Source organism: Amyelois transitella, chromosome 3 (genome assembly GCF_032362555.1).
Source record: "Amyelois transitella isolate CPQ chromosome 3, ilAmyTran1.1, whole genome shotgun sequence".
NCBI classification, from domain to species: domain Eukaryota; kingdom Metazoa; phylum Arthropoda; class Insecta; order Lepidoptera; family Pyralidae; genus Amyelois; species Amyelois transitella.
The window spans coordinates 13,719,358-13,791,446 of record NC_083506.1 but is presented as its reverse complement, the minus strand read 5'-3'; the positions used below and the strand labels follow the sequence as shown (position 1 = coordinate 13,791,446).

At 43.2% G+C, this 72,089-nt stretch overlaps 4 protein-coding genes across 4 annotated transcripts; 2 read left to right on the top strand and 2 right to left on the bottom strand.

Moving 5' to 3' along the window:
- The first annotated feature begins 11,746 nt into the window (after nucleotides 1–11,746).
- Nucleotides 11,747–13,912, top strand: LOC132902789 (uncharacterized). Its single transcript, XM_060949128.1, has 2 exons — nucleotides 11,747–12,694; nucleotides 13,850–13,912. The coding sequence occupies exons 1-2, from the start codon at nucleotides 11,747–11,749 to the stop codon at nucleotides 13,910–13,912; spliced, it is 1,011 nt and encodes a 336-aa protein (XP_060805111.1).
- Nucleotides 13,913–23,119: 9,207 nt separating this feature from the next.
- On the bottom strand, nucleotides 23,120–25,045 carry LOC132902786 (uncharacterized). The gene has a single exon (XM_060949109.1). The coding sequence runs from the start codon at nucleotides 25,043–25,045 to the stop codon at nucleotides 23,120–23,122; it is 1,926 nt and encodes a 641-aa protein (XP_060805092.1).
- Nucleotides 25,046–28,480: 3,435 nt separating this feature from the next.
- LOC106136725 (odorant receptor 4-like) lies at nucleotides 28,481–32,516 on the top strand. The gene is made up of 9 exons (XM_060949951.1): nucleotides 28,481–28,645; nucleotides 28,953–29,082; nucleotides 29,408–29,618; nucleotides 29,747–29,869; nucleotides 31,288–31,407; nucleotides 31,704–31,803; nucleotides 31,987–32,091; nucleotides 32,198–32,353; nucleotides 32,466–32,516. Exons 2-9 carry the CDS (start codon nucleotides 28,965–28,967, stop codon nucleotides 32,514–32,516), a joined length of 984 nt encoding a protein of 327 aa, XP_060805934.1. The 5' UTR covers nucleotides 28,481–28,645; nucleotides 28,953–28,964.
- A 4,294-nt stretch (nucleotides 32,517–36,810) lies between these two features.
- Nucleotides 36,811–67,861, bottom strand: LOC106136726 (cell adhesion molecule Dscam2-like). The gene is made up of 35 exons (XM_060949103.1): nucleotides 67,813–67,861; nucleotides 65,278–65,461; nucleotides 64,423–64,547; nucleotides 63,938–64,102; nucleotides 62,559–62,699; nucleotides 62,128–62,242; nucleotides 61,705–61,921; nucleotides 61,256–61,463; nucleotides 57,558–57,708; nucleotides 57,129–57,280; nucleotides 56,955–57,045; nucleotides 56,453–56,634; nucleotides 56,103–56,248; nucleotides 55,890–56,025; nucleotides 55,694–55,813; nucleotides 55,406–55,615; nucleotides 55,025–55,172; nucleotides 54,612–54,760; nucleotides 54,103–54,298; nucleotides 53,858–54,003; nucleotides 53,656–53,726; nucleotides 53,311–53,572; nucleotides 53,085–53,228; nucleotides 52,296–52,469; nucleotides 51,963–52,092; nucleotides 49,465–49,598; nucleotides 48,959–49,147; nucleotides 48,680–48,877; nucleotides 48,120–48,292; nucleotides 47,678–47,786; nucleotides 47,332–47,490; nucleotides 46,318–46,491; nucleotides 38,023–38,121; nucleotides 37,773–37,944; nucleotides 36,811–36,853 (listed from the first exon to the last, which is right to left on the bottom strand). The coding sequence occupies exons 1-35, from the start codon at nucleotides 67,859–67,861 to the stop codon at nucleotides 36,811–36,813; spliced, it is 5,262 nt and encodes a 1,753-aa protein (XP_060805086.1).
- Between the last annotated feature and the right edge of the window lie 4,228 nt (nucleotides 67,862–72,089).

Sequence of the window (72,089 nt, the reverse complement as noted above, 5' to 3'; positions counted from 1 at the left end):
CCTAACCTAACCTAACCTAACCTAACCTAACCTAACCTAACCTAACCTAACCTAACCTAACCTAACCTAACCTAACCTAACCTAACCTAACCTAACCTAACCTAACCTAACCTAACCTAACCTAACCTAACCTAACCTAACCTAACCTAACCTAACCTAACCTAACCTAACCTAACCTAACCTAACCTAACCTAACCTAACCTAACCTAACCTAACCTAACCTAACCTAACCTAACCTAACCTAACCTAACCTAACCTAACCTAACCTAACCTAACCTAACCTAACCTAACCTAACCTAACCTAACCTAACCTAACCTAACCTAACCTAACCTAACCTAACCTAACCTAACCTAACCTAACCTAACCTAACCTAACCTAACCTAACCTAACCTAACCTAACCTAACCTAACCTAACCTAACCTAACCTAACCTAACCTAACCTAACCTAACCTAACCTAACCTAACCTAACCTAACCTAACCTAACCTAACCTAACCTAACCTAACCTAACCTAACCTAACCTAACCTAACCTAACCTAACCTAACCTAACCTAACCTAACCTAACCTAACCTAACCTAACCTAACCTAACCTAACCTAACCTAACCTAACCTAACCTAACCTAACCTAACCTAACCTAACCTAACCTAACCTAACCTAACCTAACCTAACCTAACCTAACCTAACCTAACCTAACCTAACCTAACCTAACCTAACCTAACCTAACCTAACCTAACCTAACCTAACCTAACCTAACCTAACCTAACCTAACCTAACCTAACCTAACCTAACCTAACCTAACCTAACCTAACCTAACCTAACCTAACCTAACCTAACCTAACCTAACCTAACCTAACCTAACCTAACCTAACCTAACCTAACCTAACCTAACCTAACCTAACCTAACCTAACCTAACCTAACCTAACCTAACCTAACCTAACCTAACCTAACCTAACCTAACCTAACCTAACCTAACCTAACCTAACCTAACCTAACCTAACCTAACCTAACCTAACCTAACCTAACCTAACCTAACCTAACCTAACCTAACCTAACCTAACCTAACCTAACCTAACCTAACCTAACCTAACCTAACCTAACCTAACCTAACCTAACCTAACCTAACCTAACCTAACCTAACCTAACCTAACCTAACCTAACCTAACCTAACCTAACCTAACCTAACCTAACCTAACCTAACCTAACCTAACCTAACCTAACCTAACCTAACCTAACCTAACCTAACCTAACCTAACCTAACCTAACCTAACCTAACCTAACCTAACCTAACCTAACCTAACCTAACCTAACCTAACCTAACCTAACCTAACCTAACCTAACCTAACCTAACCTAACCTAACCTAACCTAACCTAACCTAACCTAACCTAACCTAACCTAACCTAACCTAACCTAACCTAACCTAACCTAACCTAACCTAACCTAACCTAACCTAACCTAACCTAACCTAACCTAACCTAACCTAACCTAACCTAACCTAACCTAACCTAACCTAACCTAACCTAACCTAACCTAACCTAACCTAACCTAACCTAACCTAACCTAACCTAACCTAACCTAACCTAACCTAACCTAACCTAACCTAACCTAACCTAACCTAACCTAACCTAACCTAACCTAACCTAACCTAACCTAACCTAACCTAACCTAACCTAACCTAACCTAACCTAACCTAACCTAACCTAACCTAACCTAACCTAACCTAACCTAACCTAACCTAACCTAACCTAACCTAACCTAACCTAACCTAACCTAACCTAACCTAACCTAACCTAACCTAACCTAACCTAACCTAACCTAACCTAACCTAACCTAACCTAACCTAACCTAACCTAACCTAACCTAACCTAACCTAACCTAACCTAACCTAACCTAACCTAACCTAACCTAACCTAACCTAACCTAACCTAACCTAACCTAACCTAACCTAACCTAACCTAACCTAACCTAACCTAACCTAACCTAACCTAACCTAACCTAACCTAACCTAACCTAACCTAACCTAACCTAACCTAACCTAACCTAACCTAACCTAACCTAACCTAACCTAACCTAACCTAACCTAACCTAACCTAACCTAACCTAACCTAACCTAACCTAACCTAACCTAACCTAACCTAACCTAACCTAACCTAACCTAACCTAACCTAACCTAACCTAACCTAACCTAACCTAACCTAACCTAACCTAACCTAACCTAACCTAACCTAACCTAACCTAACCTAACCTAACCTAACCTAACCTAACCTAACCTAACCTAACCTAACCTAACCTAACCTAACCTAACCTAACCTAACCTAACCTAACCTAACCTAACCTAACCTAACCTAACCTAACCTAACCTAACCTAACCTAACCTAACCTAACCTAACCTAACCTAACCTAACCTAACCTAACCTAACCTAACCTAACCTAACCTAACCTAACCTAACCTAACCTAACCTAACCTAACCTAACCTAACCTAACCTAACCTAACCTAACCTAACCTAACCTAACCTAACCTAACCTAACCTAACCTAACCTAACCTAACCTAACCTAACCTAACCTAACCTAACCTAACCTAACCTAACCTAACCTAACCTAACCTAACCTAACCTAACCTAACCTAACCTAACCTAACCTAACCTAACCTAACCTAACCTAACCTAACCTAACCTAACCTAACCTAACCTAACCTAACCTAACCTAACCTAACCTAACCTAACCTAACCTAACCTAACCTAACCTAACCTAACCTAACCTAACCTAACCTAACCTAACCTAACCTAACCTAACCTAACCTAACCTAACCTAACCTAACCTAACCTAACCTAACCTAACCTAACCTAACCTAACCTAACCTAACCTAACCTAACCTAACCTAACCTAACCTAACCTAACCTAACCTAACCTAACCTAACCTAACCTAACCTAACCTAACCTAACCTAACCTAACCTAACCTAACCTAACCTAACCTAACCTAACCTAACCTAACCTAACCTAACCTAACCTAACCTAACCTAACCTAACCTAACCTAACCTAACCTAACCTAACCTAACCTAACCTAACCTAACCTAACCTAACCTAACCTAACCTAACCTAACCTAACCTAACCTAACCTAACCTAACCTAACCTAACCTAACCTAACCTAACCTAACCTAACCTAACCTAACCTAACCTAACCTAACCTAACCTAACCTAACCTAACCTAACCTAACCTAACCTAACCTAACCTAACCTAACCTAACCTAACCTAACCTAACCTAACCTAACCTAACCTAACCTAACCTAACCTAACCTAACCTAACCTAACCTAACCTAACCTAACCTAACCTAACCTAACCTAACCTAACCTAACCTAACCTAACCTAACCTAACCTAACCTAACCTAACCTAACCTAACCTAACCTAACCTAACCTAACCTAACCTAACCTAACCTAACCTAACCTAACCTAACCTAACCTAACCTAACCTAACCTAACCTAACCTAACCTAACCTAACCTAACCTAACCTAACCTAACCTAACCTAACCTAACCTAACCTAACCTAACCTAACCTAACCTAACCTAACCTAACCTAACCTAACCTAACCTAACCTAACCTAACCTAACCTAACCTAACCTAACCTAACCTAACCTAACCTAACCTAACCTAACCTAACCTAACCTAACCTAACCTAACCTAACCTAACCTAACCTAACCTAACCTAACCTAACCTAACCTAACCTAACCTAACCTAACCTAACCTAACCTAACCTAACCTAACCTAACCTAACCTAACCTAACCTAACCTAACCTAACCTAACCTAACCTAACCTAACCTAACCTAACCTAACCTAACCTAACCTAACCTAACCTAACCTAACCTAACCTAACCTAACCTAACCTAACCTAACCTAACCTAACCTAACCTAACCTAACCTAACCTAACCTAACCTAACCTAACCTAACCTAACCTAACCTAACCTAACCTAACCTAACCTAACCTAACCTAACCTAACCTAACCTAACCTAACCTAACCTAACCTAACCTAACCTAACCTAACCTAACCTAACCTAACCTAACCTAACCTAACCTAACCTAACCTAACCTAACCTAACCTAACCTAACCTAACCTAACCTAACCTAACCTAACCTAACCTAACCTAACCTAACCTAACCTAACCTAACCTAACCTAACCTAACCTAACCTAACCTAACCTAACCTAACCTAACCTAACCTAACCTAACCTAACCTAACCTAACCTAACCTAACCTAACCTAACCTAACCTAACCTAACCTAACCTAACCTAACCTAACCTAACCTAACCTAACCTAACCTAACCTAACCTAACCTAACCTAACCTAACCTAACCTAACCTAACCTAACCTAACCTAACCTAACCTAACCTAACCTAACCTAACCTAACCTAACCTAACCTAACCTAACCTAACCTAACCTAACCTAACCTAACCTAACCTAACCTAACCTAACCTAACCTAACCTAACCTAACCTAACCTAACCTAACCTAACCTAACCTAACCTAACCTAACCTAACCTAACCTAACCTAACCTAACCTAACCTAACCTAACCTAACCTAACCTAACCTAACCTAACCTAACCTAACCTAACCTAACCTAACCTAACCTAACCTAACCTAACCTAACCTAACCTAACCTAACCTAACCTAACCTAACCTAACCTAACCTAACCTAACCTAACCTAACCTAACCTAACCTAACCTAACCTAACCTAACCTAACCTAACCTAACCTAACCTAACCTAACCTAACCTAACCTAACCTAACCTAACCTAACCTAACCTAACCTAACCTAACCTAACCTAACCTAACCTAACCTAACCTAACCTAACCTAACCTAACCTAACCTAACCTAACCTAACCTAACCTAACCTAACCTAACCTAACCTAACCTAACCTAACCTAACCTAACCTAACCTAACCTAACCTAACCTAACCTAACCTAACCTAACCTAACCTAACCTAACCTAACCTAACCTAACCTAACCTAACCTAACCTAACCTAACCTAACCTAACCTAACCTAACCTAACCTAACCTAACCTAACCTAACCTAACCTAACCTAACCTAACCTAACCTAACCTAACCTAACCTAACCTAACCTAACCTAACCTAACCTAACCTAACCTAACCTAACCTAACCTAACCTAACCTAACCTAACCTAACCTAACCTAACCTAACCTAACCTAACCTAACCTAACCTAACCTAACCTAACCTAACCTAACCTAACCTAACCTAACCTAACCTAACCTAACCTAACCTAACCTAACCTAACCTAACCTAACCTAACCTAACCTAACCTAACCTAACCTAACCTAACCTAACCTAACCTAACCTAACCTAACCTAACCTAACCTAACCTAACCTAACCTAACCTAACCTAACCTAACCTAACCTAACCTAACCTAACCTAACCTAACCTAACCTAACCTAACCTAACCTAACCTAACCTAACCTAACCTAACCTAACCTAACCTAACCTAACCTAACCTAACCTAACCTAACCTAACCTAACCTAACCTAACCTAACCTAACCTAACCTAACCTAACCTAACCTAACCTAACCTAACCTAACCTAACCTAACCTAACCTAACCTAACCTAACCTAACCTAACCTAACCTAACCTAACCTAACCTAACCTAACCTAACCTAACCTAACCTAACCTAACCTAACCTAACCTAACCTAACCTAACCTAACCTAACCTAACCTAACCTAACCTAACCTAACCTAACCTAACCTAACCTAACCTAACCTAACCTAACCTAACCTAACCTAACCTAACCTAACCTAACCTAACCTAACCTAACCTAACCTAACCTAACCTAACCTAACCTAACCTAACCTAACCTAACCTAACCTAACCTAACCTAACCTAACCTAACCTAACCTAACCTAACCTAACCTAACCTAACCTAACCTAACCTAACCTAACCTAACCTAACCTAACCTAACCTAACCTAACCTAACCTAACCTAACCTAACCTAACCTAACCTAACCTAACCTAACCTAACCTAACCTAACCTAACCTAACCTAACCTAACCTAACCTAACCTAACCTAACCTAACCTAACCTAACCTAACCTAACCTAACCTAACCTAACCTAACCTAACCTAACCTAACCTAACCTAACCTAACCTAACCTAACCTAACCTAACCTAACCTAACCTAACCTAACCTAACCTAACCTAACCTAACCTAACCTAACCTAACCTAACCTAACCTAACCTAACCTAACCTAACCTAACCTAACCTAACCTAACCTAACCTAACCTAACCTAACCTAACCTAACCTAACCTAACCTAACCTAACCTAACCTAACCTAACCTAACCTAACCTAACCTAACCTAACCTAACCTAACCTAACCTAACCTAACCTAACCTAACCTAACCTAACCTAACCTAACCTAACCTAACCTAACCTAACCTAACCTAACCTAACCTAACCTAACCTAACCTAACCTAACCTAACCTAACCGATCCCATCTCTTGTGTACCCATACCCACTTGTGATACCTTGATCTCTTCGTCTTGACGCCGCCATCCATTCTGCATACCAGCCGTCTCCATATCCTCGAATTTTTCATACTATTTTGTCATTTTTCTTCTGTTACGATTTTTCAATAGTTCAATCATCCATTTTTGTCTAAAACCGATTTTTTTCTTCCGGACCCCCCCTTAAGTACTTCTGATTATTGTTCGGGCTGCCTATCCCGTCATTTTGAGCCATCCCCGGGCAAAATACGCGAAAAATTCGCCCCCCCGCCCACCCTAGTTTCATCAGCTAGGTAAGGACCGCTCGCTGACGTAAGTCGAAAGCGAAAATCGACTTTTTTCCTGAGCGAATTTTTTCGTTTTCGGCTATCGCTTAGTGTCGGTCCCGTCCTAGAATTAGTTTCTAAGTAGATTTAAACCCATTAAAAGCAATAGTTTTTATTATTTACAGTTTGTTTTGGACTTTCATATCCGAATAGATTTCACTTACTCACCGACGAGACCATGGGGCTTACCCGGTCTCCCACCCGGAAGGAGGCGACTAATCGACCTCCCCCTGCACCCCCCAATCGCCCTTCGCGGTCTTCATCACCCGTGGCAGGCCATTCCAGGGCCTTCCTAACAACAGCTGGCCTCTCCGATCGCACTCGTGTGAACATAGCGCCCATTAGCGAGATGGAGGATGAGGATCTCCTAACCCCCAGCGTAGAATTCCAACTCTCTCCCGAGTCAGACATGCCCCACCTTCGGTACATGTCTGACACTGAAACACCCGAAGTGAGTGACGCCATTGCCTCCCAAACAACCACCAAAGTTGCGCCCGCTAAAAAACCAACCGCCACCAAGTCCAGTAAATCCTCCAGCACCATGATAATTGAACTGCCCGCTCGCTCCGAGGACGTGAAGAGTCTTGACTCTTTCATGACGGTAGTCACCAAACTCACGTACGCCATTAATAAAGCCGTTAATGAGGGAAAGAGCGTCACAGCCACCAACAAGCGGCTTATCGCGGCTGCGGCGCAAGAGATACAAAGATCTGCGCAGGCGTTGGCAAAGATCAATGAGGCCGGGCCAACGGTCGCGATTGCGCCGGTTCCTCCGACTCCGGAGATCCTCCCGGACCAGAGCACATTGCTCGCTATCATTCGGGAGAGTATCCGCGAGGAACTCAAGGCCATGACGCCGACGACGCCAGCGCCCTCTCCACCAGCGCCTGCTAAATCCTTCGCCGCGGCCGTGGCGACGCCTTCCCCCAAGAGTATTCCTCCTCCTTCGCGCACTCTACCATCGATAATCATAAAGGCTAAGGAGTCTAGCGACAAGCAGCCGGTTGTATACGACGAGTGGAGGAAACACATTTCGTTCAGGAAAACAACATTCGCTCCCACAAAAGTTAAACCCCTGCGCCAGAATATGCTAAAAGTCGAGTTCGATACGAACGAACAACGCGATAATATCCTCCAGAAAGTCAACAATATACCCGGTATTGCGGCAGAGGAGTCGAGACTCCGTCGCCCACTCATCATTCTCAAGGGAATTAGCAAAGAGGTCCAGAGGGAGGAGCTGGTGGACATCATAAGCCACCAGAACCAAATCCCGCGCGAAGAAATCCGCCTTTGCTTCCTCCTGAACAACCGAAACGAGCGCTTTTACAATGCGGTGTTGGAGGTGGCCCCGGCGATCCGGCGCAGGCTGGTCGAAGGGGAGCGCGCGAATGTGGAGCACCAGCGAGTGCACGTGGCGGACTTTAGCCGCTTCGTGCAGTGCTATAAGTGCCTGCAGTTCGGGCACACTAACAACAAGTGCACCGCAGAGTCCAACCCGTGCGCCCACTGTGGTTCCACTGAGCACCAAATTAACTCTTGCCCCGTTCGCGCCGATCCCAACAAAAGGTGTTGCATTAATTGTAAGTCTGTGCGTAGCGCCAACACTTGCCACTCTGCCACCGACAACAATTTATGCCCCCGTATAGTCAATGCCATTAAAGCCCTTCAGGACAGCACTGACTACGGCTATTAGCAACATGTTGGCCGCCCTCGACATAATGATGTGCCTCTAGTAGAAGGTAGAGCCCTGTAAACTTTAACGCCCTGCAAAGTTCAAAGTCGCTTCATATACACCGTATCACACATCAACCAAATAGTAAAAATTAATTCTAAGCAGATCATTGGCACCCAATTCCCAATAATATAGCTTCAGATAAAAGCGACGATGGGTATCTGTATCAAATAGCAGAGACCCATCAACGCTACATTTATCATACAGTAAAACATAGTATACCTATATCATAAATAATCTATTGCCAAACAAATAAATTAGCGTCTATAAAAAAAAAAAAAAAAAAAAAAAAAAAAAAAAAAAAAAAAAAAAAAAAAAAAAAAAAAACCTAACCTAACCTAACCTAACCTAACCTAACCTAACCTAACCTAACCTAACCTAACCTAACCTAACCTAACCTAACCTAACCTAACCTAACCTAACCTAACCTAACCTAACCTAACCTAACCTAACCTAACCTAACCTAACCTAACCTAACCTAACCTAACCTAACCTAACCTAACCTAACCTAACCTAACCTAACCTAACCTAACCTAACCTAACCTAACCTAACCTAACCTAACCTAACCTAACCTAACCTAACCTAACCTAACCCAGAGAACAAGTATCCACGACAGACGCCCTGGAAAGGGCCTTACAGACCATAAAGACTGCAAAAGCCAAGGGTCTTCAGGTAGTAGCAATCTCGTTAGATATAAAGGCAGCGTTTGATAACGCGTGGTGGCCGGCACTCTTCGCGCGCCTCAAACACATCAATTGCCCGAAAAACATCTACCGCCTTGTCCAGGATTATGTCTCGGATAGGGTCGTTACGCTGGACTACGCCAATAGCACAGCATCTAAAACGATGACTAAAGGCTGCGTTCAAGGCTCAGCTTGCGGCCCGGTGTTCTGGAACATAATCCTGGACGAGTTGCTCACCATGCCACTACCACGGGGCACACACATACAGGCCTTCGCCGATGATGTGTTGCTGATAGTGGAGGGCGCGACGTGCGAAGATGTAGAAGTGATCGCCTCCACCAGCCTCGACCTCATCAGCTCTTGGGGCGAACGCGTCAAACTCATGTTTGGCCCGGACAAAACACAATCTATCTCGTTTACACCTAAAACCAAATCGGCTATTGTTAAAATGCGTAATACTGAAATACCATTAACCGACCAAATAAAAATCCTTGGCGTTATCATAGACTCGAAGCTAAACTTTATTCAACACGTAAACTATGTAATCAGTAAAGCCACAAAAATATTTAAAAACCTGTGTAAATTTGTCCGGCCAACATGGGGCGTCCACCCCGAGAATGTCGAGTGCATTTATCGACAAGTTATAGTCCCCATTATAACATACGCAGCAGGCATCTGGGGCACGGCCACTAGATTTTACTCTGTGCGCCGAGCTCTTAGATCTTTCCAACGGAGCTTTGCCATTAGGGCAATTCGCGGCTTCCATACCATCTCGGCAGTCGCAGCGTTGGCTCTGGCTCAATTTCCTCCCCTTCACCTAGTAATTAACGAGACGTTCAATATTCATAGCATCAAACAGACCAGAACATGCAAAGAATTGCCCGAAGATATCACACTATATCCGAAATCCAAAGTGAGAGACCTCCTTCATCCGGCCAACCGGGTCACAATAACATATGAAGAAGCCATAACGCAGGAAGACACCACTGCCCTCATCAACCCTGATGCGCCCAACATATTTACCGATGGTAGTAAGAAAGAGGACGGGCGAGCGGGGGCATCGTTTGTGGTGATGCGGGAGAACCAACGTCCAGTGATAAGGAAATTCAAGTTGTGCCGTACCGCTTCAGTGTTCATGTGTGAACTTTTTGCCATCACAGAAGCCCTGAAGTGGCTCACTAATTCAGACGGTAACTTCACCGAAGCCCTCATTTTCTCCGATTCCCAATCCTCCCTTAAGGCCATTCAAGACCGCAGCAACACTGACCCTCTAGTCAACCAAATACACCATCTCATCTCCTTCCTCTCCTCCATCCACATATCAGTCAAATTCATTTGGTCTAAGGCTCATGTTGGTATAGTGGGAAATGAGATAGCAGATGTTGCGGCTAAGGAGGCCGCTGAGAAGAAAACCGCAACACTGCTAAATCACTTCCCGCTCTCGCACGCCAAGCGTCTTCTGCGTCAGCACACTTTAGACGCTTGGCAGTGTGAATATGAGTCGGCCCCTCAAGGGTCCATCACTAAGTCCTTCTTTCATTCTATTACCGAAATAGCCCAATTCCGTAATTACACCAAACTTTCCTTCCCTATCACCCAAATTTTGTCTGGACACGGCTACCATAAAACTTACCTCCACAAATATAAAATAACTGAGGACGATCGTTGTCCTTGTGACGACGTGACTCCTCAGGACGTCCACCATCTACTGGAATCCTGTCCAATATTTCATAATAGCAGAGAAAAGTATTTAATGATGTGCCTCAGGAAGAAAATTGAGCCATACAACTTTAAAGTTCTGTCAAAATGCGAGGATACCACAAAACAACTAATAGCACATATTAATAATATAGTAACCCACCTAAAGCAGGTCAATGGCACCTGATTTCCCATTGTAGTGCAAAATATTTAGCGATGATGAGGTATCTGTATCAAATAGCAGATACCCATCGACGCTACTCATTCTAAATCATAAAACCAGTATACCCTTTAACCAAATAATATATTTCCCTCAAAACAAATTAGCGTATAAAAAAAAAAAAAAAAAAAAAAAAAAAAAAAAACCTAACCTAACCTAACCTAACCTAACCTAACCTAACCTAACCTAACCTAACCTAACCTAACCTAACCTAACCTAACCTAACCTAACCTAACCTAACCTAACCTAACCTAACCTAACCTAACCTAACCTAACCTAACCTAACCTAACCTAACCTAACCTAACCTAACCTAACCTAACCTAACCTAACCTAACCTAACCTAACCTAACCTAACCTAACCTAACCTAACCTAACCTAACCTAACCTAACCTAACCTAACCTAACCTAACCTAACCTAACCTAACCTAACCTAACCTAACCTAACCTAACCTAACCCCGCACTGTATCCCTCAACGCCGCTCTGGTGCTGGCTGGTATCCTCCCCCTCGACCTCAAGGTGCGGGAAGCCGCAGCTTTGTACGAGGCGGGGAGGGGTATGCCGGTTCCGGGGTTGGGCGGCAGAGAGGTTGAGCAAAGGGCAAAGTTCGCCGTACAACCGCATCCAGCGGAAACTATAGCGGTGCAGTTCCAATGCCTGGAAAGCCGGGCTGACGTGGACGCAAACAGTTCGTGGGAGGTTTGCGTCTACACCGACGGCAGTAAGATCGAAGACAAGGTGGGAGCGGCCCTATCCATCTGGGTAGGAGGCGTAGAAGCCAAAACCAAAAAACTGTCTCTGCCGTCGTACAGCACGGTTTACCAGGCGGAATTGTACGCTTTATGCGAGGCGGCGAGGTTTGCCCACAATAGCAGCAGGAGCACCTTTGGCGTCTTCAGCGACTCCCGCTCTGCACTTGAAACGGTAGCCGACAGCGGTTCCGCTCACCCTCTGGCCTTGGAGACCCGATCGCATATTAAAAATAGCCGGAATCAGGGCAAGATTATAAACCTTTATTGGGTTAAGGCTCATGCCGGGCTCCAAGGCAACGAGCGGGCGGACCAATTGGCAAGAGAGGCTGCTCTGCACTCCAAGCGTAAGCCGGACTATGACTTGTGCCCCGTTTCATTCGTGAAGCGACAGATAAGAGATCAGTCGCTCCGGGAGTGGAACGGGAGATACGTCAACGGCGAGGCGGCGGCGACCACTAAGGTATTCCTGCCGGATGCCATAGCGGCATATAAGATCGTTAAGGATTTGGGACCAAAGGCAGTGCTCACACAAGTCCTGACCGGGCACGGTGGATTCTCCGAATACTTGTACAGGTACAAGTGTAAGGGGAGTCCATCGTGTATATGTGACAGCACAACCGAGGAGACCCTCCTACATGTCATCCTGTCGTGTCCCGTGTACGAAAAGAATAGGTTTGACCTTGAGCAGCAGCTGGGGTGTAAGCTGGCTAAGGAGAGTATTAAGGAGATAATGGCGGATCTAGAAAAAAGAAATGTATTTTTAAAATTTTGTATAGAGGTAGTGGAAAAAGTTATAAAAAGAAACAAAACGTAATTTGGAATATAAAATTTTTTTATAATAAACAAAGTAAATAAAAATATAAAAGTGATAACTTAAATCAAGAAAAAACAAAGACTCTGTCCCATGACCGAGGTAAATGGAGTAATACCAAAAAAAAAAAAAAAAAAAAACCTAACCTAACCTAACCTAACCTAACCTAACCTAACCTAACCTAACCTAACCTAACCTAACCTAACCTAACCTAACCTAACCTAACCTAACCTAACCTAACCTAACCTAACCTAACCTAACCTAACCTAACCTAACCTAACCTAACCTAACCTAACCTAACCTAACCTAACCTAACCTAACCTAACCTAACCTAACCTAACCTAACCTAACCTAACCTAACCTAACCTAACCTAACCTAACCCAATATCAAATTTATAAAAAACATACAAGTGTGGCACGTTGTTTTGTTCGTCTCGGCGAGACATTTACGAATACACCTATCCCGTTTGAGTATTTGCGATTTTTCCGCGAATTTTCCGGGATTTTGATATTAACTTCATACATAGACGATATTAATTTAACAAAAAATTTTATTTCTCGAAATTTTTCTTCCTGACATTTAAATATTAATATATAGTAAAATATAAACACCCGCCCCGCGTCTGCTGGCGAAATCCGGTAGCGCTAGGTACCAAATTGTCCCGTCGGGAGCGATTTTCCCGAAAAATTTTCACTTTTTTCATAATAATTCAATAATTTTCTTCCAAAATTTTTCCAATAACATTCTATCGGCATTCTATTTAGCGGTCCGCGTCGATAGACACCAAAATTAGCCAAATCGGTTGGTAACTTTTCCAAAAATTGACAAAAATTCGGCCCGCCCACCCACCCTTATCTGCTTTGGTATATCAACTCGGCTTCATAGGGAAAAAATTCAAAAATTTATTTTTTATTTTCTGACCCTCCAGACTAGTTATATAGTCTCTAAGGGAATTATTGGCGCGCCTTTTCCACCTATTTATACAAACCTGTAGCAATTAGGGGCCAAAAGGCGTCTTGAATCCTCAAAAATTTGCTAAGGGAGTGGGTCGAGAATTGATTCTATATCTTGACGGGAAATTGACAAAACCTCCTCAGGGAGCTAACTTGCTTCGAAGAGTGGAACCTAGAGAATACAAACGAACTGAAACAGAAATATAAAGTGACATAAATTAAATAAATTTAGACTAAGTTATAAGGTACGGATTCTACTTACTGTAAGGGACTGGAATCTTCTGCGGCTAATCAGACGATCCGAAGCAAGAAGTACCTGAAAATAAAGGATAATAAACCATTAGTTATAAGAATAATATCAATAATTTAGTTTTTAAGTATACTTAATATATACAACTTATACAAATCTTAACCATATACAACTTATACAAATCTTATTTTAACAACAATTAACCTATACAAATTTAAATCTAATTTGATTGATAACGCAGCACTCCCCTTGTACTACTCAACTTTAAATTATTAATTGACTATATACACAAACTGTTTTCTTTAACTCAACGTGTCTTTGGTGCTTTCCTTGCCTATAGGATACGCAAGTAGAGTATAGGTTACGGAAGACGCCGCGATAATAAATATTAACTTGTGATATATTATTTTGTACTGTTTATAATTTGCAATAATGTCGTGTCCGTCTATAACACCACCTTCTGATTGTCACCATAGCGGGGAAAAGACCCTGGAAACAGCCCCAAAGAAACAGCTCCAGCCAAAGGGTAAAATAGCAAAAGAAAATATGGATTCCATCAAACGATCGCTGGGTAAAACCTTGACTAAACCTAGCAAAGAACTGGGAGGGCAAAGTGAGAACAGCGACGTGGAAAGCTCCACTTGCAAAACCAGAGCAGAGAAAGCTGTGTGCTTAAAAAATGAAGCTAGAGCTACACTTAAAGAGTCAGGGAACCTAAAAGGCACAATACGGGATGCCATTATCAGAATAGTGGGGGAGCTCTGCGATATGGTTGTAAATGGGGAGGACCCAGACAAAGGTCTGGGAGAGAAGTTGGTTGAGAGCGAAAGAGGAAGTACGATGATGGGGGGGGGGAATGTGGGAGGAGAAGTGGAAGGACTAAAGGTACAAATTGAAGCACACACCATATTGCTTAGGGAAAATATGAAAAGAATGGAGGAGCTAAAGGTGATGATCGAGGAGCGGAAGGTGCAGGGAGGAAATTCCTATGCGGACATAGTATCAGGAGGTCTTAAAAGGGGAGGAGCAAAAGAGACATTACATTCCATTGTGGTCACCTCAAAGGATGAAAAGGAGACAGGGGACGAAGTCTTGGGCAGAGTGAGAGAGGCGATGAATGTGAAGGACGGATGGATCGAGGTGCAAAGAGTGAGAAAGGGAAAGGGTAGAAAAGTTATAATAGGAATGGGGACTAAGGAGGACAGAGAAAGAGTGAAAGAAAAGCTGCAGCAGCATCAGGGTCAACTCACAGTGGAGGAAGTTGCCAATAAGGACCCGCTATTGGCATTGAAGGGAGTCATAAAAGCGCATAGTGATGATGACCTTATAAAGGCACTAAGGAACCAAAACAAGGACCTGTTCCAGGGACTCGAAGTGGAGGAGGACAGAATAGAAGTAAAATACCGTAGAGCAACCAGAAACAAACTAACCAACACCGTGGTGCTTAAGGTCTCGCCTACGATCTGGAAAAGGGCTGTGGCTGCCGGCAGCGTTCGCATATGCATCCAGCGAATCTGGGTTGAGGATCAGTCCCCACTGGTGCAATGTTCCCGCTGTCTCGCTTATGGCCATAGCAAAAAATATTGCAGTGACACTATCGACATATGCAGCCACTGCGGCGGACCACACATGAAGTCGGAGTGCCCGGTGATTGGGGAGGGTGGCGCCCCGACTTGCAGCAACTGCAAGGCAGCAAAGATGGCACAAACAGACCATAACACCTTTGACAGAGAGTGCCCTATAGCGGCGGACCACACATGAAGTCGGAGTGCCCGGTGATTGGGGAGGGTGGCGCCCCGACTTGCAGCAACTGCAAGGCAGCAAAGATGGCACAAACAGACCATAACACCTTTGACAGAGAGTGCCCTATAAGAAAGAAGTGGGACGCCCTGGCTAGATCGGCAGTGGCGTATTGCTAAGGTTGCAATAAGGGATAATACGGTAGCCAACTCCACCAAAGTTTACGAAGTGGTCCAGGTGAACCTCCAGAGGATGAGGCTGGCGACGCAGGAATGGCAAGTGGAGTCTCGCGAGCGGGGGGTAGCGATAGCTCTGTTGCAGGAGCCGTACGTGGGAAGCGGGAAGAGGATGGCGGATTGTAGAGGAACCAGGGTTTTTCAATGCACCAAACAGGCGGGCGAGGTGACCAAAGCTGCCATTGTCATCTTCGACCAACAAATACCAGCCGTCCTGTATGACGAATTCACCACGACTAACCTAGTGGTGGTGAAAATAAAGATGGGTAGCAGAGAAATAATACTGGTTTCTCTATACATCGAGCCGACCACTCCCGTGGAACCGTATCTCGACGGGCTCAAACGCATCGTTACGACGCTCGCACCGCTCAGCGTCATCGTTGGGGGTGACTTCAATGCCAAGAGCCCATGGTGGGGCAGCATGGTGGCTGACAGGCGTGGAGATGAGACAGCGGGGGCCATCGCGGAAATGGGCCTACACGTACTCAATGCTGGGGATACCCCTACGTTCTATACAATCAGAAACAATAGGGAGTTCTCCAGCATTGTGGACGTGACGGCCTCGTCACCGGAATTGATCCCGCGGATACAGGGGTGGAAAGTGGACCAGGGATTCACGAGCTCCGATCATAATGCCATCACTTTCGGTATTCGTGAGGCTAAGGCGGAGGGTATGGACGTGGAGCGCAAAACAAGAATATACAACACCAGGAAAGCAAATTGGGTCCAGTTTCGTGAGAAACTGGCCCAATTACACGCTGAACATAACCTCAATGAAAATAGAGTAAAAATAATAACTAACACAAACAATTTGGAATACATAACCCGAAAATATACAGATGTCATAACGCAAGCAGCCGCGGAGACCATACCCAAAACCAAAAATAGCAAAATACCGAACTTACCGTGGTGGACGTCGGAGCTCGAAGAATCGAAGAGAGAGATGGTACGCAGGAAACGCCGGATCCGCTGCGCGGCTCCCGTACGCCGAGACCACGTGGTGCAGCTCTACCTGGAACAGAAAATAAAGTATGAGAGGGATGTCAGGGAAGCGCAAACAAGGAGTTGGAAATTGTTTTGCGAAAGGCAGGATAGGGAGGGAATGTGGGAGGGCATATATAGGGTGATAGGCCGAACTGCGAGGAGGCAGAGCGAGGTCCCTCTGATAAGAGAGGGGAAGGGCCTGGACGCCGAGGAGTCTGCAAAATGGCTGGCGGAAACCTTCTACCCTGAAGACAAAGAGGAGGAGGATGGACCGTGCCACCGAGAAGCCCGTAGAGCAGCCTCGACAGTGAATGGCAAGGGCCATAATGAACAGCATGACCCCCCATTCACTTTGGAGGAGCTCCAAGAGGTAGTGGACGGGTTCAATCCCAGGAAGGCACCGGGCGCCGATGGCCTTACGGCCGACATCTGCTCGCAGGCCGTCGCTGTGGACCCCGGATTTTTCCTAGCACTGGCAAACAAATGCCTCGAGTTGGGGTATTTCCCGGTTCTCTGGAAGGAGGCCATGGTGGTAATCCTCAGAAAACCGGGAAAGACTGACTACACAACTCCCAAATCCTACAGGCCGATAGGACTTTTGCCGGTGCTGGGAAAAATCTTGGAGAAACTGCTTGTCCGGAGGCTGAAATGGCACCTCCATTCGCGCATTAGTACTCGCCAGTACGGTTTTATGCCACAGAGAAGCACCGAAGACGCCCTCTATGACCTGTTACACCAAATACGTACTCATATTAAAAATAAAAAAATAGTAACGTTGGTGTCCCTGGATATAGAGGGCGCCTTCGATAACGCATGGTGGCCGGCGGTGAAACTGCGGCTGGCTGAGGAAAATTGCCCGATAAACATCAGGAGGACCATAGACAGTTATCTGGACAGCAGGAAAGTGACGGTCAATTATGGCGGAAGTAGAGCGGAGCGGGCTACTACAAAAGGCTGTGTGCAGGGTTCCATAGGTGGTCCCCTGCTCTGGAACCTCTTGCTTAATCCATTGCTGGTGGGACTGGAGCGGAGGGGTGAGTACTGCCAGGCATTTGCGGATGATGTGGTCATGCTCTTCGTGGGGGAAACAGCGCTTGACATCGAGAGACGTGCCAATGCCGCTCTCGCCTATGTCAGGGAGTGGGGTGCCCGAAACAAGTTGAGGTTTGCGCCACAAAAGACGAACGCAATGGTCTTGACGCGCAAACTGAAACATGACACCCCGCGCCTGAGCATGGGGGGGATAGACATTGGCATGTCCAAAGAGGTCAAGCTCTTGGGGCTCTGGATAGACGCAGCCCTGACCTTCAACGCCCATGTAGCATATACATGCAACAAGGCGTTGGCGATATATGGGCAGCTGTCCAGGGCCGCAAGAGTGAGCTGGGGTCTCCACGAGGACATTATCAGGTCCATATATACGGCAGTCATCGTCCCGATCATAACGTATGCCGCGGCTGCGTGGGCGCCTGCCGTCAATAAGCTTGGAGTGCAGAAGAGACTCAACATAGTGCAGAGGGGATTCGCTCAGAGGATGACCAGGTCTTACCGCACTGTATCCCTCAACGCCGCTCTGGTGCTGGCCGGTATCCTCCCCCTCGACCTCAAGGTGCGGGAAGCCGCAGCTCTGTACGAGGCGAGGAGGGGTATGCCGGTTCCGGGGTTGGGCGGCAGAGAGGTTGAACAAAGGGCAAAGTTCGCCGTACAACCGCATCCAGCGGAAACTATAGCGGTGCAGTTCCATTGCCTGGAAAGCCGGGCTGACGTGGACGCAAACAGCTCGTGGGAGGTTTGCGTCTACACCGACGGCAGTAAGATCGAAGACAAGGTGGGAGCGGCCCTATCCATCTGGGTAGGAGGCGTAGAAGCCAAAACCAAAAAACTGTCTCTGCCGTCGTACAGCACGGTTTACCAGGCGGAATTGTACGCTTTATGCGAGGCGGCGAGGTTTGCCCACAATAGCAGCAGGAGCACCTTTGGCGTCTTCAGCGACTCCCGCTCTGCACTTGAAACGGTAGCCGACAGCGGTTCCGCTCACCCTCTGGCCTTGGAGACCCGATCGCATATTAAAAATAGCCGGAATCAGGGCAAGATTATAAACCTTTATTGGGTTAAGGCTCATGCCGGGCTCCAAGGCAACGAGCGGGCGGACCAATTGGCAAGAGAGGCTGCTCTGCACTCCAAGCGTAAGCCGGACTATGACTTGTGCCCCGTTTCATTCGTGAAGCGACAGATAAGAGATCAGTCGCTTCGGGAGTGGAACGGGAGATACGTCAACGGCGAGGCGGCGGCGACCACAAAGGTATTCCTGCCGGATGCCATAGCGGCATATAAGATCGTTAGGGATTTGGGACCAAAGGCAGTGCTCACACAAGTCCTGACCGGGCACGGTGGATTCTCCGAATACTTGTACAGGTACAAGTGTAAGGAGAGTCCATCGTGTATATGTGACAGCACAACGGAGGAGACCCTCCTACATGTCATCCTGTCGTGTCCCGTGTATGAAAAGAATAGATTTGACCTTGAGCAGCAGCTGGGGTGTAAGCTGGCTAAGGAGAGTGTTAAGGAGATAATGGCGGATTTAGAAAAAAGAAATGTATTTTTAAAATTTTGTATAGAGGTAGTGCAAAAAGTTATAAAGAGAAACAAAACGTAATTTGGAATATAGAAATTTTTATAACAAACAAAGTAAATAAATAAAAATAAAAGTGATAAGTTAAATCAAGGAAAAAACAAAGACTCTGTCCCATGACCGGTAAATGGAGTAATACTATTAAAAAAAAAAAAAAAAAAAAAAAGGTTTTTTTTTTTTTTTTTTTTTTTTTTTTTTTTTTTTTTTTTTTTGTTCTCGTAGGAGGAAACCCATTTACAGGCGACCCAGGGGAAGGGGATCTCCCCTGGAGTGTGGGACTCCCGGGTCGCTAATCGGCCCAGACTACCCACTAAAACCTCCTACGGCGTTTCCGCACCAGCCGTTGTTGGGGGCGCCGTGGGATCGCAAGCATTCTACCACGACGCCCCCCGGTTTCGCCTTACGGCGCGATTAGGGTAAACGGCGGGCGTATTGCGCCCGCCGTCTGCCTCTTCGTCCTCGCCGGCATGGGAGCGCTTCAGCTCTCGCTTCACGCTCCCTCTCAGCGGTCTCCTTCTGCGACATTACCGTCTCGCAGAAGCAGGACATCGCGTCCCAGCATCTCTCGCTGCCCAGCATCTTACTGACGATGCAGTGCAGCGAGAGATCGCGGTCGCCCAGGGCCACTGCTAGGGTCACCCTTTCTGTGGCCCACCTCTCACATTCTGCCAGGGTGTGTTGAGCCGTGTCGTCCGGCTCTCCACACTCGTGGCAGACCGGGCTTGGCTCTCTGCCTATTGTATGCAGGTAATGACCGAAGCACCCGTGTCCGGTCATCACCTGCGTCATTCTATACGTCAGTTGGCCGTACTTTCTGTCCATCCATTCTTCGAGCGATGGGAGGAGCGCCCCGATGGTACGTATACCATACTGGGAGTTTTCTAGCTCATCTCGCCACCGCTCTTTCAACCTGTCTACGGCCAACTGACGGGCCCCTCTCACTTCTCTTGGGGCGGGCCTTTCCCCGAGAGCTCGTCTTCTCGCCCGCTCCCAATAAACCTCCGCCTGAGTTTTTGCGTCCATGTCCCATGGTGGGGTGCCGGCCAATACGCATGCCGCCGCCCAAGCCACCGTTACGTAGGCCCGAGCTATGCGGTTGGCCACCACTCTTTGTGGCTTTCGCAGCTGGGCCACGTTGGCTCTGGAGAGCTTATCTGCCCAGATTGGCGCCCCATATAGTGCCATGCTCCGGGCTACGCCCGCATATAGTTTCCGGCACCGGGCGCTAGGCCCTCCGACATTGGGCAGCAGCCGGCCCATGGCCGATGCTGCGCCGACTATCCGGGGTGCTAGTTGTTTAAAGTGCTCCCGGAAGTCCCAGCGTGGGTCCATGGTTATGCCCAAGTACTTAATGTACGGCTTCACCTGGACCCTTTCCCCACCTATTGGAATGGACGCTCCCTCAGGCGGTTTCCAGCCCCTTTTGCCAAAGACGATGACCTCGCACTTGCTGAGGGCCACCCTGAGCCCCAGAAGCCTGACGCGGGTGACCATCAGGTCTGCTGCGACTGCAGCTGTCCTGAGGGTGCTCTCCAGCTTCTCACCCCAGATGGCCACCATCGTGTCATCCGCATAGCAGATGACGGTCATCCGGGGGAGTAGGCTCCCGCGGATGGCCCAGTCAAAGCCGATGTTCCAAAGCAGGGGTCCTAACACTGACCCCTGAGGAACACCGCAGGTCATCGCCCTGGCTTTCCTCCCTTCTCTGTCCTCGTAGAGCACCACCCTCTCAGAGAGGTAGTGCCCTACGAGGTTTCTCAGATAGAGAGGCACTCCGTGGTATCGGAGTGCCTCCTTTATTACCTCATATGGGAGGGAGCCGAAGGCGTTTGCGATGTCTAACGAGACACCCACGGCTCCTCCCTTCCTTTTTATTGCGTCCTCCGAGAATTCGCGGAGGGCCCCTATCGCATCAACGGTCGACCGCCCTTTTCTAAAACCAAATTGGCGGTCCGACACGTTTGGTCCGACATTTTCCAGATGCTGGATAATTCTGGAGGCGACAATTCGTTCCAGCAGCTTACCAGTCTCATCCAGCATCAGTAGGGGCCTCCATCCCGAAGGGGAGTCCTCGGGTCGGCTCTCCTTTCTGAGCAAGCAGAGTCTTCCCTCTTTCCACGGCCTGGGAAACCGCCCAGACGACAGACAGTCGTCGAATAATTGTCTGAGGCGGCTCCCGAGGTGTTTTGCGACCACCGGTAGAATCAGACCGGGGACGCCGTCCGGGCCTGGTGCCTTTTTGCAGGCTGTCAGACGTGTCATACCCCGGTCGAACTCATCATCCGTCACCGGTGGCACTGGGGCCGTGGTGGACTCCCGCTCGGGGACCTGCATACTCGGAGGAGCAAATTCTTGGGCCGATGGGAAAAGGCCTTCAACAATTTTATTGAGGAGGTCCGGTTCCAAGGAGGCCGTGGGGGGGGCGTGGCGCATTTTGTTGCGAACTACCCTATATGGCCTCCCCCATGGGTCCCTGTCTAGCGTGGCCAGAAACGCTTCGTGGGCGTCGTCTTTCGCTTTGGCAATTGCTACCGACAGGGCCTTTTTGGCCTCCTGGAGGGCAGAATAGAGTCGGGCCTCCTCCCCGTATTCGCGGTTGCGCCGCCGCCTGCATCTGGTGTACTCCCTGCGGGCACGGTTGCTGATAGATCTGAGTGCAGCGATGTCCTCAGACCACCAGTGTACCTGCCTTTTAGCAGGCGGCGGACCAGACCTCCTCATGGATGCGTCGCACACCTCAGTGAGCGACGCGCGAAAGCCACGTGCCCTTTCCTCCACACCAAGGGAGCGGCTTGGTATGGGTTCTCTCCACTCTATTACCATGGCAGCCTCTTCAGCCAGGTCCCTGTTGAGGCTAGCCATATTCCACCTGGGGAACCCCTGGCGTCTCCCTCTGCCTCGAGTGGGCTGTTGGGAATGGGGCGTATTGGAGACCGACATCCGTATGTAGCGGTGGTCGGAGAGGGTCTCCACGTCCTCCAGGACGCGCCAGTCCTCAATGCGTGCAGCAATACTCGAGGTCGCGAGCGTCACGTCCACTATCGAGGCACCATTTCGCCGCACGCATGTGGAAGTGTTGCCCCGGTTTAGGACTTCAAGCCCCATTCCCACCGCCCAATCATAGAGTGTTACCCCTCTTGGGCTGGTTATGGGAGAACCCCACGCAGAGTGTTTGGCGTTAAGGTCTCCCATTAGCATGATCGGTGTCGGCGCCGCACCCTCGACCACTTGCCCCACTCTCTCGAGGAGGCGCTCAAAGGCACGCAGCGGTTCATTGGGGGAGAAATATGCTGCGACAATTACAATATTTCCCCATTTCACCGCTACGTACCCCCTGCCGTTCTCAATCTTCGAGAGAGGTGGGCGATTGCCAGTTTGTGGGATGGTCACCGACACCAGCCCTTCTGTGTCTCCAGCCCAATTAGGGAGGGAGGGGACGCAATAGGGTTCCGATATGACGGCAGCGTCAATGCCCCACTCCGCCAAGTGCTGGACCAAGAGGTCTTGAGCACGAGCGCAGTGGTTGGCATTGGCCTGCAGCACCTCAAGGCGGGGAGCAGGCCGTACCGGCATCAGTGCTCCATGGTGCGGCCCTCCGAGGCCTCGGTCGTTGCCAGGGCCGATTTGCCTCTTATGCGAGGGGGGTTGCAGGCTTTCCCCCCCATGACATGTCCTGGCGGCAGTTTGGCGGCATGGCACACTGCACACCATGGCTCTTTGACCTGGCATTCACCAGTGGTGTGGCCCGTTTTGCCGCAGCGGTGGCACATCGATGATCTGTCCACCGGGGATGGACAGAGGGCCCTAGTGTGGCCCATGCCCATGCAGCGGAAGCATCGCATGGGCAGGGCTTCAAGCCCTTTGACTTTGGCGGCCGACCATCCGACCAGGAGGCGTCCGAGCTCTATGAGAGAGTTGGCAGCCGCCACAGGGCAGGTTAAAATGGCTGCCCCAGTTTGGTCTGGCGCCATACGGATAGCGCCAACCTTAATTTGCCCCGGTGGGCATTTCCCAGCTGCAGCTGCAGCTTCTCTGAGGGCCTCCAGAGTCACTGCCTCATCGAAGCCGGAGACCTTGACTTGTGCCGTTTTATACGGCCGAGATATCTCCGCTTCGTTGCCTATCAATTCCCGGACCTTCTCAGCAAGAGCGTCCGCTGCGGCCCCGCTGTCTGCTCCAGGAACCTCTATTATCCGAGCCCCCGTAGCACTCCTGCGCACCGAAACATGGTCCACCCCAATGGACGGCAGTTTGATGGTGGTGACCTTGGCCATTATCGATTTATAGTCCATATCGGACTCCGGCTTCAGGGTCACCACCACCGCTGCTGACTTCGGTGGGGTGAACGCCTTCCTTGGTGGCGGTTTTGCTACCGCTTTGGGGGCTTGGGTTGGTTTCCCCTTCCCTTTTCTTTTCCCTTTTTTCTTTCTGGCTACCGTTGTCCACACCTCCGTGCCTCCAGGGTTCGGAGACGCCTCAGTGGGAGGTATTCGGGAGGGGCCTGGCGTTGGCTCACGTGGCCGAGCTTTGGTTTTGGCCTTGGCCTTGGCCCTGGTTTGCGGCACCGGTCCGGGTCTTGCAGGTGGCATGAGGGTTGACCCTGTGTTGCCCTCTCTGCCATCTAGATCCCCAGCTTTTTGTTTCTTTCTGTCAGCCGCCAGTGGCGGGCGCAGAATTGGTTCTGGGGCGAGTATGCCCCTCTTTTCGGCTTCATTCAACCGGGTCGTCACCATTTCTCCTATTTTGAGGAACAGGTTCCTCTCAATGGACACCTCAAGCTCTTTAAGGACGTCCTTGATTTCCGCCATTGTGACTGGTCCTGAGGTGGACGGCCCGGTAGATTTTTCGGCATAGGCCTTTCGAAGAGCCCTCGTCTCCTGCTCCAGCTGCGCCAATTGCTCCCGCATCCTTCTGTTGTCAGCAGTCAGAATTCTGACTGCTGCCGACTCCTCCTGGTGCATTTCTATTTTATCAGCTGCATCTAAGATGTGCTGACAGGCATCCTTCATGGATCGCCACACTGTGCCTTTGAGGTTGCCGGATTTACCGGCTTCCTCCAGTACATTCCCAACAGACGTCCGTACAACGTCAAGTTGTTCGTCAACGATGCTGCTGGCGGGCTTGGGTGGCGATGTCTGTGTGCGCCGACCAGCGTGACGGCCCCTCGTAGCTGTGTTAATTTTGGGGCCTCGCGATCTTAGTGCAGACCCCTCCAGTGCCTTTCGTTTACGGGGAACACTGCCCCCGTCGTTCTTATCATCCTCCGTCATGATGACCTCCGGAAGGCTATCGTTGTCCTCGTCGGATGTCGGTGCGAGGATCAGTGACCCTCGGCTTGTCGACCGTGTCGACAGTTGGGAGGGACTTGCGTCCCTCTGGCGGTAAGTGCCCCCCCCAGATACGGTGGGGCAGCCCACGCCCGAAGGCGTGGGGAGGGATTCTCCGACTCCTTGGGAGTCGGTACCCTCCTGGGGTATGATCGTTTTCTTAGACGCCATATTCATGAGTTTCCTTTTTTTTTAACAGGGTGAGGTCCCTGAACTCCTCCACCTCTTCAGTGGGCGCTTGGGACGGGGCTCCCCCCCCGCCATTCATCCCATCGGCACGCCCGACCTTGGGATTAGGGTTATTTTTTATTGAGGTTTTCTTCCTCGCGACAAACGTCCTCGGCCCCATCAATTTGGGGTAACGAGTTGCCCGGCGCCGAGCCGAAACCTGACGCCGCGCGAGCCACATCCACTCACTGTCTGAGGGCAGACAAGAGGGAGCGACTGGTAGACGGACCTGGACGCAAAAGCGTCTGCCCAGAAGCCGGTTAGGCTATTCAGCCCGTCCATGTGTCAGGACATTTGCCGATGGATAACAAGACCCCTAATAGCGGGGAGTTATTAACCATCGCCCAGGGTGCACCAGCCCAGTGTCTTGTCAGCCCGCCGCTATCACCGGATCAAAGATCAAGCAACAGAAGCAAAGCTTTCAAGGTACTGAGCCAACGTGGAGGTTTCCTGACCGTAGCACCCCAACCTAACCTAACCTAACCTAACCTAACCCGCCCTTAACCTAACCCGCCCTTAACCTAACCCGCCCTTAACCTAACCCGCCCTTAACCTAACCCGCCCTTAACCTAACCCGCCCTTAACCTAACCCGCCCTTAACCTAACCCGCCCTTAACCTAACCCGCCCTTAACCTAACCCGCCCTTAACCTAACCCGCCCTTAACCTAACCCGCCCTTAACCTAACCCGCCCTTAACCTAACCCGCCCTTAACCTAACCCGCCCTTAACCTAACCCGCCCTTAACCTAACCCGCCCTTAACCTAACCCGCCCTTAACCTAACCCGCCCTTAACCTAACCCGCCCTTAACCTAACCCGCCCTTAACCTAACCCGCCCTTAACCTAACCCGCCCTTAACCTAACCCGCCCTTAACCTAACCCGCCCTTAACCTAACCCGCCCTTAACCTAACCCGCCCTTAACCTAACCCGCCCTTAACCTAACCCGCCCTTAACCTAACCCGCCCTTAACCTAACCCGCCCTTAACCTAACCCGCCCTTAACCTAACCCGCCCTTAACCTAACCCGCCCTTAACCTAACCCGCCCTTAACCTAACCCGCCCTTAACCTAACCCGCCCTTAACCTAACCCGCCCTTAACCTAACCCGCCCTTAACCTAACCCGCCCTTAACCTAACCCGCCCTTAACCTAACCCGCCCTTAACCTAACCCGCCCTTAACCTAACCCGCCCTTAACCTAACCCGCCCTTAACCTAACCCGCCCTTAACCTAACCCGCCCTTAACCTAACCCGCCCTTAACCTAACCCGCCCTTAACCTAACCCGCCCTTAACCTAACCCGCCCTTAACCTAACCCGCCCTTAACCTAACCCGCCCTTAACCTAACCCGCCCTTAACCTAACCCGCCCTTAACCTAACCCGCCCTTAACCTAACCCGCCCTTAACCTAACCCGCCCTTAACCTAACCCGCCCTTAACCTAACCCGCCCCCCCGGCAAATTTCGTTTCTTTAAATAGCATTGAACGTGAAACCACACCGCGTGTTACTTTAGATACAGTGCCATCTAGTAACGAATGGTTGTAACTTTTGCCTTTGTCATTGTAGTTTTGCCAGTTTACTGTGTTCTTTATCTTCCTGGCGTCAATTATTATTGCCCCTGCAAGGCTTTGTTATGGCATATCTTCTGAATTAATTATCCGATAACTTTGATTCTGTGTTCATTAGACTTTGGAAGAGAGAAGTTGCGTCTCAGTTAGGAATCTTACAAATTTGGTGAATTTTTGGTCATAAGCGTGGAAGATATTCCAGGTTACTCCTCAAAAATCAACCGAAATTATTTTACTTGATGTTTTTGGAATTTGAAAGCGGATCATTGTATTGTGTAAGTTGTTGTGTGCAAATATTATATAGGAAGCTTTTTGACAGTAGCTAAAGCTAGCTAGCTCAGTGGATTGTGATAAGCGATTTTTGTTTTTACGTTGGCTTGTAGGAAATTAATACATTTGTTATAGTTTTAGGAGTAAAACGAGTTATTTTGCGTGTTATATTTACGACAGAGTAACTATTCTATTTTCATTTTACATATGCAATAGAATCTGCTTTTAAAATTTCGTTAGCCATAATACTTCATTATCGTTATAGTTTTAGGAGTAAAACGAGTTATTTTGCGTTTTATATTTACAACAGAGTAACTACTCTATTTTCATTTTACATATGCAATAGAATCTGCTTTTAAAATTTCGTTAGCCATAATACTTCATTGCAAATAATATAGACATTAAGTATAAATAGTAATTAGTCGCCACAGCCTGTAATTATTATTATAGAACATGTTATTAGCTACGACATCGCCGCGACGCTAATAGCCGCTGAATATTTCATGACACTCGGACGCTCGCCCCGCCTCGCTCCGCCTACAACTCCGCAACACAATATTATGTCGCTCTAATATTTATAACATTGGATTAACCCGTTTTTGATTTTCATTGGTCGGAAAGACACTTTCTTATTTATATTTATTTAGAATAATCTTGTAGCATAAATAGATACAAAATTTAGGAATCACAAAAAAAAATAATTTTGATTGAGAAGATTTTGAAATTTGATTTGTAACTTGTTAACCATTTAATTCAATTTTATTACTTTGTGATTTTGTGATTTAAATATTGCCTTCATTTAGGTAATTCACCCTAAGAAGAAAAAAAATATTTGTAGTTTATTTCTTTAGTGATCAAATAGATTTTTTTTTCGAAAAAATCATATAAAAATAAATTAACAGCCATGAGAAGCAAAACGCAAAATGTAAAAACATACTTTATAATTAGTTTATACTTCATCGGAATATAAAAGCAAAACGTCACTGAAGGGTTGACAGTAATACTAACAGTTGACAATCATTACCGCAGAATACCTATTAGTTTTATTAGTATTAATTAGTTCGCGTCGTGCATCAAACTTACTAATGATTTTCATTTTCAATAGCCTATATTTCCTTGAAAGTAATTCCAAAGATTTTTTTATTAATTTAAATATTATCTTATCAAACTATTTCAGAGGTTATTTTTATTTCAAAGCTGTGAAACTAAATGATATTATTAATTATTAATATAATCGGAAGAGGTTTCTGTTTTTTTTTAATCCAGATTAAACTATGAGTGCCCAAACTAACTCCAAAAGTCTTCAAGGCAAGGTAGGTAAAATAAGTACCGAGATGACAATATAAAAGGAATGTCCTCAGAACTTAAGTCCGCTCTGAACAAAGTTTTTCAGTAATATGGCAGTGGAACAGTTGACAATAATACGTTTCCATAAGTTTAAGACTCGCTGTATACTTTAATGTAACATTTTACTTTTAATCTTTATTATTATTCTTCGAGTTTAGTGCCTATAGATATCGCCTATAAAACATGTGTGTAGAAGGTGCCGAAGTCGCTGGCGGCGCAGTCGCTGTCGCCGCACCTGCGCACGCTGCGCTGGAGCGGGTTCTGCCGCCTGGCGCCGCGCCGCCGCGCGCACGAGCTGTACCGCGGGTGCGCACTCGCCGCCACCGCCACCTACCTGCTGCAGCAGTTCATCTATGCCTATCAGGTACCTTATCTCTATATCTATTGGTAATAAATCAATATCCTTGGATTATGTTTTCAGAACCAGCTTTCTGAATGTGGAGGGAGGGTTATTTATGATGTTTGCTTTCAGTTAGCATTCAAAGCAACTAGTAAAGAAAGAGATAGTACCCGCTGTGAGGATGGAATACTAGAAATGGGTTTGCCTTTTAAGTCACAAATTATCTTAACCCTCGACCATTCAACCCGAAATATGGATCATAATTAATCATATATTGTTCTCTATTCCGTTGAAAATCACGGATGTTCACTGCACGTGATGATTGCACTAGGAGCGGAACGACATGGACAAGCTGGCGCGCGTGATGTTCCTGCTGCTGTGCCACGTGACGTCCATCGTCAAGCAGCTCGTGTTCCACGCGGACGCGCGGCGCATCGACCTCATGGTGGATGGATTCGAAGGCAATTATTACTTTTTGTTATGTGAGCATCATTGAAGAGAAGTATTCCTGGCAATGTCATTGGTAATATACATGAAGGCCAAATGAAAGCGTAATATAAGATAGGCCCATGCAACAGCACACATCACACTATCAGCCACATCTCCACCAAAACGAGCTGAGTCATAAAAGGGTTCGATTGCTCTCTTTTGGCTAATCAGCGCAACTTTTTTGACTGCTTATAAAATCTCTTTAGTGTAAACAAATGGTTTTTTTTTTCATTATAATTTTATAAAGTAAGAATAGTATGCTTTGAATTGCTAGTGAAAATGGATGATGTTTTCCAGATCCAGCATACGGTGGGACATCCCCTCCCGGCTGGCAGCGCGGCCTGCTCGCGCGCACGGCCGCCCGCGCGGCGCGGCTGCAGCGCGCGTACGCCGCCACCGCGCTGCTCACGTGCCTGCTGTGGGCCGTGTTCCCCGCCGCGGACCGCGCGCGCGGGCGGCCCGTCGAGTTCCCCTTCTGGGTCGGGATCGATTGCACTCACTCTGTCGTGTTAGTAGATTTGTTGAGTGTCATGAACGACAAGACATTGTTCAGAATGTGCGTGGCGTATAACTCATTTTTTGCGAGATAAGTTTTGATTTTAGTATTTGATAAATGAGCTGTGGTGTTGTGTGTAGGTTCTCGCTGGTGCTGACGTACTCGTTCTACGTGACGTCGCTGGTGGGCATCGCCAACACCACCATGGACGCCTTCGTGGCTACCGTGCTGTACCAGTGCAAGACACAACTCACCATTCTCAGGTTGTGCAAATTTAAGCTGGATAGGAAGCTTAGGTTGGGTTCTACAGCTCAGGCGAATGTTTGGTTGTGAATGTTTTAGCTCTATATTTATTACAGTAAAATCTTGAAAAATCGGGGCTAAGTTGGAATCAGCTAATACTATATTAACTAATACAAAAAAAGCGAAAGTAAGCATGTTTGTAATCTTTTTACGCGTTATTGAACCAATCTTTTCGAAAGGTAGTATTTTCCGAAATTAAAGGTACCCACCTTTAATTTCGGAAAATACTACCTACAGGGTGACTTTTAAAACAACTGCATCCTTTTACACATAGACTATACCCATGCTTCTGAGCCGTTTGAGCCTATTTTTATTTAAATTAAACGTCATCATTTTCACATTTAAAAAACCCTCAAAAACACGCTTTATTAAAGACCAATACTACAAAAAGAAATTAAAACTAAACATGTAAACAAATGTCTGATAAATAAATTATTTTTCTAGTATCAAGATCAAGTAAAGTACAGAGGTGTCGAGATCGCTCAGCTGAATGAATTGTGTCGTTGACCTCTGAATCTTACGCGTCGCTTTTCCACCGGTCGGGGTGATATTACATATTTAGGATCGTGGATTATGATACTTTTTTTTTTTTCGTACTTTCTGAAATATGAGCCGATATTTTTCTTTTAACGTTTTTAAATATCCTTTAGATGAGTACACTTAACAGTTAAATTTATGCAGTTGAATTAAAAGTCATCCTGTATAATTACGTGGGATCGGCAAAAACGTACATTCTTTTGTAGGTGGCGGTGGTCTTATTTCTACATACATACATACATATAATCACGTCTATATACCTTGCGGGGTAGACAGAGCCAACAGTCTTGAAAAGACTGATAGGCCACGTTCAGCTGTTTGGCTTTATGATGGAATTGAGATTCAAATAGTCTTATTTCTACTTTGTCAAAGATAATATTATGATTTGTGTATTTCAAATGAATGTATGTTTGCTCTATATGTGTATATGGTGTTTGTTCTGAATCAAAAGTACCTAAACGATTTTTCTATAGATTACGATTTGACGGCCTCTGTGGCGCAGCGGTAGTGCGCTTGTCTGTGACACCGGAGGTCCCGGGTTCGAATCCCGGCCAGGGCACGATGAGCAACGACCTTTCTCTGATTGGCCTGGGTCTTGGATGTTTATCTATATAAGTATTTATTATAAAATATAGTATCGTTGAGTTAGTATCTCGTAACACAAGTCTCGAACTTACTTCGAGGCTAACTCAATCTGTGTAATTTGTCCGGTATATATTTATATATTTATATTTAAAAAAAAAAAAAAAAAAAAAAATAGAATAATAAGTTTGATATTGAGATGGGTACCTACTAAAATTAAACATGTGAAATAGTTGCATTGGTTGTTTGTGTTCCTCAGGCGTAATTTGGAAACTCTAACCGAGCGCGCGGCGCGGGAGGCGCAGGACAGAGAGCAGTTTGATTTTATTTTGAACAAGTTATTTGTGGACTGCCTGGATCACTACAAGAAGATTACTGAGTGAGTTATTGTAACAATACGCCATTTCAGCTCATTTTATAGGTTTATCAGCTAATTAAGTTTGTCTTGTTTTCATTTATTTGTATCCGAGTATCCGTTCGTAAGTTTCTCTTGCAACTGATATTGGAAGCCAGAATGAATAATGTGAATTTTTCGCATAAGAACATATTATTTGGATGATAAACAAATCAACGTTTTATGGACCTCCTTGTTTGTTTGCTGAGGATGAACGAAATAACTTTAACAAATGATATTTGCTGAGAGAATAATAAAATAAGCAATGATGATTGATCCAGGACGCTGGGCCTGCTGCAAGACATCTTCGGTACCGCCATCCTCGTGCAGTTCGCCATCGGCGGCTGGATCCTGTGCATGGCGGCCTATAAACTCGTTAGTGTAAGTACTTCATCTATTTTACCAATTAAGGCGATCCCTATAAATATAAAGATGTCCCATGAGAATGTAAATTGGTGGTCATCACTAAGTGACAGGGTTTTGTCGTAATCTTGTAAATCTTAATATACGTCAACGGTTTTAGAAGGTTTGAAACACAGCAACTCTATACTACATGTGTTTTAGCTGAGCGTGTTTAGCGTGGAGTTCGCGTCGATGACGCTGTTCATCACGTGCATCCTCACCGAGCTGCTGCTGTACTGCTTCTACGGCAACGAGGTGCAGGTGGAGGTGAGCGCGACACAAATATTGGCCAATGAATCCAGTAAGGATTCATATGATTATTGAGTTAAAAGTATCTAGAAGAGTTTGATGGGCAAGCCCCGCATGTTGCCAGAGCGACCGCCTGCTGCAGTCGATGTACTCGATGCAGTGGCTGCGCGCGGGGCCGCGGTTCCGGCGCGCGCTGCTGGTGGCCATGGAGCGCGCCAAGCGGCCGCTGCGCCCCGCCGCCGGCCTCATCATCCCGCTCTCGCTCGACACCTTCCTCAAGGTATGACCACTATCTCTTCTGCTTTTTATTTAGGCTATAAAACTGAAAAAATATATAAAAGCCGGCAGCTGTTTAGAAATATGTTTTTAAGAGAAATCTTGTATGTTTTCAGATCTTGAAGTCGTCATACACGTTCTACGCTGTGCTACGACAAACAAAGTAAAATCGTAAAACCTTAAACTTTGTCTAAATGTCTTATGAAATAAATAGCTTCAATAATAATTCTTCTTCAACATTTAGTTTGAAAGTTTTGTTAAACGATAACGATAAGTGATTGTTAAACAGAATTGATTGAAATATCTTTAGTGCAATGTTGTAATTTCCCTTAGTACCTTATTCTGAGACAAAGCTCGTAAACGCTAAATTAAATTCAGAGAGAGTGATACAAAGGATACGTCAGCGGCCGCAGCGGCGCGCGGGGCGGCGCGGTGGACGCTAATAACGAGCCGGCAAGAATTCAATTTATCTCGCCGCCTCCGTCTGAATTCATCACGAATATGATTTCATTCATTATCTCGCGACGTCCACTCCTCATTAATTTACATTCATTGCTTTTGTTTAGAGAATTCTACAAACGGTTCCTGATGTCGCTTCATACTCAATGAAACATTCACCTGCATTTAAATTTATATTTCGGAAATGTCGCTTGTTTTAATAAGAGTGTTATTAAGAATTCATTCGATTTAAATGTGAAATTCGTATTTATAAACTTGGCGTTTTAAATTAAATCTTTCATTTGTATACCACTTGTAAGTAAACTGTATTTATTATAATCAGAGTCATATGATAATGTTTTATTTTACAGGTTGTTTACTTGTAGACTAAATGGCTTAATTTTAAGATTCTTTTTAAAATAAAAATGTAATAATAAGTATATCTTATGGTTACACGTTGATTTCTATGACTTACATATAATAATAAAGTAGACCTGCATCCACCACATTTTTATTGAGTAGTTTATGCAGATAATGTTACGTGGAAAATCTAACTGTATGTGAAATTGTCCTTTACCCCGAAGAAAGCTGACCATCCCTGTTTTACTCGGTTTTGCGAGAACGAAAACTGAAAACATTGATTATTACGCACTGGTTTCACTTGAAAGAGAGAAAAGACAAACGGGTGCCGACTCAAGCAGCCTACAGCTCCGCGTCGGGAAATGATAACGCCGAGACTGCGTTCGTCTGTTTCGGCTCCACGGATCTTGTTTACTGTAATCCTTTATATACGGTGTATTTGATTTAAGGTTGCAAGATAGACTAGTGAGCTTTGGACCTATATACCTTGTGCGCAAAACTGGTGTCTCTCGGACCTCTTCGAAACAGATAAATCAATAACTGAAACATAAAACTGTATTTTTAGGGCTGTATTGAACTGTATTAGTAAAATTTCTATAAAATGTGGGCAAATTAAGTGATTCTTTTCTTAATTTCGCCCTGGGACCAGTACGTAGAAAAAACTGGACATGCTTAGTTGTCATACAAACGAGTGAACTGGTATTTGTTCACATCTATGTGGCTGGCTCCCCGACCATTGACACAGATCGAGGTAGATAGTGCGCTATTCGCGAATCGCTACATCAAGATCGTCTGGTGTGGCTCGCACCGCCTCCACCCGCGTCTCCCGCCGAGTGCCGGCTCTCGAAGCTCTCGACCGCTAATTGGACAAGCTCGTCTGTGGCCGAGAGAGAGGCTTCAAAGCAAGTCAACACAGCGTGCGCTAGAGGTTCTTATGCGATTCAAATCTATCAATTTTCGATTGATTTCGAAATAAAATTATCTTTTCAATCCAGGAAATAACAGATTTCAGAGATTTTACATTTCGTGTATATTTCTGAACTCATCAAAACAACTTGTAAAATCCACCCTCCTGATACTATGACAATTTATTATTATTATTTACAACTAACTGTGGCCCGGGTTTCACTCCTGTAAGAATTTTGGGATAAAAAGTACCCTACATGTTATAACAGTACCTGTGTGCTAAGTTTCATCAAAATCCGTTCAGTACTTTTTGCGTGAAAAAGGAATTCACACACACATCAGACCTTACAAACTTTCGTATTTATATAATATTATCAGTAGGAACTAGGATGTTATCATGTCCTGAGGGTCGCATCACGTGACCAACACAACAACTGAGATTTATTCGTAGGAAAGGAAGGCTAGGAGCCGTTATTAAAATAACAAACATAAATTGTCGTAAGCCGCTCAGGCGCGGTCCGCCGTGATCCGGCTGATGACGGCGCTCTTACATGATTTACATGCCGTAACAGATCTGCTACGGGCAGTGTATTACCAGTAATTAAATGAGTATACTTATGTTAATGGACAGATTCACTAAATTAATTTTAATTAAAGTGTTTTATACAAAACGGGCATCGGACATTTGTTAGAAGTATAGTCGTAGAAGAAAAAACATAAATTGTCCCGTCTGTCTGATATTCGATACACTTGTACTTTGCAAAACAGACTTAGAAATAAATAAACTGAAACTGCCATTAATTTATAACTTGATTCGCTTGAGTAGTACATACCCCCTGTTAATAGATTGAATATTATTTTCAATTAATAATAATAACGTATTGCGTCGTCTGCGAGGAATCTGTTCACAGCCCGCTTCTGGGAAACTCGCAGTCAGTTAGGATGTGGGTTGTGGGAGCACTCGGGCTCACTGCGCGGGAAACTGCGACACCACCTCTGCTGCTAAACATAGTTTATGTAAGTCGTATTCCACTAAGTGGTCGGTGATGTTAAGTATAGTAAGTTAATTAGCAGTAGGTTGCACCAGAATATATCACTACGAAGACAACCAAACCACGATAAGTTGTCGAAATTCTGGTTGAGCAAAATTTTTATGATACTATTAAACATGTTCTTGTAAGGTAAGTTGTTCCATTAACAAAGGCTATTATATAATTCACACTCAATTTTTAACATTCAATAGATACTTATACCTAAAATATATTTTTTCAGTAAATTCTTAGCTAGCGTAGCTTAATAGGGCGTCGGGAGAGGGAGGAACGGGGAAGGGGAATGAACAATCCTTAACAGCGTTTAAAGTTGAAGGGAGCGCTCCCCGGCCGATCAACTTCATTAGATACTTGATTAAGGGAATTCATCCGCTCGCCGAAATTGGAGGCCCACTTCAGCCTCTTACATAAAAAGCAACAGAACAAAATACTATTATGTAAATAATAAGTTCTTTTGTTAATTTTGGCAAGTCACCTGTCGGTATCTAAATCTGTATTCTATGTATTAAGTTATCTAGCTTACATTTGTGGCATAAAGCGAGGCAGTTTGATCTGTCTAGTCTGTACGAGATAAAGACGCAATATCATGTGTGTATAAGGTTTTTAGTACAGAGTTCGCAAGTTCACGTACACGTCACTATGATAACTTCTGTTTTCCGGAGGGGTAGGCAGAAACCATAATATTTCCACTTTCCACTATTTAATTAGTCAACATCCAAGGAAGATGTTTGAATACTGTGAAGATATAAATCGGTGCAAGGTAGAGATGGAATGACGCGGCGGGCGCGGCGCCGCAGCAATGCGACGTACTCGGGCCGCGCCATTCGACTCATTGAACGAATTCCAAATGTACCTACGGAGTTACGCGCGCTGCCTTCCTTTGCTTATTATACTTATTATTCCTTTGCATATTATAATAAGATTTTTATTTTCTACTTTTCTGTCATTTAAGAAGATGATCTATAATTATTAGGTATTTCTTTAAAATTAAAAAACTCTCATAATTTACGTAGTACTACTATATTTTACCTGTATAAGATGTGTAATGTTACCATCAGCATTTCCGGATTCCTTATTTCGTGATTCCCGGATCCGCGCGCCCGCTCGCAGCGACTGAATCGCTTAATCAAATGGCAAGCAGTCGCGCGGCGGCGCTCGCAGGTCGCTGCAGCACGGCCTCCGAACAAGTCGAGTGATTCTACAAATGTCTCAACTATATCTAAGAAACAGCGGTGCATTCTCGTTTGCATATTTATGGTCTGATTATTATTAAAATAGCGCCGCAGACTCTACTAATCTTGAAAATTTTCAAGCTTGTAAATAATAAAAAAGTTGTGTCATTGGAGCCTCAAAGTTTTAGACGCTGCGAAACAGTGCCTCGTCCCAGGAGAGTAATAAAATGACGGGTAAAAACTGGATTATTTATTAAATAAGATTAGCTCAGTCGGGTCGGACAGCATATCTTAAAGTTTCGGTAACAATTCTCTAAGTATATACATACATTTAAGGTTCAATCGGCAATTACCGATTTTTTATGTTATTATAACAAAAAGTAACTATACTTAGACTCGGTAGAAAAGACGTGTTTATTATCAACAACATATGTTATCTCTGTTTAAGAGAACAGAAATAAAATAATTTACAACAAGTAAACTTTATCATACATTATAACTTTTGTACAACGGTTTCAATATTTACAGAGTGTCGCTCACAGCGGGTCCCGCGACCGCAGCGCCGTCGTGGAGAAGTACCTGCAACACGGCTCACATCAGCTACCTTTCATCACACAATTTGAAACTAAGTGGATCAGCTCAGCTACATTCTGCCAGGATGCCGTTCAGCATGCGGGAGCGAGGTGTACAGTTGACCGAGTGAGACGGAGCGCGCGACGGCACACGTCGTTCCTGCTTACCGCTTTCATGCGCTCGCATCAAGCGGGAGATCGCTAACAAAAACTCTCCATGCAAAAAGTTACGAGTTTTCATTACTTTCTCCAATGTTTGTTTCGTAGAACTAGGATTACAGTGATGGGGGATAATTATATGGTTGTGCTGTCGTTGTGCGTCTATTGTTAGTCAGCGAGAGGATTTTACATTATAGCTCCGTGATTTAGTCAGTCACAAGCGCGGAAGCCATGCTGGGGAAGGCCGGGACGCTATGTTTGTTATTCACTATTTTTTACCGAAATTTGATCCAATTTAAAAACGATGGCTTTGATCAAAAGAAAAGAGAAGGTGTTTATAACATAACATACATTTTAAGTTTAAGTAACAAGTAACATCATGAAGATAGATATAAAAACCGAACTTATTTCGATACTGCAGATGTTGATGAGGAGAATTTCCTAGATTCTTTGATTAGCCGTATAGCAGAAATGTTAGTATTTATTTAAGAGTCTTATTCGTTAGAATGGCCGATGATGCAGCACGCAACGTGGTGGACCATTGGCTCCCGAGTCACGCACGACACCAATCAAGCGGCCCCGAGTGCGGGCCGCGCTCTCGGTGACAAGGGTCCGGCGGGCGTGTCTGCGCCGCCTCGAATTAAACATTTAGCTTCCGGTCCAAAGGCAGCCGAGGTTATTGAATGCTTACGGAGAGTAACATTTCAAGGACTAGCTCGTTGACGTGATACAATTGGCAAGGGTAAATAGAATGTGTAATTAATTACCTGACGCTTCCCCCGGGCGGCGCGGCGTGGCGGCCCTGCTCCCTGCGGCGCCGCGCCCGGCCGCCGCGCGCGCCCCGCTCGTGCTCGCCGCGCGCGCTCGCTTGCAGGCGGCCGCGTCCGCTCGCGCTGTATGACGTATCTTCTGCGCTTGATTCTACTGCTGGCAGTGTGTCTGTAATACAGACAGCCGTTCTAACAAGTCTATAATAAATGTTAAATATTAAAGCTGCCGCCAGTGCTCAGTGTTTACCAGAGAGGTGGGCGGCGGGCAGGCGGTAGAGAGAGGCGGCGCACGCGGCGCACGGAGACCCGCTGGATTCCGAGTCACTGTCCCGGGCATGACCATACTCTGTACAATAAGCATAAGGAAAACATTAACCAGCTTCTTATCCATACATCACATGACGGCCTCTGTGGCTCAGCGGTAGTACGCTTGTCTGTGACAACAGAGGTCCCGGGTTCGAATCTCGGCCAGGGCATGATGAGAAAAGAACTTTTTCTGATTGGCCTGGGTCTTGGATGTTTATCTATATAAATATTTATTAAAAAATAAAGTATCGTTGAGTTAGTATCTCGTAACACAAGTTTCGAACTTACTTCGAGGCTAACTCAATCAGTGTAATTTGTCCCGTATATATTTATTTATTTATATTTATTTACATTATTTACAATTTTCACATATAATAACTATTGCAAACTTATGTAAAACATTATATAATTAAAGTATCGGATATATAAAGTAAATTAAAGTGAAAGTATTATATCAGGAAATGAAAACAATTCAAATTAAATTGACACAGAGTTTATTCTAGTACTAGCTTTCCCCCGCGACTCCGTCCGCGCGGATGTCGGTCTTCGCGTAGATGGTTTATTTCTCCATTTTATTTTCAGTCCGGTCAATTTAGACCAAAAAATAGGAATGAAGCTACATTCATTCCCATCAAGCTGAAAATGAGTATAATTGTTTAAAACACAATCAAAAGCATTATTTCAAAATTCCCCATGATTCCGGTTTAAGGAAAAAATTACCCAAGGTCAAAGGAAAGAAAATGGGATTTTCACGATTTTCTTCAAAACGGTAAGTTTTATAGGAAAATTACCTCAGACATAGATTGTAGATCATAAAGATATCTATAAAAAGGAATCAATATTTTTTTTCAATAAAGCTACCGTTTCTGAGATGAAAATGAAGATGATGATGATTACGATGCAAAAAGTTGCAAGCGTCATAATATGCATAAGCACGTCTCGTATATACTCTATGTAGCAGTAATATAAGTAAAAATATTGTTCTGTCGGTAATTTTAACTTGAATTCAAAATATAAAATATACATAAGTATAATGAAACCTAGTCCCTTCATTTATACTGTAGTGAAACCTTGAGACAACATCTGTCTCTCTGTTTAATTGTGTACGTGGCTAGGATCGTATACCTGCTTTATCTCAGAATGCTCAACACATGAAATACCGTTAGTCTATAATAATAGTTGTCCTTGCGGGGATACCGTTGTCGGCTATGGACACCACGGCCTCTCATGCCCTAGGAGTGCCGGCCGTTTAGGGCGCCATGCCGCCCTAAATAATATAATCCTCCGTGCTCTTGCCACCATCCATGTTCCAGCCGTTCTAGAACCAAACGGTCTGGCTCAGGATGATGCCAAGAGACCGGATGGTATGACTTTGGTACCCTGGAGATTGGGGCGGCCTTTGGTGTGGGATGCTACTTGTGTCGACACACTTGCGCCGTCTCATCTTCAGGTTACTAAATCTAAGGCCGGTTCTGCTTAAAATGAGGCAAAAAACCTCAAAAGTCGCAAATATGTCGGTAATACCTATACTTTTGAACCTTTTGGGGTAGAAACTCTGGGACCGGGGGGCCTATCTGTCCATCAGCTTTTCCGACAATTGTCGAAAAGCTGATTGAGGTATCTCTTGACCGGAGGGCTGGAAATTATTTGGCTCAGAGAATCAGCATTGCCATTCAAATTGGCAATGCTGCCGCCCTTCTGGGCACACTCCCGCATGTTGATACTATGCAGGGACTGTACAATTTATAAACTAAATTTTAGTTTGTAGTCATCTTTTTTCTTTCTTTTTATAAGTAGTTTTAGTTTTAATTTGATTTAATTGTAATCTCTATTATTGTCTTAAGATGACTTTCTTCACTTAGGGTTATTCTAATTTTTTTAAATAATAAATCCGCAAGTTAGTCTTGAGTGCCACTGCGTAGTGAAAACACGTGTTTATTCTAACCTATTTGAGACTTTAATAAAAAAAAATGTAAAAAAAACGCGCTAATAGTACACTACCTCAGAGGTGGCGTGGAAACGTGTGCATATTATGACGCTTGTAACTTTTTGCATCGTTATACCTCAGAAACGGTAGCTTTATTGAAAAAAAATATTGATACCTTTTTTATAGATAACTTTATGATCTACAATTTTCCGATTTGAAAAACTTACCGTTTTGAAGAAAATCGCGAAACATCCATTTTTTACCTTTGACCTTGGATAATTTTTTTTCCTTAAACCATGGGGAATTTTGAAATAATGCTTTTGATTGTGTTTTAAACAATTATACTCATTTTCAGCTTGATGGGAATTAATGTAGCTATGTAGTATTTTTTTCATAGTATGATACCGCTACGATGTTTCATTAGTAGCGGCCCGCGTGTGCCGCAAACGGTTCAAGCTAAATCCGACTTTCGGTGCTACAGGTTACGGCGCTGAATTCACTGCGCGTAACGTACAGTGTGTTCGCGGTTCTACAGAACAACGTCTATGGATAAACTGAAAAATTAAGATTTTTTTTTCTTCGTATTTTTCCAGGATAAAAAGTATCCTATTTTATGCCCAGGATAATAAGGTATAATTATACCAAGTTTCATCAAAATTGAACCGTTATTTTTTACGTGATGCGTGAACATACAGACAGACAGACAAAAATTTTTTTAATCACATATTTGTGTTTGGTATCGATCCAGTAATGCCCCCTGCTATTTATTTTTTCAATATTTTCAATGTACAGAATTGACCCTTCTATAGATTTATTATATGTATAGATTCCCAAAAAAGCACATAATGCAAAAGTTAATGTAATATCTATATCTATACATATAATAAATATAAATACATATAATAAATCTGTAGAAAGGTCAATTCTGTACATTGAAAATATTGAAAAAATAAATAGCAGGGGGTGTTACTGGATCGATACCAAACACAAAAATGTGATTAAAAAAATTTTTGTCTGTCTGTCTGTATGTTCAGGCATCACGTGAAAACTAACGGTTCGATTTTGATGAAACTTGGTATAATTATACCTTATTATCCTGGGCGTAAAATAGGATACTTTTTATCCCGAAAAAATACGAAGAAAAAAAATCTTAATTTTTCAGTTTATCCATAGACGTTGTTCTGTAGAACCGCGAACACACGTTGCGTTACCCGCAGTGGATTTAGCGCCGTAACCTGTAGCGCCTAAAGTCGGCTTTGGCTTGAACCGTTTGCTGCACAAGCGGGCCGCTACTAATTACTTTTAAAAAAATACTACATAGCTACATTAATTCCCATCAAGCTGAAAATGAGTATAATTATTTAAAACACAATCAAAAGCATTATTTCAAAATTCCCCATGATTCCGGTTTAAGGAAAAAAATTTACTCACGGTCAAAGGTAAAAAATGGGTGTATCGCAATTTTCTTTAAAACGGTAAGTTTTTCAAATCGGAAGATTACCTCAGACATAAATTGTAGATCATAAAGTTATCTATAAAAAAGGTATCAATATTTTTTTTCAACAAAGCTACCGTTTCTGTGATATAACGATGCAAAAAGTTGCAAGCGTCATAATATGCATCCGTTTCCTTGCCACCTCTGAGGTAGTGTACTATTAGCGCGTTTTTTTTTCATTTTTATTATTAAACTTGAAAAAGTCTGAAAAAGGTTAGAATAAACACGTGTTTTCACTACGCAGTGGCACTCAAGACTAACTTTCGTATTTATTATTTAAAAAAAAAATAGAATAACCCTAAGTGAAGAAAATCATCTTAGGACAATAATAAGAGGTTACAATTATCAAATTCAATGCAATAATCAAATTAAAACTAAAGCTACTTATAAAAAGAAAGAAAAAAGATGACTAAAAACTAAAATTTAATTTATAAATTGTACAGTCCCTGCATAGCATCAACATGCGGGAATGTGCCCAGAAGGCTGGCAGCATTGCCAATTCGAATGGCAAAGCTGATTCTCTGAGCCAGATAATTTCCAGCCCTCCGGTCAAGAGATACCTCAATTAGCTTTTTCGACAATTGTCGGAAAAGCTGATGGGCAGATAGGCCCCCCGGTCCCAGAGTTTCTACCCCAAAAGGTTCAAAAGTATAGATATTACCGATAACTACATACATACATACATACATAAAATCACGCCTCTTTCCCGGAGGGGTAGGCAGAGACTACCTCTTTCCACTTGCCACGATCCCTGCATACTTCCTTTGCTTCATCTACATTCATAACTCTCTTCATGCAAGCTCGGCGGTTTCGGGTACTTTTGACCTGACCCTTTACCAGGACGTCCTTAATTTGATCAAGATATGTTCGTCTAGGTCTTCCCACCCCGACCTTTCCCTCCACACTCTCCATGTATATCTGCTTAGTCAACCTGTTTTCATTCATCCTCTCCACATGACCGAACCATCTCAACATACCCTTTTCTATTCCTGTAACTACATCTTCTTTCACATCACAACATTCCCTTATCACACTGTTCCTTATCCGGTCACTCAATTTCACACCCAACATACTCCTTAACGCTCTCATTTCCACTGCATTTATTCTGCTTTCGTGCTTCTTTTGCCATACCCAACTTTCACTCCCATACATTAATGTCGGGACCAACACGCCCCTGTGCACAGCCAGTCGAGCCTTTTTGGATAGTTTCTGACTGCTCATAAAGGCATGCAAAGCTCCATTCACCATGTTCCCCGCGTTCACTCTCCTTTCAATATCACTATCACACTTGCCATCTGATGTAAACTATGATCCCGATAACTACATATTTGCGCCTTTTGAGGTTTTTTGCCTCATTTGAAGCAGAACGGCCTTAGATTTAGTAACCTGAAGATGAGACGGCGCAAGTGTGTCGACACAAGTAGCATCCCACACCAAAGGCCGCCCCAATCTCCAGGGTACCAAAGTCATACCATCCGGTCTCTTGGCATCATCCCGAGCCAGACCGTTTGGTTCTAGGAGGATTATATCATTTAGGGTGGCATGGCGCCCTAAACGGCCGGCACTCCTAGGGCATGAGAGGCCGTGGTGTCCATAGCCGACAACGGTATCCCCGCAAGGACAACTTTTATCTATACTAATATTATAAAGCTGAAGAGTTTGTTTTGTTTGTTTGTTTGTTTGTTTAAACGCGCTAATCATAGAAACTACTGAACCGATTTGAATAATTCTTTCACTGTTAGATAGTCTATTTATCGAGGAAGGCTATAGGCTACATTTTATCCCGGATTTCTTACGGAAAACGTCAACAATGCAGGTGAAAGTTGAATGAGTCGGCCATCTGCGAGCTTTCTACGCGAACGCTGCGCAAACCAACAAAGATATAGTAAAACAATGTACTAAAGATGTGAAGTACTCATTTTTTGCCACAAAAATGTCCGCGAGAGCATATATCTATCTCTTAAGGTTTACTTACAATAACCACTTTTATGTTCATTTTTTAAGATTATTTTTTCATTATAAACATAAGTTATTTTGAAACCAATTTTCTTTAATTCAGTATTAATCCTTATCCAAATAAATATGTTTATTACTTTCGGCTTTTCATGTAGACTAAAATTGCCATTTACAGTATATAAATCAAACGAATAGGTTTTGAGATATAGTCGTTATAAGCAATTTGCAGCGAAACATTTAATACGGCGAACCAGCGTTCTTTCTAAAACGCGTGACCGCCTGACTATAATTGATAAAGCCGAGGAGGATGTTTGCAAAAATAAATATGATGCCCAAAATAACTATTCCACGTGGACGAAGTCGCGGGCACAGCTAGTTATCAAATAAGTTAACTCTTGCTATCCCTTTTCACCGTACAGGTATTGCCTCCAATTCTTTCGCCGTTATGGCTGTTAGGCTCTGGAATTCACTTCCCGAGACCATCAGGACATCCCCAAGTCGTTCTAGTTTCAAATCGCGGGTATACGGGTTTTTCTTGAGTCGCGAGGGTATTTAATATCGCCTTTTCACTCATTTCGGTAATCGCTGCACCTATTTATTTATGTATATTGTTTATCTATTGTGGTTTTTATGTATGTATATTATAATTATTTTATTTTATATTTTGTGTAGGTATAAATATATTTATTTAGTTTAACCCCACATGAAGTTCTCTGTAAGACCCAATGGTTGACTGGTAGATAATGCTTCTAGCATTAAGTCCGCCAATTGTGCTATACATTTGTATCTTGTGCAATGAAGTTTAAATAAATAAATAATGCAAAAAATATGTATGTATTACGTAGAAAACAACACCACTTTTACGTGCATTTGGAAATTTATATGTAGCTAAAAGTCCACATCAAACTACCTACTTTAAAAAAATTAAAGTCTAAAATTTTCTCTATCGTGACTTGTGGCAGTTAAAAATAAAATAATTTGAAACATTTGCCCGTTCACTCCACTTTGCTCATAGCAATAAGGCGGAGTACATCAAAAAGTAGTCTGAGGCACACAGGAGAGATGTTGAACCAACTGCCAATGACAATACCGTAATTTCTTATTATACCACATACTCGACTGCATTCAATGATATGTGATATATATTATTATGATATAATATCTTACAAGCATACTGTAGGAAAAAGTCTGAACGAAATGCAGGATAATATTGTTTTAGTTTCATCATATACTTTCGTCGTGTTCTTTTATTGTGGGCTCGTCACAATGCGGCCGTCGTATCACACACGTTGCGCGCCCTCGCTGGCTCGTATATATAGCTAACATCGCTGACGAGCTGATGAACATGATCCATCGTCACCAGCACGCGGACCGCGCGGTGCACGGCCGCGATCCATTGCGCTGTGCAACGTGGTTTTTAAATCCTTCATGAATATGAAATGAAGTCCTTGCGCGAGATGGAGAGGTTTATTATAGCGGAATTGTCGGAGTTTTATTAGTCCATTTGTCTTTGGTAGCGGAGTTAATACAGCGGCCGGCGAGCTCGTAAACCGACGGACCAACTATCATAAACATAAACCATTTTATAACAGAGTGAGTAAGCAACATTAAACATTTCTAATACTGGTTTATTTACATTTGAGATAGCAAATAGCAAAGTATGTAGTACATACATACATATATCTCGACTTTATCCCTTACGCGCTTGACAGAAGTAATTGTACCAAAAAAAGACCAAGGGCTTAGTTTTAGAATTGAGATTTACGTAGCAATGAATTAACCTTGATATATTGTTGGTAGAACTTTTGAGTCAAATTATTGCTTTGGCACCAACAAACAGAAAATATTTGGCATTCTATAGTACAAAGTAGGTAAATAGTAATATCCCGGCTGTCTCCCGCAGACAGCACGACATCGCATTGTGCTCCGGCCAGCGGATATTGCAATCTGTGAACGCGCCTCTGACGAGCGATTGTCTGGGCGCTTCATTCTCGCCCGGATCAGCGAGTGGATTCTAAACTAATGAGAGTTTATACTTTCTAATGTAAAGGCTCCGTGAAGAGACGTTGCAAGAAAAATAAATTTAGTTTTTCTAAAGTTGTAAGCTTATTATTCTCTCACTTTTATCTTTTTTTGATATCATTACCAAATCTAATTGCAACTTTTTTTTTCACGAATTAATTCGGAATTTTAGGTATTTTAGGAATGGCAAGCGTTTTATCTTTCTTATTTATTTTTAATGATTTTGATGATTCCATATGAAAAGTGTACAATTTTTATCTTAGTCAAAATCTAATCATAGCACAAAATGGTAGGAGAGCAGAAGACCAAATGCCATTAAGCCCAAGCCAAGTTCAGAAAGTCGTTTCGTGATCAGAGACCGCCGGTCGCGGCCAATCTCCGTGATAATGGCGGCGGATATTGGCAGACGACGGCTTTGTGTCGCCCGGCACGGCGGAGGATTTATAGTGATCGGAATTGATTTGATGTCGCATTCACATCATTCATTCGCTTGTTTGAATGCTATGCATGAAAAGGTAGCTTTTAGTAATTGTATAACATAGCAATCATAATTTCCAAAAATGTTGTATTGTTTTAATTACGATGGAACAGTATAATAAAGCGTTGGACAAGCTTATAAGCTTATGTTTATAGATTACTTTATGAAGAAAAATTTAAATTACGTCCGAGGTTACATTGAAAGATACTCATAAACGCTTAAAAGCTGCTATAACAGGACGTCATTACTTCTAGTTTCGTTGCATCAAGTTCCGTCGAGTGCAACGTTACTGAAACGTTATTCCATCGGAAGGGCAATTCTTCATTCAAGAAATTCTTATAAATATCAAGAGACGTACCTTGCGAGTGAGCGAGCAAGTTGGGCCTGGGCGGCGGCGCGGCGAGGTCGAGCGGCTCGGCGCGCCCGAACGTGCGCAGGTGCAGCGCGCAGCCCGCGCCGGCCGCCGCGCCCGCGCCGCCGCCGCCGCTCGTCATGCTGAACGTCGCGTACGGACTTATCTCGTGCATGTCGCCTGTGGATGTAATGAGTCTGGTGATGGTTTGATCCATGAGTTGTCATGGTAATCAGGTTAATATATCCTTAAGAAGTAATACAACATGTAACTTACCTAAATTTAGCTTAGCTTTTTTACACCTGCAAATTATCGATTATAGCAAATCTTACGGGGCCTTTTTTTCCCTAGTTTAACAGTATCAAATTGCTTCTCAGTACACCCTTAAACATTTATCACGTAATCGTATACCTGATGGGAAGGACAAAGCCAAGATACGCAAAAAGACTGAAAGACCACATTCAGCTGAATCTCTTAAGTTCTCAGTACATACATACATGCATCTGTTTAAGAAAAAAGTAAAGAGTTGACACATTTTCTTATATCACTAATGGATGTTGATTTAACAATAGAAAGGTAATGGAGAATTACTATCAGGTGGCGAGAGATTTTTGCCGTTTCTCTTTCCTGGTTCTGTGCTGTAAAGCTGCGGATGCGCAGGCGCAGGCGCTGGAGAACATGCGCGGTGAAGACACCAGCCCTCTTGCCGACGGCGTGCCCATGCTACGCCCACTAAACACAAACAATAACTTAAGAAAAGACTTGAGATCATGTCTAGCTATGATATAGTTGATATTGAGAGGCGGTTGCTAAGTTTTTTGCAAATCTCACGGGATCTAGAGTATTTACCGGGATGAAAGGTACAATTCTTCTCCAGACTCTTTATTATATATAGGAGAAATATAAAGAAAGTTAGTTCAGTAGCGCAAACAAACAAACTTATTTTCGCATTTATAATATTAGTTGGGATACTTCAGATGCCAATCCAAAAAGTAGAACTTGAAGTTCGAGCATACTGACCAGCAAGCGCGGCGAGCAGCGCGGCGAGCGCGGCGGCCAGTAGGAGCGGCGTGAGCGGCGCTCGCCACGCCCCGCCCCCCGCCGCCCCGCCCGCACCACCCCCCTCTGACATCTGACTGCGGGCCTCTACTGGCACCAGTAATGGCTCGCCGATGCGTTCTACGGTCAGTATTCCAATTTAATTGAGTAAGGTTGAAGATATTGATTGGTCACAAAATAATAATATAATGACATTTCATAAAAATTAGACTAGACACTGTATTCATGATCTATTAACATGCTACTTTACATTATATTTAAACGACGAGGCTCTATAAGTTTGGATAAATGCAAATAGTTTGCCGACCTCCTGCGTGTGAGAGCGTGGGCGCGCGGTAGAGCGCGGGCGAGTCGCCGGCCGCGCCGTGCGCCGCCACGCGGATCTCGTACCACGTGCCCGGCGACAGCCCACTCGCCTGACATATATCATTTATTATAATATTCATGACATGTTAGAGTATAATAAACGATGATAATTACAGCGATTAACAAAAATTAGGAAAAGAGTGCGGAGGGAATGGTCGGAGTTTTTCATCTTTGTGTATTTAATTTGGAATTTAATACCTAACCTAACCTAACCACATTTGTGATGAAAGTGTCAGTACAACAAAACGCCAATTTCATATGTAAAAACCATAATTTTGCAAATAGTGACATGCAAGTATAGCCAAATAAATTATCAAATCTTCAGTCTGTTCATTTGTTATATTCCAGAAAAGAAATAACTATATATTGTTAATAATTTTTACCTCCGCGCTCTCCCCGTCGGCGACGAGCGCCTGCCAGCCGCCGGCGGCGCGCTCGGGCCGCAGCGCCGCGCTCCAGCCGCCGGCGGGGCACCGGCCGCGCCACGTCAGCAAGTTCAGCCGCAACGTGCTGCTGTTCGCCCAAATGAACTCCTTGCCAAGTGGCGGCTTCATTTCTGCATTACAATTTATTGGGCTGTTTTGCGTGTATAGATAATAGAGGTTTATTACTTAAATACACAAAATCAAAAAAATAGATGCTTGATTGGTTGATCTGTAATCTAAGAGAATATTGCAACTTCTGTACACGATTTACGCAAAATGTCAGCAATTAGGCAGTCGGAATCTAAATTCGAAATCTCTCTTCTTTGCGTATTTTCAGTTGCATAAATCAACATTGTGCTTAATGTCTACTTTAAAAATCTAAACTCGGTCAGGGGAATATCCATTCAGTAATAAGATACTAGAATTTTTATATAAGGTCCGTTTTTGTCCTGTTAACACGGTATGTATGTCCTGTACCCTGAATTTAGGGTGTGGGCGAAACCCTAAACGGTACTTACTGTCCCCTTCGGTTCTCGCGCGGAGCGGCGGAGACAACGGCGAGGTACCAATCGCGTTTTGCGCGCGCATCGTGACCCGGTACGGAGCCCCGCACGAGAGGTGGCGCAGCGTGGCAGCGGTGTCGCCGGCGGGCACCTGCAGCGACCCCGCCGGCGACGAGTCCAACGCACTTTCGCGACGCCACCATATGCTGTAGCCTATCGAGAAACGTACAAGTATACTTAAGGTAACTTTGTATCATAATTAGCACCTACGAATTGAATTTTTTTGTGTATTACCGAGTATAGGAGCACCACCGTCTTCTGGCGCGTCCCAGATGATATGCAATGTAGTCGTGTCAGCGCGTAGGAGACGCGGCGCGGGCGCAGCTGGGGGTCGGCGGACTATCACAGAGAATATCACCGCGTCCGAACCGCCGCCGTTACGCACTGAGCATGTGTAGTTCCCAGCCGATGAAGATTCCACTTCTAAGGAAATAAATTACTTTTAAAAGAGCGTCAAAGAAAAGTATACTTTATCCTTTGTGTACATTATTTTTATTTACTTTGTTTGTTCTATTTAAAGGAATGCTTACTATGTATGATGAGATCCCCGCTATCAGACAGAGTATGCGCATCGGGAAGAGGTGACCAATTATAACGTAACGGCGGTGCCCCGACCGATGTACAGCGGAGACGTAGACGCATGCCTCGCGAGGCGTGTACGACGCGGCTGAACGACGAGATGCGCGCCGAGAGCGGCTGCGCGGGCGCCGCGGTTACTGGCCTCGTCGGGGCGCCCGCACCAGCGGAAGTAGACGCGCGTACCCAGAATTCATACACGGTGCGCTCGCGCAACCCCGCGACGTCACGAGATACTTCATCATCGTCTGTATCCGAAGCGCCGGCTTCTACCCGTTGCGACCATTCGCCACCGACTCTAAATAAATATAATAGTAAGAGGTATGCTTTTTCACGTATTAACATTTACTAATTAGGTTGACAAATTAAACAATAATTAATTTTATATTTACTGGTATAGATTATTACTTGTTTTATTATTTTCATAAATCTATACCTACTTATAGGTAATAAATCTGTAGAGAGGTCAATTCTGTACATGGAATATATTTTCAAAATAACTATCAGGGGGTGATTAGTGATCGATACTGATGCCAAAAATGCAATCAGTAAAATTTTTGTCTGTCTGTCTGTCTGTCTGTCTGTCTGTCTGTATGTTCTTTATAGAAACAAAAACTACTTGACGGATTTTAACGAAACTTGGTACAGTTATTCTTTATACTCCTGAGCAGGTTATAGTATACTTTTCATTACGTTACAATCACTAGGAGAAGAGCAGTGAAAGGAAATGTTGGGAAAACGGGAGAAGTTACTTGATTTTTTAAGCTTCCGTCGCGTGTGCAGCCTTAATGGTTAAAGATACAGCAAAACCGTGTATAACGGAAATATACTACATAAAATTATTAAAAAAATATCCCAAGAAAGCATAAGTCTATCTTTTATGGTTGACTCACAATAACACATGTAATTCCTAATAGATAGATAGATAGATAGATAGATAAAAGCTTTATTCACCATCACAATACATTAGTTGGACACATACATAATTAACAGTAATAAACAATGTGAATGTGCAATGTGCATGAATGTACCACAAACAATGATGGACAGTGAAAAGGTCCTGACTCAGCATAATGTCGCAGGTGTAGGCACCGCGACGCTGATGATTCTGCCAGAACCTTAGATGTGCTCAGCGAAGCCACACGAAGAGGAGATAAATGTACCAGTTATAGGGCGAGTGTCCAGTAAAGTTTGTTAATGGCTCAGCAAAAAAGAAATAAATAAGTGCGAATGTAATAAATATTTTCATTTACTGTTGCTTATTACTTAAGTGTTAAAAAAGCGCATGCACGTCACTTTAACAATCAAATGGTTCAATAGCTTAGCAGTTCGGAGATTTCTGATTATATTTCTTTACTCTGATGTTTATAATACCAATAACACTCACACTCATTAATAATTCTTAAAAATTAATACAAGTACCTATTCAATAAAAAAAGAATCATCGAAATCGGTATAGAAACACCAAACTTAGGTATACATGAAATAAAATACCCTAACAAGCCACCGCGCGTAAATACTGAATCATGCTATAAGGATTATTTTTGCGTAACGGTTGCCGCGCTCGACGCGGCTAGCGGCGGCAGGGTAGAAAAGGGGCGGGAGGCGAGTGCAAGCTTCATGACCAAGGCAGCCAGGGGAAGACTTCACGCAGTTCTCTCCTCCAGCCTCCCCCTGAGGACGAAGCTCGGGATCTACCAAACGTACGTCAGATCCCGCCTCACGTACCCGGCGTGGTACGCATTCTGCTCTGAGACCAACAGGAGAAGACTCAGAGCCCAAGAGAACCAAAGTCTCAGAGCAGTCGTCGGAGCCCCGCGCTACGTGAGGAACTCGACGATGCTCAGGGACTTGAAGTGGGAGAACCTAGATATTCGAGAGGGCGGACGCGTCATCACACAGCCACCTGCGCGGCATCGCGCCGCTGCACTCCGCTCCCTCCGGGCCGTCGGGTGAAACCCTCCCCTCGCTGCCTTGCGGCTGACGTCGTCAACCAGTGACGACGCCGCCGCTGATGGGAACTTCCAGTGTATGAAGACGTGAAGACCCAGGCCGTCACGGCCGCCCCATCGACCTGCCTACAGTCGTAGGCAGCGATGATGCCATTGAAGAGGGCAAAAAGCCCTGACCAATCTACTCCGACTCCACTAAGGGAGTATGGGAAGACCCGACGACGGCAAGACAGTATTGCACAGGCGTTTCAACTTTATTTTCATTTCTTTTTCTTTTGTAAGTTGTAGGTACATATTTCTGGTTATAATTCTATTAGAATATTTTTTTTAGTTTAAATAGGCACTTAGATTTATCTATACTAATATTATAAAACTGAAGAGTTTGTTTGTTTTTTTTTAATGTGCTAATCTCAAGAACTACTGGTTCGATTTGAAAGATTATTTTTGTATTGAATAGACCATTTATCAAGGAAGGCTTTAGGCTATATAACGTCTAGATGCAACTATTAAACTATTAGGAGCGAAGAAATAATGGAAAATGTGAAAAAAATCGTGGAAGGAGCATCCTTGAGGGCTTCAATGATGCCTAAAATAACTATTCCACGCGGACGAAGTCGCAGGCACAGCTAGTATTGAAATAAGTCAAGTTGCAAGCTAATTTTAGCTGTTGGTAAAGAGGAAAAAAATAAAAATTTGAATGTTGCGCGTACTTGCCGAGTTCCCTGGTGTACAGCGTGTAGTGCGTGAGGCGGCCGGCTCGCGGCGCGGGGGCCAGCCACGCCACGCGCACCGTGTCCGCGCCCGCCGCCAGCGCGCGCACCGCTGCCGCCGCGCCCGGCACTGCACACATTTCACAGACGTTCTTTCCAGATTTTATAAGTGAATGTCAAATCCCAAGAGATACCCTTAGTAAATATAAACTTTAGCTCTCTCCCTTTCTCTCGCGTTAGTAAAAATTGATGTAGGTCACCATAATGTATAAAATAAAATTACTAGTCCGTAAGTATTAAAGAAGTAGTTCATAGCAAGTTAGGGTTACTGACCATCTTCGCCAGTAGCGCAGTAGACAGGCGCGGCGGGCGGGCCGAGCCCGGCGCGGGCGCGCGCGCGCACCCACAGCGTGTAGTTGGCGGCGGGCCGCAGCCCGGTCAGCGCGGCCTCGCCGCTCGCGCCCGTGCGCGCTGTCATCCACTCGCCCCCGCTGCTGCCGCTCCAACCTGATCACATTTATTCTCTTAAAATCTTAATACTTTTATTTATTTACTACGAGTACTACTACGCCCGCCTTTCCGTCTTTTTTTAAAAGGTCAATTCATTGGCGATTCTTCAAAATTATAAAAGTGTGCCGTTTTTTTTTCTTTATTATAAATAGATAAATTTGTTTGTTAACTTCAAATTACTGTAATTTAATTTAATTATAATTGTTGCTGGCTCTATTCATTGAGTAAACGGATTGTTTGTCTACAAATTTTTATATTCTGATAAATACCCATTTACATAATGGGTATTTATCAGAATATAAAAATTTGTATATATTAAGAAAGACTTACAGAGGTAATTATCAAGGTTGTTTTCGCATTTATATTTTACACTAAGAAAACTTTATTTTAATTAATTATACTTAAAAAAAAGTAGCCTTTGTTTTTTCTCTACACAAATATAATCAGAAAGTTTCAAACTGCTTAGCTTTCTGCAGTTATACGTGTTATTGTGAGGCAACCATAAAAGATAGACATGCTGAAGTGGGATGTTTTTTAATTTAATTTCAACAAGAACATTTGCGTCATACATAATTTAGGTGTAGTTTTAACTTTTTGTAAAAGCAAAGTTACCATTCGCGGAATATATCGGTGCGTAGTGCAAATCATATCCAAGCATAGCATGGGCGTGCTGCGCAGGCGGCGGCGCCCAGCGCACGCGCAGGGAACGGGATGATATCGCCTCACATACTACGGAGCTCGGTGACTCCTCCGGTACTGTCACGAGAGAATAATTAATTGAAACAACTTCCAAAACGAAATTTTTGAGAAATGTTGCCAGTTTGTTTTTAGTAATCACCTCCATCAGCCGTTGTAGCGTATACTGCTGGTGAGTGCGGCGACGCTCCGGCGCGGTTGTACGCTCTCAGCGTTAATGCGTACCGAGCGAATGCCCGCAATCCTGTCACCGTGAACTCCGTGCTGCCCCAGCCGTGGCACATCGCCATACCCTTGCGACTCATACCATCTTCAACGACTGACCGATCTCCTTCGCGACTGAGTTCCCGCCAAGATATCACATAGCCCAACAACTCGCCATTCCAATTTTCTTGTGGTGGAGCCTACCAAAAACAAATAACCGTTATAATTATTGTACAAGAAGAGGTGGTGACCTATTTCAGGATTTGAAGATTTGGATACATACCGACCATGATATGTGTAATTCTCCAGAACTGGCTGGTCTCACACGCACGTTCTGCGGCGGAACTAATGGAGCTGTATAAGGAAATAGTTCATATAATGAAGATCATACTACTAAGTTAGAGATGTAATGTCTACTTTGATCATTGGTTCATCATATCATTCATATATTAACGAATAATTATTATTGCAAAAAAATAAAATACCTTCATCAAGCGTTGTAAAAAGCAGTGGGTCAGAGGCGGGAGACTGGCCCACATGGTTGGTGGCGGCGAGTCGCAGCGAGTACGCGGCGGCCGGCCGCAGCGACTCCACGCGCGCCGCGAGGGTCTGCGGGGCTGAATCGTGTGGCCTGCTGGTAGACAATGATTCTTTAAAAACCGCTTAAAAGTGACTAATAAGAGGCAAAAATGTTCTGTTCATTGGTTTTAAAAAAGTTTGTATTACGAACCGTTCATTAGATATAGGCTCGACCGTCAAGTTGACGGGTGCTGTGTGACTGGTGTCAGTGGCTCGCAAAGCATGAAGTGGTGTGACCAATGCAGTATAATGAAGCGCCCGCGCCGCCCGTGGTGCCTGCCACGTCACTCGCACCCAACGTGAACTTACACCGCCCAAGTGTAGCGCTTTTGGGGCTTCTGGAGGCTCTGCCATTATAACATATTGAAATCAATCGATATACCAATTATTCGTTGCCTACCAAATGACTGAACGACAATGTAAAATCTACTAGGAACGTACAGTCTATAGAGTGTAGGAAGATGAATTTGCTATGCATGTTTTTTAGGAAGCGTAAGAAAGCAGTTCGAAATCTGAGGTATATTCTGAGGATTTTTGTAAATTACCACGGACATAAAGAAAAAATATTGTAAAGAAGCCGTAAGCATATTTAGTACGTAATAATTATAAAAATATATGTATCACAAAATGTAATAGCTGCAGCATGATAAAACCACAAACCTTCGACACTGAGGTACATGAGCAGCTCGCTGCGGCCGAACTGGTTGGCGGCGTGGCAGCGGTACTCGCCGCCGTCCCCGCGCTCCGCCGCGCGCAGCTGCAGCGCCGAGCGGAGACCGTCGGCTGTGCGAACCTCGGATACTGTCCACCTTGATTAAAATTCGTACACTGGATTAGATAACTTTAGAAAAAAAATATCTACTATCTTCGGGGTGGTCAGCAAAGTTTAAGTTGATAGATTAATCAAAATACTTAGTATTGACAAACTATTTTTAAAGCGGTATACCTTAGATCTGACCTAAATATCTTCATCGGTTCTCTAGGATGGATCAATCACAAAACAGACCTTATTATATCAATCCTCAATCGACCTATAACTGGTTTAAGTGAAAAGACATACAAAATAGACATACCGGTACGAATTAAGATCAAGTCGGACTCCGCGGTGTGTCCAGTGAAGCGTGAGCGGCGCGTCGCCGAGCGCGTGGCAAGTCATTGTTACGCTGCGCCCGCGCACGCAGCTCACGTTCGTGCCCACCGACTCGTCAAAGTGAGCTGGTTCTGCACCAAAACATTTCTAAGTTGAATAAAATTAAAAAAAAAAATACATTGGGGCGACATTAAGATTTTAATTGCCTGATAAATAATAACAAAATTTTAAGATTGTTACTAAACGCATCGTAAATGAACGGCATTTGAGAGCCATTGAATCGAGAAAAGTTTTACTTAATGTTTAATAAATAATAAAATTTAAATATACCGAAAATGCATTTATTTGTTTGTTTTCTTATTACCGTGGACTGTTAGATTGACGTGTTTAACCAGCGGCGGGCCGACGCCATTGTCCGCGACGCACCGGTAGCTGCCCTGGTGCGCCCGCGCCGCAGCCGTACTGTAAAGCGTGCCATTGTTGCCCCGCAGGCTCTGCGGAGCCTCTCCCCACTCAGAGCCTCGAATAGCTTCCCATTGGTCACTACTCTCATGGTTAAGGCTAGCCCCTTCTCCTGATGAGATTAATTTGGATATTAATGATAGAAGTAAACTCAAATTAATCAAATTAAACTTTTATGAGCTTAACTTACCAAGACGTCTGTACCATTGGACAGTGGGCTGTGGATACCCCTTAGCAACGCAGTCCACGGCGATCGTCGCGCCTAACAACACAGCTGTATCAGTGGGCTCTGAAACCCAAGCCGGCGCAACTGCAAAACAATGTTTAGAATGTACTTACAAATACTTTTTTAAACGGAATATTGTCAATTTAAATGTAATTATCACCTTTGACACTAAGTGTGGCGGTGTAGTTGACGGTAGCAGCATGATTGGAGACCCGGCACGTGTAGCGGCCGCTGTGCCTGGCTGACAGGTCCGAAAACATCAGTAGAGAGAATTCGTTCAAACTCTTTTCTTCGATCTAAAACAAACAGAGACTCATTACAAGGCTTACATAAATCTGAAAACTATTTACAATAAATTAAAAATTAAAATTACCTGTAAGTTTGGAGGTAAAGGCGCGTCGTCCTTGAGCCAAGAAAAGTACATTGGTTTATCACCGGACGAGACTCCGCAAAGAACTTGTACAGAACTGCCTTCGGTCAGCTCGGATGAGAAGATAAATGGCGAAATTTTTGGTGGATCTAAGAGCAACAGATAAAAAATGGTGATTCATAGTAGCGATCAGGATGAAAGTGGAATGTGCTAGAAAATACCATGGTTCTAAACGACAATGTAAATATGATGTATTGTTCGCTTTGGTTTGTGTGAATGACATGCAAGGAATTAGTAGCTCCTTTGTTAGGAATGACACGAATGGCAAATTAGTTATTCATATGCGTACTGACTTCTGACTTGTATCTCGATGTCTCTCCTCGCGGCGCTGCCGTCGGGCGCGGCGACGGCGCAGGCGTAGTGTCCGGCGTCGGCGGGCAGCGCGGGCGTCAGGCGCAGCTCCGCGCCGCGCGCCGCCACCCGCCCCGCGCCGCCCACCGCCCGCCCCGCTCCCCGCGCCCACCACGAGATTGAACTGCCATTCATATCAATTACAAAACCTGACCATCTTTAAAAGGTCTGGAGGCAATAGCAAAATTGAATTACGTATATTTTGTCACTGTATACATTGATCCTAATATATTTTTTAATATTTCCTTATTATATTTTAGCCTGATGATTATAATACAAAACAGCAATTATTCAGTTAACTTAAATAAAAATAAAGCAATGATTTGATGTGAAGTGCATGCGAGTGAAAGCGTATAATGATATCACTGTTCTGCGGTGCCCAGCGGATGGCTAGTGTCGGTGTAAAGTCATAGGAATCATCCTATCAAATGCACCTCTATGGACCTGATCGGATATCCGGCGTACGGGCAGAAGACCGTGGCGTTAGCGCCCGCCACCACGCGCACTGGCCCCAGGGCGCGGATCGAAGGTGGGCCTAAAAACAATTTTGACAAAAAAGCTATCATATTTTGACTAACAACAGTATAAATTAAAAGTATATCTTTTGTTTATTTTTACCGTATATATTGAGTCTAGCGGAATGTTCGTGATGCCCTTTTGAGTTGGAAGCTCGGCACGTGTAGCGACCGCCATCTTCAGGCGAGGCCGAGCTGATGTTGAGCACCGAAACCACGTCGCCATTCACTGAGGTCTCCTCACTGATGAAATACCTAATAACCATAAGAAAGAAAAATAAAGCTTAGTTAATAATAATTGTAGTAGATTTATCAAAAAAAAATTTTTTTTTACTTAAAATATTATTATATAACTATTACCTATTGTTAATAGAAAAATATTGCAGATAGGTGTACTAAGTGTACCTTAAAATTATTTAATTATATCCATTAAATCCGTCCTATATCTATAATCGTCGATTAATGTTCGTTGTGAGAGGTCATCATTTAGGCCGCCATTTTAGGTTTGTTTCTTTATTGAAACAAGTTATACCTGTGCCGATGGTACTGATCTAGGGGCTGCGAGTCGAGCGCCCAGGCCAGGCGCGGCGGCGGCGAGCCGGCCGCGGCGCAGCGCAGCGACACGCCGCCGCCCGCGCGCAGCGCCTGCTCGATGAACGTGTAGTGCAGCTCCGGCGGGGAATCTGCACCCGGAACACCAATAAAACTGGCTCATCTAGTGGAATCGCTTAAGTTGCCACGCCTTCAAGGCTTTAAGTTTGTTTTGTACGGATATCGACGGCCTCTGTGGCTCAGCGGTACTACGCTTGTCTGTGACACCGGAGGTCCCGGGTTCGAATCCCGGTCAAGGCATGATGAGAAAATAACTTTTTCTGATTGTCCTGGGTCTTGGATGTTTATCTATATAAGTATTTATTATAAAATATAGTATCGTTGAGTTAGTATCTCGTAACACAAGTTTCGAACTTACTTCGAGGCTAACTCAATCAGTGTAATTTGTCCCGTATATATTTATTATTATATATTTATATACCAGAATCTAACCACCATCTTGTATTATGTATATTTAGATAATCAAATGGTCTACATTGCATACGTTTATTTTCAGTACATGTTTTTACTGAAGTTGTCATATGGAGAGCATTAGTTAAGGCAGAGTGTGACCGTTCCAAGGTGAAGCAGGTCCGCCGAAGTGATCGGTGTCGGCTTTACTCCCGGTCGCAGCCTCCTGCGATTTATCTCGCGAACCCACCAATATATCAACGCATACGGCAGTAATGGCTCCGATAACCAAATGGACGAACGGATCGAGGGATGATTCGGATTACGTGAACCCGTGTCGGAGCCGTAAGATTCATTTTATGTAATAACTGGTTATAGAGTGTGACACTGTTTTTGTTATTTTTAATGTGAATTTAAAGATATCTGTTTCTTCGGAACGTAACTAGAAAAACTATTTCTTGGAGGAATGAAGTGGTTATTATCCTTAAATCCTCAACAGAATTTAGAGCCCGAGAGATTAGACAGACGTAGATTTTACTGTTCCTTTTCTACTCGTCTGGCTTATGGATTTTCCAAGTTACTCTTTATATGTATTCATCTTTTTCCTTCAAGATATAGTCCGGTTACATTCTTACCGCATTGAAGGGGAGCCCGGGGTAAGCCCTTGACCATGGATCCTGGATTGGGTGAGTCAGGTTTGTCCATGTACCGACTCTCATAAGACTTCCGGAACCTTTGCAGAGGAACCTAACCTGTATTGGGTGAAACATATTGTTTTCGGGTATAGAATGTGCAGGTTTCCTAACGATGTTTACCTAAAGGGTTAGCATTGGTGAGTATTAAAACTAGTTCTCGAAAATAGTCATTCATATATGGCCGAGGTGGAATTTGATCCTGTTCCTTTATGCGCAACTCGCACCTCACCGATTCGACCATCGACGCTCTTTATATACTTTAGCACCTTCTCATAGATATCCTGTATTAGTTATTAACTTCTAAGGGCAGATTTTCATTGCTGGCTTATCTTCCTGTGGGTAGCTCTGTATACCCCGCATGGGATAAAGAGGTGATATGTTAATGCATGTTATTAGTTGACATGAGTAAGTCCGTAGCTGAGTTTTGACAAAGCGCCGGGCGCGCTCGGCTGCTGATTTACGAGCGTCGCCGGCCGCGCACTTTGTTTATTGCTACAATACAATATTGAATGTTTCCAAGTGCTGTTACCTCTGGAGGAACGAATATAAGAGAGGCAGGAAATTGTAGAGATATAGTTTGTAAACATATTATATTATCTGAAAACCAGTGCTTTGCTCATCTCGAGCAAAGAAATCCGCTGATCTTATGACCTTTTTGAATTGCTGCAGCGCCCATCTGTTCAGTCTTAAGGTCTATTTTATTTATTTTATGTAATGTGTTTGAGAAGCTTGTATTGTTTCAAATAAATCTTTCATTCTACATAAATTTGCTTTTGTTTTGGCCAATCGTAATAAAAGTTTATTTTGAATTCATTGAAAATCTGATTCATAATGCCATACATTAAAAGTATACTCGAAAGAGTACCCCTAACCGCCGAGCGTGCATGACAAGAGTGATGAAGGGAAAGAAGAATGCAGAGACTGTGGGAAGATGTAGTTAAGGGCGTGATTTTATGTATTATTTGCTATTAAATAATTCTTTGGATGATATTAAATTTACCCACTCTGAAGCACGTCCGAAACGTTATCGGAGACTTTTACAATAAAAAAATCCCCATACAGATAAGAAATGGAATATTAGAGGCGTCAGTATACTGTTAAAAAATTTAATAGAAATAGTTTTAAATAACTGTTCCAGTTTATAATTCTTTATCTCAATATTCCAACGACAGTATCAGCTGAACGTAAAAAGCATTTTTAATTGAAACGTATCAAATAAAACGAAACGATGTAGAATTTTGCAGAAGCGGCAATAATAGTGGGTGGGGGCGGCGAGGGCTGGCAGCGTTGGACACGCAGTAGTGTGTGCGAAATATAGCTTGACAATAATTGTATGTTTATACTGATTCAGTTTTGTTATCAAGTAATTATACTATACATACTTATCACATAGAGAGAAAAATATGTATTTGTTTCCTTGTTATGAATGAGAAAAAAACAGTTATGAATTTGAAGAGCAGGCACGGATACGAGGTATACCTCGTACAAGGTCTAATCAAGAGGTATAACCTCTTGATTAGACCTTTTAAAGTAAGACATCTGAAAATTCCAAAACGGGCAAAAAAGTTAATGTATCGGGGCGCATCATATTTAATGTTAGAAAATATAATTATAGAAGTTGTTATAAATGTCTTATCAACTTTAAATTGATTAATATTTTTTGAACAAGATACAATCGAATATTTAGAAACAATATTTGTTACAGTAGAAGGTAAATGATCTGTAAACAAGTACCGTTTCTAAACACGCCTTGCAAACGAGCCTGTACGTGGCCGGCCCTGGCGCCGCGCGCAGTCGCAGCCGGTCGTGTTGTAACCGCTAACTCTGCGCTGCGGAAGTTAGCTTCTAACTGATACGATTTAGTGCTTGTAACTTCAGCGTGGAACTTTAGATCGTATTTACTTTATTTCATTTTAAAAGCTCTCTATGTAATGGAATTAAGCGCTTTGAAATGAAATAGCAAAACTAAAACGGCTGGTAGGTCACTTTAACAAAACAAAAAAAAATCGTGTATTTTTTCTTTCATTACTCTTGCGTTTTGATAGCGATGAGGAATTATTAACTAAAATTCATTTTGGAAGTCAATAAAAGCAATAAAATGAAAAAGTAAAACAAAACTAAAGTAAAATTTATTTCAGACTGTTGTCTCGCACGAACCTTAAGTAATATCAGTAAAAAAGAGAGGCTCCCCGCAATCGCTTCTGATTGATTCTTGCGTCTCCCGAGATTGATGTGACCCCGCACTTTCCGCCCGTAAAATCGCACTCATCTGGATTTTTATGATGTGACCGACATCAATGTATTTGATATCAATTCGCGATTGCATTGTCAGCAGCACAACGTATATTTTTTTTATGAACGCATATATTTTAAGAAAAAACCTTATGTAGTGGATGGAAGTTCCTCGAATGACCACATCACACGCATAACTCGAGCTTCTACCTAAAGTAACAAACGAAGGGGGAAAAAATAACCAAGTCACCTTATTGAAAAGTTCGGAAACTAGATCTATCTCACTTTCGAAACAAATTACCTCCAAGCCTGACTTCAGCAGCGGCCTGCGCGCTGTCCCGCTGTCTCCGCGCCACGCACTGGTACAGGCCGCGGTGCGCACGCGCCAGTCCGCGCAGCACGAGCTCGGCGCCCGCGCCCGCCGCCACGCCGTCGTGCAGCCAGCTCAGCGACGCCGATGGGTCGCTGGCGTTGCAGCTCAGGCGCACCGTACTGCCTGTGTCGGCTACCTACATGTGTTTGCTGTATTAGTATGATATTGTCTGAAAATGATTCTTATTCAATGAACTATATAAGAGTGAGGTTAAGCTTGTGTATTCATAAGAATTCATCGATTTTTGACTGCTCCACATGAAGTTTTGTACTAAATGACATCTACGAAAGAAAGTCGATATGCTGATATTTCTTTTGAGAATTTTTTCCATCTAATCTTGCGAGAAAGAGGCATTCATAGTGTGGAATACAGTTTACCACAAGAGTCGGGGCAACGGTAACAGTAAGTGCGTCTTCAACGTTAAGCCGCAGCTGTGCCGTAGCGTCGCCGAACACGTTGTAGGCCTTGCAGAGCCACGCGCCGCTGAGTTGCCTGCGCGCGCGCCGGAAGCACAGCGCCGCGCCGCCGCCCCATTCCCAGATGGAAGGAGACGGCTCTACCGGAGACAAGCGACCGTGCAGCTCGCGGTACCAACTACGTGAAAGAAAAATTGGAAAAAATATAATGTATTTAGCCTTTCAATGAGTAGTTAAATCAGCCTTTAATAAAATAGACGGACGTTATGGAAACTTATTTTGTTTTACTTAAGATTTTGCTCAGTTGCTTAGCTTAAGTTCATAAAAAGGGATGTTAAAGCAACTTCCAAATGGCTACGAGTCGTAAAATAGAAGATATCATACGTGTAGTGTGGCTGCGGATGGTCGGGCGCCGCGCAGGGCAGGCAGAAGTCGGCGCCGGCCGGCACCGACACCTCGCCCGGCGCCGCCAGCCGCGGGGCTGACGTCGAACCTCCCGCTGCGACATTATTTTGGATTATTCCCATATGTAAGCAAAAATATAATACTCTTTGTTGTGTCAAAAAAGACCCAAAAAATTATTAAAGCAGAAATCATAAAGAAAGTATTGTACAATGTAGGCCTCATGGCTAAAATATAAATAAAATAAAAAAAACATAAATAATGAAATTAATAAAATGCTTTTCCGACTACACATCGAGATGATAAAAGATGGTAAGTAAAAGGAAGAAACGAGATACTTTATGTCAACTCAAATTCGGTTCCATATGCTTGTCAGCTCATCGTATTTTATACACGGATCATGGAATACTTACTGGTAACTGTAAGAATGGCAGGTTGGCTCCGCTTGGTGACGGCGGTGAGCGAGTGGCGCGCCAGGCAGGCGTACGCGCCGGCGTCGTGGCCAGCGGCGGCGCGGATCAGCAGCGTGTCACCGAATGCTACGTATCGGGACTCTGGAAATTGGTATTAGTGTAACAAACCCAAGAAAAATAATTTTGACATGATTTTAAAGTTATTATTAACTCAATTTTTTCAAGTTACATAAACGTAAGTTAATGGTACTGGTTTAGATTATTGAGATCTAGGTTTCTGTTTCACGAGTTTATATTTTATATCAGTAGAGGTAGTTCTGCTTAGTATTCAATACACAAAGTGTTACAACAGCCATTGTTCCCGCGGCACGCGACGCCAAACAACGCTCGTCCTGCGCCCGTACAAACTTTACTCATTTTAATATCCGCTCAACTTTCAATACTCGTGCTTTGAATTTTATCTAGTTTGCAAACTCTTGCAACTGGGGTTTAGAAATTTAAGCTATGCAGTCAATTGATGAGACGGCCTAACAATTTGATTTTACAGCAAAATTCGCTCTCTTATATAAAAATGAGATACAAAAATATACATTTTTATCCCGTACGAGATGTATAAGTTTAGCCAATAGTCACAAGACTGAAGGCCACACCCAATTGGATGGTTATTATGAGTTCGAGATTAAGATATAGAGAAATGTGTCTTTTATCAGATAAATCATTATCTTTGTTGAAGAAAATTATGAATAAACCAAATATAATGAGTATGAGTTATTCCCAAGCAAAAAGGTCCAACAGCATCTAATTCGGTCTGTCTTAAGGGGGATTATAACAAGTTATCCCCGTCCATTCGTCAGCGTCCGCGTGAAATACGGCGGGGCCCGTGAGAGATTGCCTTAATTAATATCGCGCGATACAGCGCGGCAGGCGCGGGCCGCGGGTGACACTGTTTTAATTAATACACCTAAACTTTTCCCCTTATAATCGTTTTCATGATCAAATACTATGTAATTTAGATTGCTGAATCATTCATTATCATTAATTCTCATACCCTGCATTCAGTTATTCATTTAAAGTAAAGTGTTCCCTTAATCGGTGACACTGCATGAACAAGAATATGAATTCGCATGAAGAAAAGGAATATGTGAGGATCATGACTAGTGAAAGTAATCTTTACCCCTTGCTCTGAGAAAGAAACATGAATGCATGAATGGTATTGCTTTGTGGCGACCTCTATACGCCACTCGTCACAACATCCAATCAAAACGACTAACTTCCCTTTGGTGGCGGTCGAGCTGAATCATCGCTCTCGCTACAGCTTATTCAAATTTAATTATGTTATTTTAACAAATTGTAAGATATAATGGGAGGCCATGGTATACCTGGTGAAGGCGGGTCCACATTGAGCACCTGTCCGCCGCGGTACCACACGGCGGGGCGCACGAGCGGCGCGGCGCCGGCGGCGGACGCGCGGCACGTGACGGCCGCCACGCCGCCCGCCTGCACCGGGCTCGCGGACGCCACCGCTTCCCACGGCTCGTCCGCCACTGACACCATGAGTAGCTGATCAGTATCGCGATGTACTTACAAGAGTAACCTTAAAACGTTCCTAATTCTTTTCGAAAAATTCTTTGTAAGTAAGATAAGTATATCACTCATTAACGACATGTTAATAAATTGTGCGGATGATCTGAGCATTTTATCAGAGTAGAATAGTATCACTCATTACTTTATGTAGACATCGATGTGATGTTGACTGTAAGTCAGACTTGAAACTACGGAAAATGCAACAAGCGTTAAAAAGAACATGCTCAAGAAGAAGTTTGGTGAGCTTCCGTAACGTTATCTTAGAGAAAGGTTCCGGAACCTGTCTCGAGCACGACGTCCCGGGAGAGCGCCACGCCGAGCGCGTTGGCGGCGCGGCACCGCACGACGCCGGCGCCGCCCGCCGCCGCCGGCAGCACCTCCAGGGTGCCGTTCGGGTACACACGTCTGTCACAAAAAGTATATATACTCAATCTTTTTTAAATTACTCGTTATTATTTACGTTTACCTTCTGTCCCGTACTAGTGAGAGAGGTAGAGATTACATCTTTCTACTTACCACAATACCTGCATACTTCTACGAGTCATCCACATTAATTAAAAATATAGCAGTATGCAGGGACAAATATTACTTTGAGTATTATTAATATTTGATCATACATGAATATTTGTCGTTTAAAATACGCATCAGGACACGTAATGGATGCTTTATCTACTTATGGACACGAATAGAACTTGTTTGTATAACAAATTGGCGGAATTCAACCATCAGAGCAGGTGAGCGATCGCGCACACCTCAATCTCCGCCAACGACGCGGCCGCAGAAATATTACTTCTTAGATATTAAGACCACATTTCTTAATTATTACTTTTTGCAACGAAAAATTATTGCGATCATTAGATCCATTTGTTACTGTAATGACTGTTCTTTGTCATTTTTATCGTCTAGTTATTATTACACTCCGTGTTTTATCCCGAGGGATCATAGCCATAGCGTGGGTTCATGTCCTTGTTTGTTTTTCAAATTATTTTTAAAATATTGATTAAATATGTATATTTTTGAAAATGATGTACCTATAATTTTTTTTATTTATATAGCAACTGTTATATGTTTAGTATACATGTTAAATAATAAAATAAAATTAATAATTGCTCTCCTGGCACGCAAAAGTTCGTACCTATGATGTGGCGAGTCGGCCACCGGCGTGCCGTCCTCGTCGAGCCACGTGACGAGCGGCGCGGGGTCGCCGGCCGCCACGCAGCGCAGCCGCGCGCCCGCCGCCGCGCTGTGCCGCACCAGCGCCGGCGGCTCGCTCACCAGCCGCGGAGCACTGCCGCCGCCGCCGCCGCCGCCCTGAGCAGCTAAATAAAAACATTAGTTAAGGTTATTGTGGGAGTTCCTGTAAGTTTTCTATTAGTGGATCGTTGGACACATAACGCACTTACATGCCAATTGCTATTTGTCTAAAGCCAACGGTTTGGACGGTGCGTTGATATTTTAGTCAAACAGCCAGTCCGTGTCCTCTTTTATATATTTTAGAGGAAGGAGATTCTTCTGTAGTCTTCGATCTCTTGGGAATCTCAAGCAAATAAGTAGTTTATGTTAGTCCTGAAGATTTTGTGTGTCTGTGCCAAATTGATGATATTTGGAGATAGCATTTGTTTTTGCCAGATTGTAGGGTAGTTTTGATAACAAACAATCCACCGTAACCAAGTAGCCAGGTCGTACGTATAGTACATTTTGCGTTGGGGACCACAATTTATGTATACATGTATTGTGTACAGACATCTGACAGAAGCATACTCAATTGTGAATATTAGGAACCGTTAACATTCGTTAATATTTTGAATGCGACAGTAGTAGGGTTCGGAATGAACTCCGTAAAGCCATCTCATTCATACAACTTAGGTATTCAGAGTAGACGACGTGAAGGCTATTTTACTCTGTAATTGAATCGCCGTATTTTTTCATTACAACAATTGGCCTATCACGGCGAGGAGCAAGTTTCGTTGAGAATTGTTTTTCTCGACGACTAATCGAGTCTGATTCTACCAACACTAGACTTCGACTTCGACCTCGACTAGATCTTCGACTTTGTATTTAAAACGTTTTCCTTTGCAATAGGGAAATTCTTAGCTATTTTTATAGTGGACGATTTCTTTCTGCAGATGTGAGTAGTCTACTAATTTATTCGACAGTGTGCTCTTGTTTACCCTCCCGCTGCATTGAGCTTGCCCCTGTGGCATAATTATTTTACTTGCAGTAAAGGCGGTGACATCGCACATTATCAACGTGCCCACTTTTCTTCGAATTTAATTTTTTCTTGCCAGGCCGGGGCGTAGTTTTATTTTGCCGCCAGCTGAGCTCTCAATAAAGAAAAACACGTATTTATTCTCTTTATATGTCGGCAACAAATAACCAAACGTGCCTATTTAAATGAAATCAGTTAACTAGGTACCCCGCCTTAAATAAGAACAAGTTGGTTTGTATTTTATCAATCAGAATATTAAGGTACGTTTACTTTTGCCGGATGTACAGAAAAGAAAATAATTTTTCCGACAGGGACAATACTGCGCGTCTGTTTCTCCTTGATAAGGTCTTATCCGCTATTTGCTTTATATTCGCCTACAGCTTTAATAAGATTTTCTTAACGTTCCTTTGTTCACAAAACAAAGAGAACCAAAGATAACTGAATCATTTTCGAGTTAATCAGAGCGGCTCAGTTAGAACCCAAACCTATCTTTTAAGTTGAGGCTGGAAAGTATAAGAAACCGCGCGATTCTTTTCTCAAACAAAGAAAACTTAAAGCCACTTAAAACTCTGAGAGCCCAAGTGGAGTTTTAAACCGTTTGCCCCAAAAAAAGTGTCCCGCGCGGAGCGACTTTGTGAGTTAGAGCGCTGTGGAAAATCGCACTCAAATGTAATTCAGCCGAGCTATTGTCAGTTGTTTGTTCGAGTTCGTTTGCTGTTTTACTTTTATAATGAGTTGAGGAGCTGGAAAGAGGTGAGCATCGAGCCGTGGCCGATGAAATGCTGCGCCGGTGCGCCGCCACTCTCCGCCGACGCCGACACCAAATTTCAATTACAGTGAATCGAGTCTCGGCTCGGCTTTCAACGGTAACATTTAGAATGCGGTGAAGAGCATTCAGATCAGATTCACATTAATAATGGCAAATTAAAAGGAATTAGAACGAAATGAGCCACTTCCGATTGAAAAGTGGCAATCAATGTTCATGATTAAAATGCACACAGTTAATTTTCGGTAAAATTTGTGATGAACGGTTTAATATATTCATTTAGAATAAGCTTCGGATTCTTCTTTTAGGTAATGGGCTAGCAACCTGTCACTATTTAGATGTCAATTATATGATTTTGCCATACAACTGAACGTGGCTTTTTAGTCTTTTCAAGACAGTTAGCTCTATCTACCCTACAAGAGATATAGACGTGAGTGTGTGTGTGTGTGTGCACGTGATAAATTATATCAGAATATAATGGCACAATAAACCACAGTGTGTCATAACTTTTCAGTTTTTGAAAGACGACATATGTTCTTGAAAATATTAATGAATGTGGATAAAGCAAGTATATTATGCATTTCTTTCTTTACAGTGATCGTAGCAGTGGATTTCTTTTTGTATCGGCGTTCCTCTTCGAAAAGGAGTTATTCTTATTAGTGTTATTAAAAGGCACGCGAAAGAGGTATACTGACCGGCTAGAAGCAGCAGCAGACAGCCGGCCAGCCGCGCGGCCGGGGACATGGCGCGCGCGCCGCCGCGAGCTCTCCGCCGCGCTTCTTCTGTTTACGCGTTCTGGGAACAAAACATACAAGTCGTATTGCACAGGTCTGTGTTTACATCATCGTTACATCTAAAAGGCTACTCTGGGCTCCTCTCCAAAGAAGTAAGGATGTAATCGGGACTTGAGAAGATGTTTTATACTAAAAGATAATCAGTTTTTGTGATTCTATTTGATGCTAAATGATTACGCAAGCTGGACATGCATTGTATAGTTGAAAATCTTTCAACTAGCATTTCTCAATAAATGTTTCTAAAATGTTGTATCATTTAACTGCTTGTTTCAAGAAATTCATCACCTACCTATCATATTTAAACCGTTTATCATTCCTTCTCCCTGGATTAATATACATTATACTTATTTCCGCACTAAACACCATCACAAAAAAGTAAACCTATTCTTTCTTTACGTTATTACCATTCTCAAATATGAACAAACAATTTTTTTTTTACAGAATCCTTTTATCAGAGTCTGTCTAATAAACGACATTATAAATAGACTAATTTGTAAAGTAGTTTACAAATTAGCCTATTTATACGCTGAAGATGACTTAAGTCATCTTCTATTACAAAAAATATATACTCATTCTGTAAAGTCCGTTAATATAATACGGCGGCGCCCTAGAATATGGACCCTGTCAGTGTGTATTGTGATGGTAGCAGACGAAACAGTTGGCCCGCCGGTTTTCAGACGCTCGGTGACCACGGATCATTGTTACATGATTCTAAACGTCCGGGATAAAAAAAAGTACGTTACGTGTGTTAATACCTGTATTATTTATTAATAATTCAAATTATAAATAATCATTTGAGTAGTCATTTTGTAATTAAATTTGTCTAATAAAAAAACTTCGTAGATAGAATTACTCTTTGTAATAATTTAATTAAGTTTAGTTAAATTGTCTGACAATTTTGTTGATGAAGGTCGTGTAAAGTTGCGTAATTAAGTAACTAAGAGCTAAATTAAGAGCCAAGTTACCAGTCATAGTTGATGTGCGCTCTCGTGGAAATGTAATTTAGTAGGTATAGGTTAGGTAAATAAGGTAGGTAAATACGTACGAAATAACGAACACGTCTCATTTCGTGATAGTTTTAAGTATATTTTTTATCTATTTTCTAGTTAAATTATTTTCTAATCAATGGACGGTCTGTTATAAAAAGATTGGTGAATTAGAAACGCATGATGTAAATGTTGGTCACGGTCTGTAAGTAGTAAGATGTAGTCACTGCCTACCCCTCCGGGATAGTGATGTATTGTATTTATAACTTTTTTTATACAAAAAAATAAATAATGTGTAATTGGTTACTCGATGCTAGTATTACTCCCCGCGTCGCGTGATTCCCATGCAAATTGCACTGCGTTCTAAAGTTCTAAACGTTGGTCGTAATTTACGTTCGTATTTCATTGTTCGAGAGACAAGTTCTTAGCTGTTCTACATTTAAAATGCTAGTTAGTTCTTCACTTTTCTTTAAGAGATTCTTATGATTACATATTCTTCTTACTTTCTTCGTAAACATTCTTACAAATAATAAGTGTAGGTTCACACAGGTTTACATAAGTGCATAGATTCTGTAATTCAAAAGGTGACAGACATAACTTCAACAAATTCAGGACTGCATACATATTCTACTACCTCTGATACTAAAGGTCTTATTCCCTGGTTGTAACTGATGTAAACTGGATATATTGGCGTCAAAAGTATAGCGAGCCACATATAAAATGTGTGTGTATCACCTTAGTATCTCATAACACAAGTCTCGATCTTACCTTGCGGCTAACTCAATCTGTGTAAACTTTCTCGTATATATTTGTCGGAGTCCGAGAGTTATTGTTACGGATATGGAATTGATTCGGAACTTTAGCAGATTTCGAGCGCAACAGAATCGGTGGCGCCCTCTTGCGAGTCAATGCTTCAGTTTGTCGTTGCCTTTGTTTGAGTAACGTGAGATTCATTTAGTTGGAGACGAGCTGTGACATGATGATTGATTATTTGAAAGTGTAGTACTTTATAATCAATGGTACAGATGATACAGAATGGAAAAGACACTGAATAGCGCTTATAGGGAGTCAAGAAATGATGTCCTGTTGAAGGCATACAGGCAGAGCAGGTCTCTTCTGCGATTTGGCTTGAATAACTGAAATGTTAGCTGAGCCATGGGTTGGTGGTAGAAAAGTGGCCACATTGTGATTTAGATGCCAAACATAGCCTATAATTTATTACTCTTTTAAATATTCGATCAATTTAATTTACTGGTTTTGTTCATTGTAATACTTAATCCTTTTACTAAACAAATTCTTGGTAATATTTTGATTAAAAATAATTATGTGTCCCTTTATTTCACATTTCACAAATAGCATAGCATCTAAGGGGATTCATTTAGGATTTTTTATAATGCACAAATGTTTTATATGTAGGTATATATGTATTATAAAAGCCAGCTGTCTACGCTAGTACCTGCCTAGTGCCTAGATACATGGGGTTATTCTTCAATTTATTACATTACTTATTACCGCCATTGACACAAAGAACCATTGGTGTATGTCGCCGGTATAGTTAAATTAAATTTGACGTAAATAACCAGGACCACTGTGCAATTGACACTTATCGCACCAAACTTTTTGTTTAACAAAATAAATATCTATAATGTTCAATATTATTTTAACTCTATCATTAATGAATCGTTTCCTTTCAGTGTTGCAGAGTCTCTTTTTTTCTTTAAAACTATACTGAAATATATAATGATATGTACAACAAGGGAAGCGGAAATTGTAATTGAGTTTGCAGCGTATCTTATCAAGCCAGAAATTTAATTGACTCAACAGGAAATGCCAAGAATATCATTTCCTTATTAAAATGAGTTTCCTTGTTTTTACTTAAAAGTAAGACCAAATAATTTATTATAAGCTAAACGTTTCCTCCCAGGAACACGCGCTTAGTAGTTACTAGTTAGTCGCAAATGTAACGGGAACAGCTCTTTGTGGGATGACCTCTTGTTCATGTGATTCGGTGTGACCTGCGGTTCGCCTGCATTAATTTCGCTTCCATAAAAAGATTGCTAAGATAAAGAGTCTTGCATTGACATAAACTAATATTATGCAAAAAAATAGATGTAGATACCTACGTGAGTGCGTGTTTGAGGATGCTATTCAATCACGCAAATTCTACTGGATGGATTTAGATGAAACTAATTCTGGACCAAACCATGGAAACTAAATCAATGAAAAAAAGAATTTTTAATTATTAAAAAATTATGGCAGCGGCTACAATCGCGTTATTTCCTAAATTCTCATGTGGCGCCATCTCGTATCGGGTGGTCATAAAATAAATATCTAAACCACGGGAACTAAATCAATAAACAAAGAATAATGAATTAAATCAATAAAATACTATTTTTTTAATCATTTTAATATCAAAAAGACCCCTTATAATTTTTTTTCTTTAATCTTCAATGTACGGACAAAGTTCAGTTACAGTTTTATTATATGTATGGATGATGATGTAGCCTATATTCTAATCCAGGTTACTAACTATATCTGTGCCGAATTTCGTTCAGATTCGTTCGGTAGATTTTGCGTGATGCGCGTACAAACATACAGACAGACAGACGGACAGACAGACAGACAAACATTCTAAAAAAAAAATGTTTTGACTTCTATTGACCCTAAAAAGACCCCTTATAATTTTTTTTCTTTATTCTTCAATGTACAGACAAAGTTCAGTTACAGTTTTATTATATGTATGGATATGGATTTATGTACATCAAGCAAAAATACAACTAGAACCTAGAGTAAGGAGAAACACAACAACACAACTTGTACAAGGATACTACTCATTTCTAAAGAAATTTCTTCCAGTAGTTCCAGTACAGATAAATTATAAAGAAAGGCATCGGCAAGTACACATACTTACATATCAATAAGATATATAAACTTACATAAACTTATTGATATTAATAAACTTACAACGTATTAACTTATATTAACAAATATCGAATTTAAGTTTGATGTCTGTCATGTCCACTATTTCTCTTATTTTATAGTCAGTGTCTGTTTTACTCGTATTTAGTCAGCCGTCTTTAAATTTTTCCCCATTAAAACCGGTTTGATGATGTTTTAAAAGTACATATAGTTAGTTATTCTTGATGTGATATACCTATTTAAAAAGAAATATTATGATTATTTAAAATTTTC

Coding starts and splice junctions, on each gene's coding strand:
- LOC132902789 (XM_060949128.1), top strand. CDS start 11,747: ATGCCGGTTCCGGGGTTGGGCGGCAGAGAGGTTGAGCAAAGGGCAAAG. Junction 12,695..13,849: donor CGGATCTAGAAAAAAGAAAT/GTATTTTTAAAA, acceptor AAACCTCCTCAG/GGAGCTAACTTGCTTCGAAG.
- LOC132902786 (XM_060949109.1), bottom strand. CDS start 25,045: ATGGCGTCTAAGAAAACGATCATACCCCAGGAGGGTACCGACTCCCAA.
- LOC106136725 (XM_060949951.1), top strand. CDS start 28,965: ATGGACAAGCTGGCGCGCGTGATGTTCCTGCTGCTGTGCCACGTGACG. Junction 29,619..29,746: donor GATTGCACTCACTCTGTCGT/GTTAGTAGATTT, acceptor TGTTGTGTGTAG/GTTCTCGCTGGTGCTGACGT. Junction 29,870..31,287: donor ACACAACTCACCATTCTCAG/GTTGTGCAAATT, acceptor TGTGTTCCTCAG/GCGTAATTTGGAAACTCTAA.
- LOC106136726 (XM_060949103.1), bottom strand. CDS start 67,861: ATGTCCCCGGCCGCGCGGCTGGCCGGCTGTCTGCTGCTGCTTCTAGCC. Junction 64,548..65,277: donor GCCGACTCGCCACATCATAG/GTACGAACTTTT, acceptor TTTTTGTGACAG/ACGTGTGTACCCGAACGGCA. Junction 57,281..57,557: donor GATCAGTACCATCGGCACAG/GTATAACTTGTT, acceptor TATGGTTATTAG/GTATTTCATCAGTGAGGAGA.